Source organism: Lytechinus variegatus, chromosome 8 (assembly GCF_018143015.1).
Source record: "Lytechinus variegatus isolate NC3 chromosome 8, Lvar_3.0, whole genome shotgun sequence".
In the NCBI taxonomy this organism is placed as follows: domain Eukaryota; kingdom Metazoa; phylum Echinodermata; class Echinoidea; order Temnopleuroida; family Toxopneustidae; genus Lytechinus; species Lytechinus variegatus.
In genome coordinates, this window is record NC_054747.1 from 11,224,436 (window position 1) to 11,278,871 (window position 54,436).

The 54,436-nt window shown below is 36.9% G+C and overlaps 2 protein-coding genes across 2 annotated transcripts; both read right to left on the reverse strand.

Annotated features, from left to right (window-relative positions):
- Positions 1-7,263: 7,263 nt before the first annotated feature.
- Positions 7,264-40,922, reverse strand: LOC121420646 (G-protein coupled receptor GRL101-like). The gene is made up of 16 exons (XM_041615310.1): positions 40,588-40,922; positions 28,916-29,107; positions 28,112-28,282; positions 23,643-23,747; positions 22,211-22,255; positions 21,175-21,235; positions 20,451-20,504; positions 18,519-18,590; positions 16,866-16,937; positions 15,653-15,724; positions 14,608-14,679; positions 13,085-13,156; positions 11,621-11,692; positions 11,249-11,320; positions 10,579-10,650; positions 7,264-9,162 (listed from the first exon to the last, which is right to left on the reverse strand). Exons 1-16 carry the CDS (start codon positions 40,655-40,657, stop codon positions 7,983-7,985), a joined length of 2,454 nt encoding a protein of 817 aa, XP_041471244.1. The 5' UTR covers positions 40,658-40,922; the 3' UTR covers positions 7,264-7,982.
- Positions 40,923-50,453: 9,531 nt separating this feature from the next.
- Positions 50,454-52,480, reverse strand: LOC121419974 (putative nuclease HARBI1). The gene is made up of 2 exons (XM_041614482.1): positions 51,733-52,480; positions 50,454-51,627 (listed from the first exon to the last, which is right to left on the reverse strand). Exons 1-2 carry the CDS (start codon positions 52,143-52,145, stop codon positions 50,637-50,639), a joined length of 1,404 nt encoding a protein of 467 aa, XP_041470416.1. The 5' UTR covers positions 52,146-52,480; the 3' UTR covers positions 50,454-50,636.
- Between the last annotated feature and the right edge of the window lie 1,956 nt (positions 52,481-54,436).

Below are 54,436 nucleotides of genomic sequence, written 5' to 3' on the forward strand. Positions count from 1 at the left end.
ACACATTTTTAGATATTCTGAATAAAGAACTAGATGCGTGTATTCCCCTTCAAAAATGTCAAACAAATTATAAAATTACTCCTAGACTTCCCTGGATATCGAAATCTCTTTTAAAGTGTATAAATAAAAAGAATAAATTGTACTACAAATACAAATCCGAATTTACAGATAGAACAAAACAAAAATATACTTCATATAAGAATGCTTTAACCAGAATTTTGCGTTTTGAAAAGAAGAAATATTTTACAAGTCGCTTAGAGTTGTATAAACGCGACATGCAGAATACCTGGAAAGTCCTCAAACAAGCTATGAATTTAACCAAAAACAAAAATGAAATTACTAAGATAAAAAGAGATAATGATGTAATCGATAATCCCAACCTAATTGCTAACCTGTTTAATACACATTTTTCCTTAATTGGTGAGAAGTTAGCACAAAAAATACCTACATCAAATAAATCTTTTAGAGATTTTTTAAATCCTCCAAATTCAAGCTCTATTTTCTTTGTTCCAACTCACAGGAATGAGGTAATGGATATTGTTTCTCATTTAAATAACAAAAAGAGTTCTGGTTTTGATAGTATCAACAATGTTATATTAAAGGGGATAATACCTTTTATTGTTGATCCACTCGTACATATATTTAATTTGTCTTTTTTAGATGGGATCGTGCCAAATACGATGAAGATAGCAAAGGTCATTCCATTGTTTAAAAAAGGCGACAATCAAGATGTGAACAATTATCGCCCTATATCTTTATTGTCATCCCTCTCAAAAGTTTTAGAAAAATTGATATATAAAAGAACAATTGCTTTTTTAAAAGATCATGATATTTTTTGTGATAATCAATATGGGTTTAGAGCAAAACATAGTACAAATCATGCGTTATTATCACTTGTTGAAAAGGTAGCCCATGCTCTCGATTCATCTTCTCATATGGTTGGAATACTCCTGGACTTCTCCAAGGCCTTCGACACTATCAACCACAACATTTTACTTCATAAACTTTCACATTATGGTATACGTGGGAAGGCTTTGGAGTGGTTCAGGAGTTATCTTTCCAATAGAAAACAATATATTTTTCTGAATGGCTGTTCCTCTGAATTGCGGGATATTACTTGTGGTGTCCCTCAAGGGAGTTTGCTAGGCCCTCTATTGTTTATTATCTATATCAACGATTTTTATAGATCATCAGATATGGCATCTTTTATATTATTTGCTGACGATACAAACTTGTTTTTCTCTCATTCAAATCCAAACACCCTTGTTGAAATTGTGAATACTGAACTAAAAAACATTACTCAGTGGATTCGAGCAAATAGATTATCTCTAAATTTAGAAAAGACCAAATATATCCTTTTTAGTAATTCAATTGATGCCTTACCAGCTGATATAGTTTTTGATGACACTCCCTTAGAAAAGGTATTATATTCTAAGTTTCTTGGTGTAATAATTGACAATAAGCTTTCATGGAAGATTCATATCGATAATATTTCTAAAAAGATTTCACGCAACATAGGTATACTAAATAGACTAAAGATCCAACTTCCACCTTCTGCCTTACTAACATTATATTTTTCTCTAACATTACCGTATTTGAATTACGGCTTACTTGCTTGGGGCAACGCTCACCAAACTATCTTAGACAAACTTTTAATGTTGCAAAAAAGAGCGGTTAGAATTATTAATCAAGTAGATTTTCGTGCTCATACTGATCCACTTTTCTATGATAGTAGTATTCTGAAAGTAAAAGATTTATATCTACTTCAATTAGGTCAATTTATGTTTAAGTATACTAACGATTTGTTGCCAAATTCTTTCGAGAATATGTTTTTAAGAAATCGCGCAATTCATTATTACCCAACGAGACGATCAGAAGAGTTTCATTTGCCTTTGCTTAGAACTCTCTTCGCTAAAAATACGTTTATATATGAAGGTCCAAACCTCTGGAATTCCTTTTCTGATTACTTAAAAAATTCTCCTTCTTTACATGTATTTAAAAAAAGATTGAAATTATCGTTACTCTTAAAATACAAAGATTAAGTTATTGTTCCTGCTACGCGCGCACCCATACATTATCTGTCCTGATCATCTGAATGATTTTGCATTATCACTCTTGCTTTCTTTTATTATTTATTCCATACGCGCAGTGTTACCTTATTTAAATATTTAAATTTTAAAATGTTTTATCTGATGCTATGACAATTTTGTTTCGACAGTAATTCTTCAGGGTATGAAATATTTAATTTTCGTTTAATTTTTGTGCTATAATTTTTTGTTCTTGTTATATGTTTGTGTTTTGTAATTTTGTCTGTCCTATATTCTATTTTACATGTCCGTCTTCGCAGGATTATAGTTACTATAGCATAATAATTGCTATTATAAATATTGTCACCGTTATCATTATTTATTTTTTTTTTTTCTCTTACAAAATCAAGTATTTTTCAACCAACAAATTTGTTTTTATTTTTTTGTTAATGTTGTATAAATAAAAAATGTTATTTCACTGGGTCCTAAGCAATACAAGCTTTGCTTTTAATTTAGGTTCCCCCACTTTTGTTATCTTTTTTTGACAAATTATTGTTAATTTTTCGATTTTGTGTAACTATTTCTTGATTGATATGTATTATTGTCATATTTGATTTGTTATTGTAAACGAAAGTGGAAAAATAAATTCAAATCAAATCAAATCAAAACATAATAAGCTCCGAATTAACTAATATTTTGAATTGGATCGGAGCTAACAAATTATCAATTAACCTTCAAAAAACTAAATATATTTTATTCAGCAATACCATAGATTCCTTACCTTTTGACATTTTTATTGAAGATTTCCGATTGGAAAGTGTTACCTCAATTAAATTTTTGGGAGTTCATGTAGATAACAAACTCTCCTGGAAATGCCACATTGATAATATTTGCAAAACAATATCCCGAAATATAGGCATCATAAATAGGTTGAAAACGTTTATTCCTGTTACTTCTCTACTTACATTATATTCTTCTCTTATACTACCATACATCAACTATGGGATCCTTGTTTGGGGCAATACCCATCAAAGTTTACTTAACAAAATATTATTATTACAAAAAAAGCCCTTCGTATTATTTCATTCTCGCACCCCCGTTCTCACACTGATCCGCTTTTCCTTGATTACAAAATTTTAAAGGTTCAAGACTTATACCAATTTCAGCTTGGGCAGTTTATGTTTATGTATAAAAATAGTATGGTTCCTTTTGCATTTAATCATTTGTTTTCTCAAAATAACAATTTTCATAGGTATCCTACCAGACAAGCCGATAACTTTCATCTGCCTATCTTAAGAACTCGTTTTGCGCAAAATACTTTTATTTTCACCGCCCCCAAATTTTGGAATTCACTCCATAAAGATGTTCAACAGGCCCCCTCTATCCACTCCTTTAAGAGAAAACTAAAAATAATTCTTTTACTGTCTTACCAAAGTAATTAATTAGTTGTATATTTTTAGTACTATCTAACAGTGTTGTAGTCAAGGCTCAAACCTCCAAGGCCAAGGCCAAGGCCAAGGCTTTAATACCCAAGGCCAAGGCTTCAATAACCAAGGCTGAGGCCAAGGCATGGAAACCCAAGGCCAAGGCCAAGGCCTGAAAACCTCAAGGCCAAGGCCAAGGCATTTCAATTGTACAATATATGGAAAAAATAGACAACAATGCTTAGGCGGCATACATGACACACAGGACCAAATGTATAAAAGGTGTGAGCGAGCAAAATTTTTGACCCTTGTACATTTAAAACGAAAATAATTTCATGATAGATCATGTAGATTTAGACATAAAATTAAAATAAGTATATAGTTACCTTCGTACATTTAATTATTGTTCTAGGCGATTTCACATTGCAATAATTATTATTACCAAGGTGATCTGATCCTGGCATGCCCATTCTTAACATACGTCTTTCTCCTCTACCTGGGACAGGGGAGGCAGAATTTTTTTTTTTTTTGGGGGGGGGAGGTCAAAGCCAAAAATGCACTTACAGTATAAGTCAAAATGAGAATTTTGGTGCAAACAGATATTTTCAAAATGAGATTATCAACTGTGTGAAGAAGTTGTGTGTTTTGTGGAAATTAAGTTCAGCAAAGCTTTTTTAAGTGATTTCTAATTGATAAGACAGATATTTTGATTTAGGCTTTAATTTCCCGTTATAGAAAGCATAGCGAGCAAGTAGTTTTGAAAAAAAAAAATTTTGAAGTTGTAAAACTCGATTTTGGGTCAATTATGGTGCTAATCACTGTTTAAAAGGGCATCCTTGCGAGATGTTGTAATAAGATATAATAAGAAATGAAATTTAAATATTTCAAGCTGTTTTTGTAATCATGGAAAAGGTGTGCATCTTACTAAACAAATTAACGCGAGCACAAAACACAAGCTGAAATTTTTACTGACCAGAAAAGGAAGCTGTTCTGGACTGCATTTAGTGACTCATAAATAGGATACATAACTCACCAATCAAATAATGCGAGCGCAAAGCGCGAGCTCAAAAATATGTAATATTCCGACCTAAACACTAGACATTCTAAGAATTTTTTTTGGTGTAAATTGAATGCGAACCTTACTTAACAATAATTTATGCAAGCACAATCCAAAATTTGTTGATTTTGAAACCTAAAATTTTGCTCTGTATGCCATGCTTGGCCCCTTAAAATATTTGGCTCATCATGCCATTGATGCCATAGCCCATTTGGAAATGACAAAATTGAAGTTTGTGTTCAAGTTCACCGAATCTTTTCAGAATATCATTAAGACTTAAACATTCTTGTTTGTCAAAGAAAATAATACAAGGAAAACCTAATGGAATAGAAATCAACCTTGTTATCATTCTTTAGAGTAAGCTATTTTTAAAGTATGAAAATTGTTGTCAAAATTGCAGTCAGATCTGTCAGAATTATTCCCGTCATAAAATCACTATAATCAGTGGCGTACCGTGGGTCACGGCATGGGGGGGACCAGCAAAAACTTGGAATTGCCTAGTACCCAGTTGCCAGGTACTCTGACGTAATAGATATATTTTTATAAGGACAGTGCCAATAAACGGACATGTATCTCACTAGTCAAATAATGCGAGCGCGAAGCGCGAGCTTAAAATTTTTGATATTCAAACCTAAAAAGGGACATTACAATCAATCTTTTGTAATCATGATACGTACCTGTCTCGCTAAATAATGCGAGGGCGAAGCGCAAACTGAAGTTTTTGTAAATATTGACCCCAAACAGGAAGATTTTAAGTACTATATTTTAGGAATCTTTTATCTATTAAGATTATACACATCTCACCATAGTCATCTAATGGGAGTGCCAATAAGCGCTTGCTGATTTTGTTAGAATCACATCTAAACATGCACATAAAGCACTTGTAATCATGATTAACATACCCATCTTACTAATCAAATCTTTCGAGCGCGAGCTGAAAATTTAGGAAATTCAGACCAGAAGAGGGGCATTTTAAGGCTTGTTTGTAGGAATTCAAGAAGACCTTACGTAGTTCACTAACCAAATGATGCGAGCGCGAAGCGCGAGCTGAAAATTTTTGATATTCAGATCAGGAAACAGAAAAAGGGACATTTTAAGGACTCATTCTAGGAATTGATGGAGAGCAGACATCTTTCACCAATCCACTACTGCGAACGTAAGCACGGACAGGAAATGTTTTATATTAAGAACTTAAAATGGGACAATCACTTAAAGTATTCATGAAAAAGAAGCATACTATTGTACATGTAAAAGAATAACTCGAAGTGCGAGGAAATATATTTGGTAGTTTGGTGTATATTGACTTGAAAACGGGAGGTTTTAGTATAACAGGATTATATATCTCGGTAAACAGACAATGGGAGCACCAGGAACAATGAAGACATATGCCCTGAGCAAATTATGTTTCATTTATATGAAAAAAAATGTTTCTAATGTAATGTAACATAACATAATTATAACATTATAATGAACATTAATGTCTTCTTTCCCACTACGTTTCTCTTCCTTTCTCCCTCTTTTCCTCCTTTTTTTAGTCAGCCGATTGGGGGGGCACGTGCCCCCATGCCCCCCCCTGTAGTTACGCCACTGACTATAATCCTAATCATAATCATTATCATTATTATTGATATTGTCATTATCCTTATTAGTCATGATTACATCATATTACCAATAAATAATATTAATTTTCATCACTTCTCTTTGTTACATAATTATGTGATGATAATTGCAATTGATGGCACTGCTAAGTACACTTACTGCTTCTGCTGCTGCTACTGCTGACTGGTAGTATTTAGTGTCATTAGATATACAGAACAATTGAAACATTTATAATTACTTATATAAAACAAATAAAAGTACAAAATACAAAATGCCTTGAAAAAGCCTTGAAAATGCCTTGAAAATGCCTTGAAAATGCCTTGAAATTTCAAGGCTCAAAATCCTCAAGGCCAAGGCCAAGGCCCTCTCAAGGCCAAGGCTTGAATGTTCAAGGCCAAGGCTTTGAAAAAATAGGCCTTAAGGCGCCTTAAGGCCAAGGCCGAGCATCAAGGCACTACAACACTGCTATCTAAGCACGCGATTTTTTTATTTTATTGTTTACTTCTGCAATTACATCATTCTGCAATGACATCTATTGAGTCACACTCTCGTTGATACACGTTTGTACTCTCGGTCTTTCCCCCCCCCCCCCCCCTTTATCTCTCTCTTTTTCTGACCCTCTCTCTCCATATTATCTGTGTCTGTCTGTCTGTGTGCATCCATCTCTCTCCCTCCCCCTCCCTACTTATCTTTGCCCTTTCTCTCTCCCTCTCGCTCCCCTTTCAGTACTTTATTCCTTGTCTCTTCCCTCTATTCTTTATCATGTCTGTTTTCTTTTTAGTTTTTAGTATCGTCCTGTATCTCTGTCATCTTTTTATCATTTCTCGCTATCACTCACCATCTTGTTATTATTTCCAATATTCTATTTTAACTTATTGTATTTACTCCTGCGAATGAGTCCCATTTCTCAAATGTTTGATATACTTTCTTAGGGGATCCACGCTCTACAAGCAATGCTTTTTAGTGGATCCCCTCATTTCCATATCAGATTCTGTTAAAACTATTTTACAAATATTTTGTAACTTGTAATTGATTTGTAATCATTGTTATCACATTTCATTTGTTTTTGTCTATATTTATAATGTATGTTTGATTTGTATTTGCTTGTAATGTTGATAATGGAAATGGAAAAATAAACTTGAACTTGAACTATATTCTTTTTATTGTTTACACTTGGGAGAAAAAGAAAGGAAAGAAATACATGACACCACTAATATCAATTGTCAAAACTGGTGTGCACCTCCAATCGACCGACCCACAACTGTGAATTATTTATTAAAGAGGTAGATTTTGAGAAGGGTCTTGAACTAACATACTTGGCATTATGAATGTGAAAATCTAGGTTATTCCAAAGACAAGGGGCAATTGAGGAAAAACAACAGTCGCCATATTTTGTAGGGGTTTGAGGGCCGGGAGTTATCTGCATCGTATTATAAAGATACACAGTCAATATAACTCTGTGTCACACTATTGTATTCATATATAAATACATCCAGCATTTTAGACCAAAATTTCAAAGCGTTCTTTCTACTAAATTAAACCGAATATGACACAATAACCGATAAATAACAAAAATACTGTAAAGATGCTAGTGTCGGATGTATCTAAAATGTTCAAAGGGAGAGCGTTTTTAGGAAAAGTTTCCCAAACTTACAAAGACAGGTTGCCATAACAACGGTCAATGTAATGCAAGGCCAGATCAGCGGCTAAGGATTGGTGTTCCACCAAACACTTCTTTAGTTCCATTGAAGCTACAATATGAACAACAACAACACTATTATTAATAATAATAAAACCGATAATAATGATAATAATAATAATAAGCCGAATTTGTAAATATTGTGCTGTGGGTGTCCACTGCTAATGCATTGTGGGCTATTTTAATCTATCAAGTTCCGTCATTCTCCCTCTTCTCTGTTCTCTTTCAATCCTGTCATTCCGTACGCTGAGGGCGCCATGATTGTTCGAACCCGATGATCCGAAATAGTTACTGGGTTTACCATCGAAATAAAACATATACGTATAAATAAAAGGGTTAAGGCTGGAGTTGATAGGTATAATGAAGATGACAGTCCAGGCATAGACCGACGGCTGGAGGCGGATAGCACCGGTTTGTGTTAGGATACCCATCATAATAACCGGCATCCAGCAACAAAAATCCGTGACTATGATAACCGCCATCCGCCGCGCTATTTGCAGTTCTCGTTGACTGGGCGCGGTGTTTCGAGTTGCGCGGGAACTGCGCTTTATGTTAATGAACATGACGACGTAGCTGACAGTTATGAAGATGAATGCGAGTAGATTAAGAAAAATGAATGTTAAGATCGAAAACCACCAAACTGGTTGGTCTGGTTTGGGATTAAATTTGGTTTTGATATCTTTGATAGCTCCGGAGACGTCCTCTACAGGTTCAGAGGAAACAGTCACCTTCCCTGGTTCGGTATGCAGCGGCAACCCGAGACAAACGTTTGATAATCCGTAGAATCCCTTCACTTCAGACTGCAATATTGAAATGGTGATACCGGTTATGATCGAACAGAACCAGACGACGATAATCACCTGACGACAGGCTCTTGTCTTGATCTTATACCCCCTGATGGGGTTCGTTATGTTCATCAGTCGGTCCGCGGTGATGAGGCATAGGGTGAAGACAGAAGCCTCACAGGACACGAAACCGAGGAATCCCGCCAGATTGCAGAGACCCGATTCCCGCCAGCGGGATGCGCTTAAGAAGAAGCTACGTCCATAGAATGTATCTGCTGACGTAATGATAAGCATGTACATCCCCATGAGCCCATCCGCAGTCGCGAGGCTGATCAGTAAACTATTCTGCACCGGAGAGGTTCGCATTGTCTTCCCCTGAACGCGGGTCAGGACTACTGCGGCGTTTCCGATTAGAGCCGACAGTCCGAGGATCCAGCCGGCTACACGAAGTGCATGATTGGGAAACAGAGCTTCGCAGCCTTTGTCCAGAGGGTGTGATGGAGTATTGCTCCTGCATGTCGTGTTGATGTTTTTCTTGAAGATGCAGCAAATTCGATTGTCTGAAGTAATTCTAAAAATGAGAAAAAAATGAGAGACTATTGTTTTTGACGAGTTGCATTCATTTAAAATTAAAATTTCCATCTGGACAAGAACTGAAACAGAAATAAAGCCAGGACAGGAGAAGGGCAGTGTTATGCAGAAAATTGGAAAGTCGAAGCCCAAGCCTATTAGAGAGTCCAGAACTTCGAGGACGCATGCTAGGCCATGGGCTCCAGACATCCGAGTCAAAGGTCAATGCCAAGGGATAGGCATCGAGGTCAAGGACGAGACCAACATCATGTAATGTCCTCGAGGTCAATGAAAGGCTCCAATTCCACAGCACTACGATGATTTACACTAAAAACTTAAGATTTATTGACTTCTAAATTTTGAAATAATTCATGGCCTTGTCAGTAGGACCTATTCCACAGGGAGAGGCAAATAGTTCGAGACCAGCGTTGTGGCCCAGTGGATTAGTCTTCGGACTTTGAAACAGAGGGTTGTGGGTTCGAATCCCAGCCATGGCGTAATGTCCTTCAGCAAGAAACTCATCCACAGTGTGCTGCACTAAACCCAGGTGAGGTAAATGGGTACCGGTAGGAAGTAATTCCTTAAAAAGATGTGTGCGCTATGAACGCCTAGCTTAGCCGGGTAATATAGGAGCGCCTTAAGCACCTAACAAGGTGGATATGTGCGCAATATAAATACCCTATATTATTATTATATTTCAGACCTACAAGGCCAAGACTAGGGCCCCGTTAACATTAACTTTGTCATCCGATGGTAACTCTCATGGAAAATTTGATCAAATGCTAGTCAATTTCAAGGATTCCATGCATGCAAAGTACCATTGGATGTTAAAGTTAACACAATGGTAATTTTTAAGGCCTAGATGTTCGAACCCGAGGACACTGCAAATGTCACATAGGTGTCCATGAGGCCGCCGACCTTGATGCCTAAAGGCCGCCCTCAATCACGACCAGCCTAAACTTGAAGGCCGGCAAATCGCCGTGAATCGCTGTCTAAACCGACTTTGTCTCATTCAGTTGCCCTTTCGATCACGACCATTTTCAAGGCAAAATGAAATAAACACACGAATTTCGCAATTATATATATTATATCTCACAGTGCCAGCATTTTCCCCCCAATGACATTAAGATTATGTCCATCCATAAATTGTCTAAAATATAACGCCTTAGAATGTCTACTGGTTTTATACTCTGTATTTCAATTGGTTGTAATTCTGTATCAATTTTGTTTAATTTAATGTCATGATTTTTCTAAAATTAACATGCAGAACGCGATAGAGAAATAAAGACTAGAAAGAGATAGAGAGTGTGTGTGCGTGTGAAATTGAGATAGGGGGAGAGTGTGAGGTAGATAAATGGGGTATAAAATAATGTTAACTATATCATTAAGATTCAAGTTAATAATAAGGCTTACTTACACAACATCCAGGGATGTAAAGATATCGAATGCATTTTGATGAAGCTCCTCGGGGGCACTACCTAAAAGAAGACTTAAGAAAAGAGATGGAAAAGGGCCTTATGAAAACAAGGTGAACATCGATTAGAAAAAAATGTAAAAATATCCAAACAATCGTTGAGTTTCTCCGAAAACAAAATACAAGTTTTGTACTTATAACAGAATATCTCCTATTGTATTCAAGTCACATCTCATACTGATGTATTCCCAAAACGATACGGACAGAGGCGGCACCAAGGAGGGGTCTGGGTCACCCCCCCCCTCCTTACAAAGATCCTGGTGCCGCCATTTGTTACTTCATTTTGTGGTTTTTTTTAATTTCAAGGTCGCCTTTAACATATACATCCCATTTTGCTTGCTAGAGCTGCTTGATTGATGGGTCCAGTGGTTAGAGCATAGACTCATAATCGCAAGGTTGTGAGTTCGAATACCCATTCTGCCATTGTTGCCACTTTAATTAAAAAAAAGGCTTAGAGTATCTGTTGCCTACAACGTCAGTCAGTATGGCTGATGAGCATAGACGGAAATGTTTCCTGTAGGCAATTGGTTATATACCAGCTTGGCGTTTACCAGCAAAATGCTGTCCTGTCGAGTTCCTACGGAAGCTACCATGAACAGAAACAGAGACTTACAGATATTTAAGATTGGCAAGACCAAAGAATGAATGATGATATATCCTCGCTATCTGATTGTGGCTTAGGTCCCTGAAGAAATGAAAACATCGAAGAAAATGTTAAAACTCAAGAAAATCATTATGATACCATAAATATTATTAGATAATTTTTTTTCTACTGACTACGTTGAGCAAAACGTGTGATATACCTCGAGGTCGAACAGTTTTCTGAGGTTTGAGAAGCTGGACTTTGGCAAATTGACAAAATGGTGGTATATTATCAAATTGTAAAGATTTTATGCATGTGGAAGCGTCGCGGTGTAATCTACAATTATCAATTAAGTAATTGACCAGCCCATCTAAAAAGAATAGAGTAAATGAACAAACTTACAAATACACGAGCCGATGGAGTTCCGAAAATGCATTCTCTCTTATGTTTCGGATGGAATTGTTTGACAAATACCTGCAAAAGAAAAAACACACTCATATTCGGTTTGTTTCATTTCATTTATTCCAAAATACATGTACCTGCAAAGTAAATACATTTTGTACATCTCAACATCATCATGGAAAGGATACAATAGAAATTACTTAGAAATAAAACAAATTACAATACATTCGTGAAACATGTAAATGATGTTTAATGATCATGACGTAACTTAAAGGCTGTCATTAGGAGGACATTTTGTGAAAGGATATGAAACATTCAACATGATGATTTGTTTTGTTCTGTGGGTTGTCTTGTTCTTTTCAATCTATTCAGTAAGTCTCCGTAGGTAAATAGCAACCATTGCGTCTCTCTCTCCTATTTTCTCTTCCTTGATGGGGGTTCACATTTTACAAGCTATGCTTTTGAGTGAATCTCCAATTTCCACAGATACCCTTTTTTCTATTTAAATTACATATCATAATTTGACTACAAAATTCACCATATTTTGTATACACATGTATCTTTATATGTTAATTATCATTGTTTTTCATATGATTTTAATGACACTTATTTGTATCGTAAATATTTGTAATAAATGTGTGAAAATGATTTGTATCAATATTTATGTCATTTCTGTTGGAAATAGATCTGAATCTGAAGGAATGTTTAACTCGTGATCGAAATATGGGGTTATTCTGAATAATAATCCCACGGTCTTAACATACTTAATCTGTGATAGAATGTAATACGGGAATCAACGATTGATTCCCGTATTACTCTTATCTTTTCCGGACCCTTCTCCTGCAGGCGTCAATGTATGGAGTGCTGAATGTATAACCATACCTTAGAGTTTAGACCTTTTCAATATCAATACAACGACTAATAATAATGGGCATTTGTATAGCCCCATCTATCTAGAAACAATCTATTCAGAGGCGCGTTGTTATTATTATTGTTATTACCCCGTGGCTTTAACTCCAGCTGAATTATATAAATGTTTGACATATTGCTACCCATAGTTTTACAGTAAGTTCCAAGTTTTAAGTTAAGTCAGAGTTCACAATTAAGGCACATTAGGCAAACAAAGTAATGAAAGATAGCTTTCGAAGGTTTGGGGGTAATGGTCATGAAAAGCCCCGAGAAAGCGAGGCCAGCGAGCCAGTAACTCTTATATGTAATACAACAAGCCTAGTTTCTGAAGAAAATAAAATATTTCACCATTTTCCTTTTTTTTTAAATTGTTGCCCCTTTTATTTTGTCTTGCTTACGATTTTATTTTATTTTATTCATTTTTCATATTATTCATTTATTTATTCATTTGTCTATTCATTCTATTTTTTTGTGGGGGGGGGGGGCTTTTATCTGTACTAGTGCCATGGACTTACTGTGATATTTCATTCCAATTTTCCATGCTTTTTTACTTACAAAACTCGCAACTCGGTCAACGGCGAAAAGGCCCTTTCGTTGATGTTTGTGAGGTGGTTGTTCTGAAGGTACCTATACAATAGAAATAAATGATACAAAAATCAACAGCAATTGTATATCTGCTATACTACTGCTGCTTCTACTTCTACTACTACTACTACTACTACTACTACTACTACTGCTGCTGCTGCTGCTGCTGCTGCTGCTACTTCTACTACTACTACTACTACTACTACTACTACTACTTCTACTACGACTACTACTACTGCTGCTGCTGCTGCTTCTACTACTTCTACTATACTACTACTACTACTACTACTACTACTACTACTACTACTACTACTACTACTACTACTACTACTGCTATTACTGCTGCTGCTGCTGCTGCTACTTCTACTACTACTACTACTACTACTACGACTACTACTACTGCTGCTGCTGCTGCTGCTGCTTCTACTACTTCTACTTCTACTATACTACTACTACTACTACTACTACTACTACTACTACTACTACTACTACTACTACTGCTATTACTGCTGCTGCTTCTACTACTTCTACTACTACTATTACTACTACTACTACTACTACTACTACTACTACTACTACTACTGCTGCTGCTGCTGTTGCTTCTTCTTCTTCTACTACTACTACTACTACTACTACTACTACTACTACTACTACTGCTGCTTCTACTACTTCTACTACTACTACTACTACTACTACTACTACTACTACTACTACTACTACTACTACTACTACTACTACTACTACTACTACTACTACTACTACTACTACTACTACTACTACTGCTGCTTCTACTACTTCTACTACTACTACTACTACTACTACCACTACTACTACTACTACTACCACTACTATTACTACTGCTACTACTACTACTACTACTACTACTTCTACTACTACTACTACTACCACTACTACTACTACTGCTGCTGCTGCTGCTGCTACTTCTATACTACTACTACTACTACTACTACTACTACTACTACTACTACTACTACTACTACTACTACTACTACTACGACTACTACTACTGCTGCTGCTTCTACTACTTCTACTATTACTACTACTACTGCTGCTACTACTACTACTACTACTACTACTACCACTACTACTACTACTACTACTACTACTACTACTACTACTACTACTACTTCTACTACTATTACTACGACTTCTACTACTACTAAGACATCTTGTTCATGAGGTAGGCCCCATCCCCAGTTCATAAAAGACTTGCAACTGTTGTAAGTTTGCCATTATGACAACTACCATGGTAACTCTGATTCTGATTTGCTGATGAGCCCTGTTGCCATGGCAATTGTCATTATGGTAAAGTACATCAGCGTTAAGTCATTTTATGAAACGGGCCCCTGGCCTGTGCCAGCCAAAAAAAAATCCGAGTGTATACAGATAGTGATAACTCCGAGTACCAGCAGAGTTCAACGTTTCCAAACGAAAAAAACACACACCTTTTTGTTCTACTGAGAAATACTTACAGCCAAGTCAGATTGCCGAGCCCCGCTAGGTTCTCACGATTGATGTCTGTAATGAAATTAGTCTGCAACTCACTTTGAATATGAAAATGATAAAGACACAAATATTCAACGATCATAAATGGAGGTTCTTAAATTATCAGGAGCGTTCATGGGAAATTGCGTCCATTCGTGCCTTATTTGGCTAAATATTTTGTTCAAATTGCGTTCATTCATGTATTTCTTTGTTTAATAATTTTAACTTTTACGCTCAGTTTTAAGTTTGTATATAAATATATTTATACATTGAATATAGCATCGGATCCCATGAACAAAATATAGGCCTAGCGTACATGCCTTCATTACCTTAGGAAGAGGGGAAGTAGCTGTATTCGTTTGGAATTGTTGAAAGATTTTTTTTTCTTACGGAAAATAAGCCATCCACCTTCATGAAAATTCGAAAATAAAAATTTAATCCATAAAAAAAAAATAAATGCAAAATCCGATGATAATGAAATAAACATTACAGGTTATCAAAAATTCTGACATCGCAAATAACGACTACCGACAATGATAACTATGAAAATATCGAGAAATAAATAATCATATCGATTACAGCAGCAATCTATATAACATTAATTATTTGAGTGTGTTGATTGGCTCTTCGTTTGCAAGGAGCCCTACCGACAATGTCATGCCTATTCAGGGCTCCCTTATCATTTTATTATTTATTCTATTTTGAAATGGTGACAATAATGATAACATAAAACAGCAACAATAATGATGATGATGATGATGATAATAAAAGAAATAATATTATTATTAATAATAGAAACAATAACAATAATGATAGTTATGATGATAATGATAATAATAACAACAATAATAAAAATAGTAGTAATAATAACAATAAATAACAATAACAATAATAATGATAATAATAAGAACTGTATGTTAAAGATGAGAACTATTATACTTTAAACTATAGCAGATAATTGATTAATTTTTATAAAATATTCATTCAATTTAAATTGGTGATACCTCCAGAAAAGTACTGATAAAAACTCACAGTTCATGTAACGATGACAGTCCAGCAAAGGCACCTCTCTCAATGTGCTTGATTAAATTATTTAGAATATTTCTTTAATGAAACGAAAAAAGATATAGATTAAAGGGGAATGAAACCTTTGCAACAAGTAGGCGTGTGTCGAAACAGAAAAATAGAAGAATTTGTCCGATTATTCCCAACCTGCGTTGATCTGTTTCTTTGATTTGTCTGTTTTCACACAAGCTATCTTGTTCCAAAGGTTTCATACTCCTTTAAGGAATAATATAAAATTTTAATACTGTATGAATATTAGAGAACAAATATGTTTGGAAATAGAAGACGTAGCACTCTAGGGATCGAAGAAACGGGATGGAAAGAACGGCGCCATGCACACAGTGCGATCACAGTATGTTCACATAGTGGACTGTGTGAAAATATTATCCACACTGTTGAAATGTTGAAATAGTGTGGACACCTCGACTGAGTGACTGTTCACGGCGTGTTCACATTGTGAATATGTGACTCATACTTTTGAAATGCTCAAATTTTACAGTGTGAATGTGATTTCATTTTGTGTTCCACACTGTGAACACACTGTGGCACACACCGCTGGACACTGTGTTTGTTCTACTAGGAATATTAGCTGATCTTAATGGCTTCGGCCTCGGTCACGACATATGGAGTGTATATGCCACGTGTGCAGTTGAGTTTTTACAGACATGTATCAAACCTCAATCAGATATGACTGATTACCCGTGGGCACTAGCGTACCTATGGGGGGGGGGCAGGGGGCAGTCTGCCCCCCTGACGAGTCACAACCCATGCAAAGGACGCATCCCTGCCCCCCTGACGAGCTTGAAGACCTTTTTTTTGCTTGTCATATTTTTCTCTGGTACGAAATCCTTTATTTGGAATCGAAGACCTTTTTTTTGCTTGTCAATTTCTTTGGCGGACGGTTTTGTCCCCCCCACCGTGGAAAATCCTAGGAACGCTACTGCCCGTGGGGCCGACGTTTAACGTCACTAACTGAAACACACGAATACGACTCGAACCTTAGCCTCCCCTGTCTTCACACTTGAAAATTCATAGCTCCATTATTTTGACTGTTTTTATCAAACCTTCATCAATATTTCTCATATTTCTCTCTACTTTTTTTTTAAACGAACTAATTATTGTCAGGTTGAACTCCCCTTCAATCAAGTATGAGACGGGGTGTAGTTTGAGGTATACTTACAACTTATAAAGCTTGGTCAATCCCGAGAAGGCATTTTCCCTTAGAGTTGTGATGTTGTTATTTGATATATCCCTTTAAAAATAAAAGAAAACCAAGTATAACACAGGACCGTTTAGGTACCCCCCCCAAAAAAAAAGAACATCACTTGTTTTAATGTCGAGTCCGTCCATGCAATAAGTGGACTTTAATAAAAAAAAAAGAGGTGATAAATCAAATGTTATTTACTGAAAACTTCATCTAAATTGGGTGTAAAAAAAGCATAAACGTACGAAAATTTGCCTATTTTCACACTCGCACATCCACACACATATTATGCACAACACAGTGATATGCAAATGAGAAAGTCGATTATTTTACCATCCTCACTATTTCTTATGTATTTTGTTATTAATAGATATCTTGATATTTCAAAGCGTGGATATTTGACAGTAATAACGCATCTTTATGAATCACAAAGGTTCAACGAATTTGCCAACCCCATAGTTTTTGGGGAAAATCTAACTTTGCTCTTACATTTTCTTATAATGAGGAACATTGTTCATATAATTAGGGCGTTTAGTGTTTTTGCTACAGGCTTTGGAATGACCTTCCGATAGATTTTAGGGATGCCCCCTCTTTCGAATCATTCAAAACTCCCTCAAAACTTCCCTTTACAATTTTTCCTTTAAGTTTTAGTTTAATCATGTCAATGTCAATCGAATATTCCTTTATTTTTGTTTCTATATGTATCGCAATGGTACTGTTTCTGTTTCTGTTTGTGGTAACTCCCGTAGGAACTCGGCAGGACAGCATTTTGCTGGTAAACGCCAAGCTGGTATAAAACCAATTACCGATGAAACATTTTACGTCTAGGTTAATCAGTCATAGTGGCTGACGTTATAGATGACAGATATCACTCTCGGGCCTTTTTATCAAAGTGGAGACAATGGCAGAGTTGGGATTCGAACTCACAACCTTACGATTATGAGTCCAATGCTCTAACCACTGGACCACACGACACAATGCTTTATTATTCAAATATACTGCATTTATGGTAATTCATCATGTTTAACTTAACTAATCCAGCTGTTGCTTTTATCATTATCATTATTTTGTATTTCCAACTTTAGCAGGCTGGTTTATCTAATTTACCTAATTCGTTATTTTTGTAACATTATAATACTTCACACAGTTCATCTCCTTTCTTGTTGGGTAAATGCTCAATATTTCTTAAAGTATGTTACTTAATCGTTTGTAAAGTGCTTAGAAACACCATGTATTAAGCGCGGTATAAATGCAATCTATTATTATTATCATCATTATCATAGTTGGCGATGACATCGGTTCCTCATTTGCATACCAGGATGTGCATATAACTGAAAGTTTTATAACGTCATAACTTTATTTTTAACCCGACTTTGATGATTTTGTCAGTGTTATGCTGGTATGATTTTTATATTTTCATTCAAAACAACTTCCTGCTGGTTAGGACGTTTCCTGTGATAGACGGAGGTAATGATAAAATATCCTCAAAATATGGCCTTCTCCTTTATATCAAATTACTGTTTACTAAATACTGCAATATGATAATACTGTTTATCCTTTTCTTTATTATTTGAAATATATCCAAAAACTGTCAACCGAAAATAAATGGAAAGATGTAAATATACTTACAAAAATGTCAGGTTGGATAAAACAGAAAAGGCCCCGCTGTGGATAATATTGACCTGGTACATGAATAAACGTCTATGGGGGAAAAAACAAAAAAAAAATACTTGAAACATTCAGAGATAAAAAGGGGGGAAACAAACGATGCACACGTGCTCGTTCTTTTGCGTTACATTGTATTACAATGCGGATACATTCGTTATCAAATGCAAACCCAGTAAAAAGAATCTTGTGGAAGGGGAGCGGGAGGTGATAATCAAATATTTATTTACGAAGAAGCCCCCCCCCCCCCGAAATGACGCAGATACATTTTACAATTCGATATATTTGTAAGGTTGACTGACTGTTTAGGCCCTATCTCACCAACGGAGACGTCGCCGCGACAGTCTCCAACTTATCAGTCGCTGCAGTCGCGGAGACGTCTCGGAGACAAAAATGGCTTGCGCTCTCACCAAGGAGACGTCTCGATGGAACGTTTGAAAGATCATACACCTGACTTGGAGCAGGAGGAGGGATATCAGCACGCGTTCAGTCACGTGGTTTCTCAAGTGGGTCAAACAGTGTGAAGAAGTGTCGCGGAGACGTCTCCGCAATGTATTATAATTTTTTTTTGGTCTCCAGCAGGTCTTCGCGATGTCTCTGAGACGTCTCTGAGACATCGCGGCGACGTCTCAGCAGTCGCGGATATCATTAGTCTCCGAGACGTCGCAGCAACTGATGGAGACTTCGCGGAGACTAGAAACAGTCTCCAAAAATATTAAACATGTTTAATCTTCTTGCGACTCCTCGGAGACTCTGTAATTTTCATGAGACGTCTCAGAGATGTCGCGGAGACGTCTCTGCAACTAGCAAAATTTGCAGTCGCGAACTAGATTCAAGCCCAGTGAGATACCCCCTTTTCCACAAAAGATCACAATTATTGTTGTAATTCCTTTCCCATTTAAGTATGAATTTTTTTTTAGATATTCAATTTTATAACTCTGACCCTCCCCCCTGCCCTGGTAATCGACCTTTATGTGCGTAAGTGGGGTGTAAAGCACTCGATCCTTGCTTTACTTAATGGGGAATGAAACCATTGAAACAAATGGGCTTGTGTCAAAACAGAAAAATCAAAGAATAATTACAAGAAAAGTTGGAGAAAAATCGGACAAATAATGAAAAAGTTATGAGCATTTGAATATTGCAATCACTAATGCTATGGAGATCCTCCCATTGGCAATGCGACAAGTGTGAACAACTTTCCCTTTGATTGATGGACTCTTAAATACCCCCCGTGTCTCTTTTTTGGTTTTTCTTAAGGTGATGCAAACTCTTTATCCACGATTTTTTTTAAAATCTGTATTACATGCCCTTCTATATATGAAGAACACATGATCTACTGATAGATGTGAAAAAAGAGGCAGTTTAAGTGAAATAATTAAAGTAATGGCGAGATTTGTTCACAAGTGACATCACACATCTTTATCGCATTGCCTATGTGAGGATCTCCATAGCATTAGTGATCACAATATTCAAATGGTCGAAACTTTCTCATTATTTGTCAGATTTTTCTCAAACTTTCGTTGATCTTTTTCTTTGATTTTTGTTTTGTTTTCCCCACAAGCTATCTTGTTCCAAAGGTTTTATTCTCCTTTGATAAACTTCATTCAGCATGCTCAGATTCATTTACGTTAAGCAGTACATTTTCTGCACAATTAGCAAACCATGTTTTTTGTAAACTCACACTGGTTATAAATGGCTAATATTTACCTTTTGTTACGAAAATTACCCGCCTGTATACTTTGATATTTTGTACAATTATCTGTATTATGGATGATTATTTGTATTTTTGTTAACAATGTTTGTGATGATATTGTAACATTTTTCAATGTACCATTGCTATGATTTTGAACTGAATGATTTAATAAATACTATTACAAAACAAAAATATATACTTACAGGTACTCAATCCGTTTGAACCATGTATCTTTAGCGCTTCCCCCATTAGTGGCCCTGTTCGAAAATGCATAATATGAATCATATGGAATTATTTTATATTCAATACTCTTGCCAACATGTTCATTCATCATCTTATCATCCACTGTATCAGGGGTCTATGTGTTATGAAAAGAAAATTTATGAAACAATATCTTTTTTTCATGCATAAATTAAATTTCATTTATTTGCATTTCTAACAATTACAACACATTTTTCCCTTACTACTTATTATAAAAAGCATTAATTCATCCGTTCCATTCAATATTCATTCATCCATACATCATTCATTCATCCATTCATTCATTCATTCATTCATTCAATCATTCATTCATTTATTCATTCATTCATCCTATAATTTACTTGTTTCTTTATTCGTTCATTTATTCATAATTTAACCTTCATTTTCCTTCGGTTTCGCATAATGTAATTGTCAACAAAAATTATACGAAATAGTTTGCTGTTAAAATAAAAAAAATATAACAGGAGGTCGTTTCATAAAGCTGTTCGTAAGTTAAGAGCGACCTTAAGAACGACTGGTGAAACTTTCTTACGCGCGTAACTATATCGCCAATGAATATACAATTTACCACAAGAAAGGATCAACAATCGTTCTTGAAAATCGCTCTTAACTTACGAACAGCTTTATGAAACATCCACCAGGTTTGAGAAAAGAAAGTCTACTTACAAGCACATTATATGTGTATTATCGAGATGTGAGTTACTGCAGTTTGCTTCTAGGAACGGGTCTGGATAAACACGAATAATGATTTCTCAAAACAATACTTGTTTGGCAATATAATACATATTTCAAAAAACTTTCACTCGAGTTACCAAAACGAATCAACGTGATAATAATGCTGGATAGGGAATTATGAATCGACATGCGATTCTAATTACAACAAGTTTGATTTGAAATTAAAGCACAAATGGTGATAAAATACTAAGCTACCAGGATTTTAGAAATATACGTTTTTTATCAGCCTCCTTCTTGAATCTTTATGTGCAAATAAGCTCATTATGCATCATCCTAAAATGTTTTATGATCTTTTTATCATAGGATGTAAAAAAGAACTTTTTAAAATGTTTATTGAAGTTATCTCTGTCATGTCTGTAGAGTAGTTTTTTTTCTTATACGCTAGGTAAGTCATTATAAATTATCATATATAAATCGAAGACAATTTCAAAACTTGGTAACGAACCGAACTGGTCTCCAAAATGAATCTACTGTAGGTAAAGTTTGAAGGAAAAAACAACATTATGTTCCTCGTTTGGTTTAAGGCAGTGGCGTACCTAGGATTTTCCACGGGGGGGGGGGAACCGTCCGCCAACAAATTTGACAAGCAAAAAAAAAGGTCTTTAAGCTCGTCAGAAGGGGGGGGTAAAGGTATTCAAGCTCGTCAGGGGGGGGGGCAGGGATACGTCCTTTGCATGGGTTGTGACTCGTCAGGGGGCAGACTGCCCCCCCAGGTACGCTAGTGGTTTAAGGTATCAACATCATCATGATATATAACAACGCATAAGATAATGCGACAACCATGATGAATTTCCTTCATTACGAATGTTACCGTCACACCAACGAAAGCGATAACATATACCGACAAAGGCAATAGTGTTATTTTCGATGACATCCAATCGGTAGCATTGGCTTTGCTTTTGCAGATGCGACTGTATATAGCACATTACCGTAACATAGCAACTCAAAATATAGTGTTCATACTTACTCAATTTAAGCGGACAATCTTGTGTAACGCGTTTACACAGAGACACTGCCGAGAAAATAGACAAAATACACTGCAAAAACTCAGGCGTTGAATTAACACCAGCCCGGAATATATATATGTCCACACCAGAGAAGTATTGAAACAACACCAGTTTGGAATCAAACCGATGCTTGGTGTTGTATAAACACCTATCTGGTGTTAGACCAAAACCAAACTGGTGTTGTTTAACACTTCTCTGGTGTGGACAAAATTCCGGGCTGGTGTTAAAACAACACCGGTGTGTGTTTTTGCAGCGTATAAATAAAGAATGCTGAACAGAATCGAACCCGTAATTATTATTTCGCTCCCCGCCCCTTTCTTTGTGTATGTGTTTGGAGGTGCCGTGGCCGCAGATTTTTATTTATTCATTTTTACAGGGGGTGCTGATGTAAATTTGGCAAGCAAAAATGGAAGGGTTTCACCACAAAATGATGGTCATTTTGGTCCCGAGAAATATAACCAGCAAAAAAAGAAGAAAAAAAGGTATTAATAAAAAAAAATGTATGTCATTTTGGGGTGACATTTCTCCATTTTCTCACACTCATTGCACTTTTACGACTTTCATCGGTTGATTAAAACTCGACGTATGGTCTCTCACCAAGTCTAGGCCTGTACCTTTAAAGGTTAAGTCCATCTCAGACAAATGATGATTTTAATCAATAGAGAAAAATCAGACAAGCAATATGCTGAAAATTTCATCAAAATCGGATGTGAAATAAAAAAAAGTTATGACATTTTAAAGTTTCGCTTATTTTTCACAAAATAGTTAGATGCACAATTTAGTCATATGCAAATGAGAGAATCGATGATGTCCCTCACTCACTATTTCTTTTGTTTTTTATTGTTTGAATTCTACATTATTTTAATTTTTACAGATTTGACAATAAGGACAATCTTGATTGACCCACATAATGTTAAACAATGGTAATTCCACATGTTCAGGGAGAAATAAAATTTTGTTTCACAGGAAAATGGGGAGAATATTAGTATAGTTCATATTTCCTATAATAAAATACAAAAGAATTAGTAAGTGAGTGATGTCATCAGTTCCCTCATTTGCATACCGACGGGGATGTACAGAAATATTTTTGAAATTAAGCGAAACTTAAAAATGCCATAACTTTCCTATTTTACATCCGATTTTGATGAAATTTTCAGTATTATGCTTGTAGGATTTCTCTCTCTTTATTCAAATTATATTTTGTTGGGATAGACTTGTCCTTAAAGGGCAACTATCGAGGATGGCATGGATTGAACAGACTAGGTAAATAACTATATCCGACTGATTAATATACATTCCTCCTATGATACTATTGTATTGACTTTCCCCTAAAATAGGGGGATTCTGATAACTTGGCAGTATGAAGAAAAAAAAATAGGAGGGTGTCCGTACCATTTCCACTTTCTTGAGATATTTCTGGGCAGATGGCGGGCTGGCAATTGACATCCTCCTCATATGAACCTCCCGCGATGGATGTCAGCGGCATCTGCAAAGAATCTTTGGGAACAATTATGTTTTCATTAGAAAATTCTTGCAGGGTACCGTCGTTATTTTGGTATGAATAAAACCAGTCACATGAAAAGTTGTTATGATAATAAGAAGGATATAATAATGATGACAATGATGATGATTATAATGACAGTAATACTAATAATAACGACAATAATAAAAATAACAATAATAATGTTAGTAATAATGATAATAATGATGATAACAATAATGATAACATGAACAATAATGCTATAACAATGATAATAATGGCAATTGTATCAATAATAATGATGATAGTAAAGATAGTTATAATAATCACAATAAAAAATGATATCTTTTTATATTCATACCCTTTTCTATATTAACCCCCCCCCTCCCATCCGTACTTTCATGGACGTGAATGATAAACAAGTGAACTGGCATATAATTTCATGAAATTTTACAGACCAAATTAGAAGGTGATTGGAATGAATAGAAAAAATACAATGAACAATATTTTTTTTCTCGAAAATCACTATCTGAAGTGAATGAAAAACTGGGTCCCATCGTGTACATAGTTGCGATTGATCCAATCATCCAGAAGTATGGAAAGCCACAGTCTGCAGAGTGTGATGGGGGTGTGTGTGAGGGTGGGTGCTTCTGTGTGTTTGTGTGTTTCTGATGAATCTGATGACGGCACAGAGGGTTGGGATTTTTAAAGATTTATTTCTTGTATATTTTGCATATCATTATGTACTTCATAATTTGTATGTATTTGATTAACAGGGCCCGATTGTAAACCAGCTTTTTATCTTTGTTAATGTTTTTTATCGTGTATAGCTGAATTGGTTACTGTATAAAGATGTGAAATAAATAAATAAATAAATAAAACGTCAACCATTGATAACCATTGAATTAACTCTTCATCACTCAAACTGTATTTTTTAAAATAAAAAATAATTATCATGTGACATACACCTCTCCATCTCTTTCGTTTTCCTGTTGATCAACGAGGTCCGTTTGTGAGTACTGGAGCTTGATTCTTGAGACCTTTAATATCTCTTTTTCTTTATCCTTTTCTACTTTAATTTCCCCCTATTTCTTTTTAATTCAACTGGTTTATGCTCCAGTTGCAATTGTAATTTTTATATGCTATGTAACAACAAGAATATTTATTAGGAGGCTGCACTCTACAAGCTCCGCTTTTTAGCAGCCTCCTCCATTTCCAACCTGATATGTAATACTCTTGAATATAATTTTTGTACAGGGATACTTGAAATATGTTTTGTTATTTGTATGTCAAAATGTACAAAACAAACTGTAATTGTTGAAAATTGAAATAAACGAAATGGAATGAAATTACGATTGATCTGATTAATCGTAACTCCAAGTAGGACGGAGGCCCAGGTACACTCTAAAAACAAATTAGTCAAAAATAACTATTTAATAGGGTCACCTGGGTGCAACTGTTATTCTAGTCATATTTGACTATTTTCTAGTCATATTTTTCTAGAACAGAGTTATTTCTGACTAAAATATATGTCAGAAATGTAACTATCAGTGATTGCCATATCAGTTGCACCCAGCTGACTACTGGTCTAGTCAATTTGACTGATTTGTTTTAAGAGTGTATGAAACACGGTCGCCCTTATAGTTCAAAGAAAGACTGTTTTACTGGTGTTATTTTAAGAACTGACTCTTTTTAAAGGAAGTGCAAACTGACCAACTCACTGAGTGTTGTCTCTTTAGAATTGACTGTGGTAAAAAAATATCTAGTCTTAAAATACACCTTCCTTCGAGAGAAGAATTGAGCAATACAAAGGATAAAAAATGACCTATATAGTCTTACTTCTGTTGAGAAATCAAAATGCTTTTGCACGGGAAAGCACCGTTTTGCTAAAGGCCACCGCACACTTTACGACTGTTCGCGATCCGTTTTGGAACAAATCGCATTTTGCTCATTTTCTGGAAATGTGAATGGAACATATCATTTTATTTGACGTTAAAATTGATTGAAAGAATACTAATATAACCATTTTGAAAGATTGCAAGCCTTAATATCTGGGAGTAAAGGCCAAATTAGTTTCAAATCGTAGCCAATCGTACGACTGCTATGACGTCATTATACGGCTAGATATTAAATTTGCTTTTATTCTAAGGATGATAGCATATAGTCACAGATTTGAACATAGGTATATGTAAGACGATTTCGAACATTACACAGTAAGATATTTCAAGTCTTATTATTATATTCCAAAATTGAGTCGCAGACCAATCGTAAGGTGCGCGGTCGCATTATTAAGCACGTTAAGTGATAACATAATGGTAGCGGTATGAATGTTCTAATTCAAAATTTTCAATATTACAAGAATAAAATACTTAGAATGTTGCATTATGGGTAAAGAGCCAGGCCAGACATGAGTAGTGTTGAGGACCTGAAGTGGGGATGCTGGTTCGTAATCCTTTTAAGGTACACGCTTTCATTAACTAATGCATGCGCATTCATTGAAGCACAAAACTGGTATCGATAATTGCTTCGAATTTTTTTTTGATGGATCCCGCCAATTTCGATAATGGCTGGTAAATCAATTATTCAATTCCCTTCTTTAATATGAAAATAATATGATAATATATATTTCTAAAGCGTTAGCGCTATACCAGCGAGCCTTCCTTAAATTCATCTGACGATGTTTATTTTACGAGTCTGACTTGGTGACATCTACAAGAAGAATTAAAATTTATTTTATAATGAATAAGCAATCCATACGTGATCATATATGATCACGTATGGATTGCTTATTCATTATAAGCAATTCATTATATTCAGTATTTATTATTGTTATATATATATAACATTAAAAAACCTGAAGTCATATTATTTTTTTGTGCATGTGATACAACCACGAAAAACAGACACAATTATTGTATTTCAAAGCATCATCATGATATAAAATTTATATAAATTGAACAGATCTTACCGAGTTTATCAGACAGAAATGATATTCAGGAATATCAATACACAAAATTTAGTATACAGCGCTTAGAAACATGTGTATCAAGCGTTATATCAATGTTGCATATTATTCTTCTTCTTTTTATTATTATTCATTCTCAGTCATCATTTTTACTATTACTAGTATTTATTATTGTTATCATTATCATTACAGGATATCTATGTTATGGAACGTAAAAAGCAAGGAGGAAAAATCAGTATCAGGGGTCTGGGAACGATTTTGTCAAGGGGGGGGGGTAGCTGGGTTGGAAAAAAATGACAAACAAAAACAAACATCCCTGATTCCCAGGGCCATGATCAGTATGTTCTTCACTGAAGTCCAATCATTTATATCAATAAAGGTATTTCAAATGATGGTCGAATGGCCAACGAAAAAAAAAACCTTCAGAGTTTACAAAAAGCTATTACGCTACTTCCAATGACATACCGCATCGAGTCAGTTTCTATTTTTTTGGCAGGAGTTTCTGCATTTCATTTATAAATCATTAATGAATTAATATTATCATATCCTGAATATGATATAAATGAACACATTTCAAATGTGACAATAGAAAATATTGCCAATGACGGTGGATTGTACTATAAATAAAGCATGGAAAACAGTAAGTCGGATATAAAATGAAGGGGCAGTTAGAATAAGCAAGTAACTTAACTAAACCATAAGGTGTTATAAAATGGCAATACCGCATGCTCAGGGAGAAATAAAACTTCGTCTCACAGAACAATGAGGAGAGAATTAGATAAATCATATTTCATATAATAAAGTACAAAGGAAATAGTGAGTGAATGACGTCATCAGTCCTCTCATTTGCATACCGACCTGGATGTGCATAACTGTTTTTTTTTTAATTAGGCGAAACTTAAAAATGTCAAAACTTTCTTATTTTACATCCGATTTTGATGAAATTTTCATGTTATTCTTGTTGGATTTTACTCCTATTATTAGATTAAAGTGATTGGCTAACATTGGTTTGACTTTTAAAAAATCTGAGCTAGAAGGTCACACTTGTCACCTGTGTCTGTGATATGTTACAAAAATGAAGCCCAGAAAAAATTGCGTTCGAAAATAATTATTTAGTGCTTCAAAAATTGAAATATAAAGTGACCGGAAACACCATCTTAATTTCATCCCATACACTTATGTGTACTATTTAGGTGTCTATAAGACGCCTATTTACAAAATCAGGGTTTGCCTTGTAGTTTTAGCTTTTCATTCTCAATAATGGTTGTTTTCAGGGTTTATTAGTTCTAATACATGCACTTTTACACATGTTTCATCTTGGTTTGAGAATTTTTTAAATCGGCTGCTCACAAAGTTAAACAATACCTTTAACTTTGTGTTGGGGTGGATTTGTCCTTTAAGGATTTTTCTGCTCACCTGAAATATTTTTCACCCATATATCGATCTTGAACCCTTGATCTGTGATGCTGGAATCTGAGACGAAGTGAAGCCACATCTGATTGGTCAATGAAATGACGTCATCAGGAAGAGATCTCCCAGACAAAGCTCTTAACATGGATTTGGGGTCCCCGGCTTCAAGACCAAAACCTTGTTTTGATTTCAGGTTGAAAACGTTAATATCTATAAATATGTGTCCGACATTAATCAATCAATTAGTCAATCAATTAGTCAATCAATCAATCAATCCATCCATCAATCAATCAATCATTCATTCAATCAAAGTTTTAAATCAATCACACGTCACTCAATCAACCAACCACCTAACCAATCAAATCAATCCATTTTTCAATCAATCAGTAATTTATTCAATCAATCAATCAGATGCATTAATAAAAGAGGGGAGGGGTTATGGCCTCAACAATATGTCGTTATCATCACCACCACCATCATCATCATCATCATCATCATCATCATCATCATTATCATCATCATCATCATTATCATCATCATCATCATCATCATCATCATCATCATCATCATCATCATCATCATCATCATCATCATCATCATCATCACCATCATCATCATCATCATCATCATCATCATCATCATCATCATCATCATCATTATCATCATCATCGTCATTATCACTATCATTATCACCATCTTCTTCTTCTTATTGTTATTACTATTATTATCAAAATTATTATCATCATTATAATTATTCCTCATCATCGTCAACACCGCAACCACCACTATCATCCATCATTGTTTAGTTACCAATTGTTAAGAAATCGAAGTTCGGTTCAATTCGGAAGGTTCGGAAGGTTGCGACAATCCGGGTATCCGCTGGTCCGGATACAAGCCAAGAAATCTTCACATTAATGGGATACGTGTTGTTTCCTGTACTGTTCGGTGAGAGTATTGTGACTTTCTCCTCTAACTCCAACGTAGTTAATTCATGAAGAATAACTGTAAATATGAATAAGATGAAACAATGCCATTCAGTTTCAGTCTTATTTTTTGTCATTTCCAACAAAACAGTAAACAAAATCCATCATAAATACAGTAATAACAATTGAAATGTAATACAAAACAGGTAACGATATACATACATACATATATATATACATATATATATACACTCATCTTAATTAAACATTTGAAACTTAAAATGGATCATCAAATATCTGTGGCTGAAAATAACATGATGGAAATGGAAAGGTCCACTGTGAAACTGTGCTTGTAAATCGTAGACCCCTTCAATCAAATTATTCATTAATATTCAATTACTTAATTAAAATAATGATAGTGGCGAAAAGAGGGGAAGTAAAATGTGAAATATGATTTAATTAGGAATAATAATAATAGAATACATGCACCAAGAACCAGGAAATAGTAGACCGTCAAGGCGGGAATGTAAGTATTTAATTATTATTATTATTTTCCTGAAAGTGGTGTTGTATTGTAACTTTGGTGAGAAAAGTACACTGTTAAAAATACCCTGATTTTACAGAAAAAAAAGAAAGACTATTTTGCAAAGAGCAATCACAGAATCATTCTGTAAATTCATAAAACAGGAATTTTTCTGCAATTTAACAGATCAGGTCTGTTTAAAAGGGGAAAAGGGTGTTTTATTAAAGGAAATATGTCAGGTTCCATACACCAATACCAATTTCCTGTAAGATTACGCTATTTGGTAAGATTACAGGTGTTCTCGAGACTCTGCTGCAGGAACTTCTTTTATTTTAAGGACAAATTTTCTAACAGTGTAAGAAAAAAAGAAACAAGAAATAATAATAATACTTAACAATTTTTAATTACTAACCGAGGTACCCCATTCAGCTGTTTTAAAGTCTTTTCTTCGCGGGCCCAGTAGAAATATAATATCATTAAAAATGTGCATTATATATTATCATGGACAAATAGTTCGAACTATCACGAAAAAAAGCTAATATATACATATATATATATATATTGTGTGTATATTTTTTAGAGTTAATGGGGAGAGTTAGACTTGTGTCATATCACAAATATTGGTCGCATTGCCAATCGTGTCCATGGGAGAGTATCCATAGAATATGGCTTCTAAAACACAAGTTCATTTTTTTTTATTCAGACAAGTATCCAGATGATACAGACACTTTCATTGTCTTACAAATCTCGGAGACTACCCTTTAACCTCTGATTCCTATTCTTCCAGACACTCGTTTGATTATTTTTCCTCTTCAGTCTCGACTGTATATCTAGTTTTATTCGAATACCTTTTGTTATTTTGCTTCACAAAATACCAAACCTCGAAACGATTGGAGATTTATTTATTTATTTCAATTCAAAATGTTTATTGAGGTATAAATAAATAAATGAATGAATGATTAAATCGCGGCATATAGTCAAATGACAAACGTTTGAATAATAAATACATATACTTTTAGATTAATAAGACCTAACCTGCTGTACAACGTCAGTGAAAATTATTACAATGCATAACGCCAACAAAATCGCCACCTAAACTATCAGAAATGTTTTAACCAAGGAGTTGTCTCTTTATCCAAATTTATCGGGTTGGTGAACATACGAACCTACCAACTGTTGGTTAAGGAACATTCACATTCGCAAAATGTCACTACAAAAACGCCGGTGTTAATTTAACACCAGCCCGGTATCTACATCGGTCAACACCAGAGAGGTGTTAAAACAACACCGGTTTGGCGTTAGACTGAAGCCAGGCTGACACTTGCACGACTTTTGGCCACGATTTTGTCGTGGCAAGTCGTGCCATTTTGGGGCACGAAGTGGGAGGCTCCCGCACTGTTTACAACTTGTTCACGCATAGTTCACAAGTTCACGACGAGTTCACGAATGCGTGCCCGTCAGTGTCCACATTGACACGAACTAGCATGACGAGTTCACGCATAGTTTGCGCATAGTTTAAGCATTTCCCGCATTGGCACGACGAGTTTGCGCAATTCGGACGGTGTCGTGCTGAACTATTCGTGAACACGACGTGAGCTGTTCGTGAACTGTCGTGGCATGGCGCGCACGGCCACGCACTGGCACGCATCCTCCCGCATCGTCCCGACGAGTTCACGACGAATCCACGAACAGTTTGCGCATAGTTCACGACCTGGTCGCTAAATTTTGTCGTGACCAAAATTGTGAACATTTCAAAATTCTCGTCCGACATGGCACGCAGTCACGACGTGTTACGACGTGTTTACGCACACTTCACGCTAGTTTGCGCACTGGCACGACTTGAGTTGTGCCAATGCGTGACACAAAATCGTGCAAGTGTCAGGCTGGCATAACAGTAATTTGGCATTTAAGCAACACCAATTAGTGTAAAACCAATATCTCTTTGATTCTTAACTGGTGGTGTTTCAACTCCTCTCTGGTGTGGACCGATAAAGATACCAGGCTGCTATTTGCAATAATATTTTGCCCGATACGTCATATTTCGCCCCTCTCAAAATGTTTGGGTCAATACGCCACTAAATCTACGTCCATGAAACAAAATAAAATCTTTGAAAAAATAATAATAAAAGTTCGATTTCCGATTTCGAAACACAAAATATAGAGCCGGAGGGGGGGGGGGGGCGAGGGGCCGCGCCTCCCCCTATTGTCGGATTGTTCTGTGGGGCAGAAGGCGTATTGCCACAGTTATTCAGTTAACTATTTCTACCCCTGGCGATCCAGTGGTTAATTTCTATCTTATTGTTCATTCTTTGATATCTGAATTGTATGTATTCTTTATGTTCTCTTCATTTTGCCAAATAAATAATAATAATAATAAAAAAAAGAAAAAAAGGGGAAAGGAAAAAGAAAAGAAGAAGAAGATGAGTGGATAAAATAAGATGAAGGGAAGACATGGAAAATAAAAACAATCTTTCATGTCACTTTATAAAATTTTCGCTCGCGTTTCGCGCTCGCATTGCCTGTCAGGTAATTTACATACCTTGCTCAATATGAAGCTTAAAATATCATGTAGATCAATATATAACACATTTTTCAGCTCAGAAATCGAACTTTCATTATTATTTTTTTTATTTACAAATTTATTATTAAAAAGTGTTCTGTAAAAATTGTCAGTTTTATGGTCTGTATAACAACAATTTCTGTGCGCTCGCACAATTTAATTTGTCTGGTACCTATTATTTTCTTGTATTCCATAAAATTTTCAAAGTATCCATGTTCAGGTCAGATTGTCAAAATGTTTCAGCAAGCACTGCACGTTCGCAATTCGATTGGTGCATCTCAATATCAATTCATGACAATTTATCAAACATTTCGGCTCGCGATTTGCGCTCGCATTAATTGTTAAAAAAATATATTAACTAATACATCCTATTCATAATTACAAAAGCGCTTGAAACGTCCACTTTTCAGGCAATGATATTTAAAGATTCCGCGCTCTCATTAGGCTTATTGGATAAATAAATAATGTATTGATTTAATGATTAAATTGTTCCTTTTTTCAAAATGGAATATCGACAATGTCATATCTCGCTTAGGAGGAGGAATAGGAAGATATTCATCATTTTCACATGATGACATAATGTCCTAAAAATAATGTCCTAAAAATAATAATAATGAAATATCAGCTCTTTATTAAAGTGCGATCCATATCCACCTCACAATTTTCCAACAAAGTGATTGAAGTATAGAGCTTAAATTGACCCCTTTTCAGATTGGAATATCAATAATTTCAAGCTCGCGCTTCGCGTTCGCTTTATTGATTTTCCAGGTCAAAATCTTAAACACGCACGTGCATGTCTATTCAGATACACAGCTTGTTCTATAAATTTAAAACACCATGATCCAGTTTCAGATTAGAATATAAAGAAAAATTCTGCGCGGGCTTTGCGCCTGCAATATTAATGTAGGAAGATCCCCATTGCAATTGCTCATCCTTTTCATGATTTACAAAACATAAATAGGCTGTCCTGTTTTCAGGTCGAAATCTTCTGCTCGCGCTTCGCGCTCGTATCAATTGTTTAGTTATATACCCATCCTGCTCACGATTACAAGACTTTGAAAGTCTTCATGTTTCTATACCATATTTATGAAGTTAATTTTTTTAGACAGTACGTCAGTGTTGAAGTTAGGTGGAGGCATGTCCGGTTCGTCCCTTTAGTCCCCCACCCCAAAGGCAAAAATACTGGCATTCTGTCACCTTTTCTGCCGCCCCCCCCCCATGGTAATTGCATACATTCGTAATTCCGAAGCTTCGCTGTTCCGAAGGTTCGTTATTCCGAAGGTTCGTAAGTCCAAAAACGAAATGAGGTTCGTAATTCCGAAGGTTCGTTAGTCCGAAAACAAAGTGAGGTTCGTAATTCCGCAGGTACGTTAATCCGAATACGAAGAGAGATTCGTAATTCCGAAGGTTCGTTAGTCCGAAAACAAAGTGAGGTTCGTAATTCCGCAGGTACGTTAATCCGAAAACGAAGCGAGATTCGTAATTCCGAAGGTTCGTTAGTCCGAAAACAAAGTGAGGTTCGTAATTCCGCAGGTACGTTAATCCGAAAACGAAGCGAGATTCGTAATTCCGAAGGTTCGTTAGTCCGAAAACATAATGATTAACGAACCTTATTTTGTTTTCGGACTCATGAACCTTCGAAACGTCGAACCTTATTTCGTTTTCGGATTATCGAACCTTCGGAAATAACGCCACAAATGTTCGGATTAACGATTAACATCGAGGTATAGGCAATTTACCTGTTTCGGAATTACGAACCTTCGGAATAAAGGACCTTCGGAATTACGAACCTTCGGAATTACGAAGTGGAACCATGGGAATCACCATTTCTGGAAGTATAAAAAAATATGTGTCTCTTGTTTGCATTTCACTGTCTCGATAGTGTTGTTGTAAAGTGAGTTTTTTTTCAATTCTGCTTTTGCTTTTCAGAGCTTTGAATGTTTCCTCTTTTATTATGTACCCCACAAGTTGAGCAATGATCCACAAAAATTGGGAGTGGCAGAACATTTAGGCGTACGACGGGGGAACTAATCTAAAAAAGTGAAGCGAGCGAGCAAGAATCTGGCATTCTGAAAATGAGATCGAATTTGGAGCAGATATTAACTTAGTATTGCAAAAGACAATTCAGTGTTTTACCCTGGAACTTTAATCCTTTTTTTTTTTGGGGGGGGGGTTGTGGTTTTCGAGGCTTGAAGATTTGCAACGTTGTTGAATTAATACAAAAACAATCTGGGAGAGTTGTTATTAGGCGCATACATTCGTAATTTCGAAGGTTCGTTATTCCGAAGGTTCGGATATTCCGAAGGTTCGTTATTCCGAAGGTTCGGATATTCCGAAGGTTCGTTATTCCGAAGGTTCGTATTTCCGAAGATTCGAAATTCCGAAGGTTCGTTAGTCCGAAAACGTAATGATTAACGAACCTCATTTCGTTTTCGGACTAACGAACCTTCGGAACAACGAACTTTATTTCGTTTTCGGCTTATCGAACATTCGGAATAAAGAACCTCCGGAATAACGCCACAAGTGTAACTGTTATTAAGCGGGTTGGAATTGATGCCTGTAATATTAGACCGTCTCTCCGGCTTGGCGTCAAATTAGGTTCTATACTACATTTGTTATGCGAGAAAGTGAGGCAACCGAGTGAAAAAATAATATAGGCATACAACATTTTCACTTACTTAGCATTGATGTCGTGTTTCCTTTTTTTTGGGGGGGGGGGGGGGGGAGGGTGTCTTGAAGCAAACAGCTTCTTATAGCTTTTCTTTGGCTGGGATTCGTTTGTAAGTCCAGATCGATAGTTGCATTTGGTGTTCTGTATTTTATTATTTCATTTCTTTATACAATTCCAAACGATGTTAAAATTTCGGTTACACGTCGTAATTCCGAAACACGTAAATTGCCTATACCTCGATGTTCGTTAATCCGGAAACGAAAAAGGGTTCGTTAATCCGAACATTTGTGGCGTTATTCCGAAGGTTCATTATTCCAAAGGTTCGATAATCCGAAAACGAAATAAGGTCCGTTGTTCCGAAGGTTCGTCAATCCGAAAACGAAACAAAGTTCGTTGTTCCGAAGGTTCGTTAATCCGAAAACAAAATAAGGTTCGTTGTTCCGAAGGTTCGTTAATCCACACTGACCGAGCTGCGAAAATTTCCACTTTTCAACAGACTAAAGAATGTCAAAGACTTGGAGCGCATTTGAAATCGAGGTTTAATCTTCTCTTTCAGGTTGGTATTCTTATATTGAAAAAAAGGAAGTTTTCAAAACACCACTGACCCTCAATCTAATCAATGAGGATTCGGCAGTCTACTGTATTGTACGTACTGGATACACATATCAGTTTAGCTCTATGATTATGTTATATTCGCAACTCACAAGAGCATTTCTGTTTTCAGATATGATATATTTTCCAAGGGGTCGTGAGGTGAGTAAAAAACACATACATACATCTTTTTAGATTAAAAAGGTGCTTAGAGCTCTTGACGTTATGGATAAGATACTGCACTATTATACGCACAGAGATACATTAATAAATGGGGGAAGGGGCTCGGAGCCCCTAGGCCCCCTCCCCGTAGAGCCGGGAGGGGAATAGGCCTACCTAAGACTTGCATCATTTTCAGAACACAAAGAACGAATGACCATTTATAGGCGTAAATATTCTCAACTGAATGGTACGCGCCTTCAAACCCAAATCAACAACAACATTGCACTGTGGTATAGCCTGGCGTGGGTATGCGTATGTGTGTGTGTGTTTTTGAGTTTTGTCATACGTGTATCAATCAGATATGATTATTTACGCCTGGGACCGACCTTTAACGTCACCATCCGAAAGACGTGACCAGTGCTCGAACCTCTGCATCAATTTGTAACTTCCCCACATAGCTTACAGGCGCACGCCACAACGCCCAGGCGAGATTTGAGTAGATGAGGACCTGACGTAGCGCCGTATTACAAACTCGTTATTTCTCATTTGCTTTAATATTGTAAGCGAAATCGTAGCGCCGTTTTGGTATGTTACGCCAACCGGTTAAGATGATCACGTTTTCTTTTGCACGCTCACGTCGTTCTTAATTTGTCTAAAATTTCCGTAACAACAACTCCTGTATAAACATAGAACAACACTCTACTGTTAGGACCGATAACCAGAGCGGTGCTTAGAAAAAAAATCGACGTCCACTAATGCACTTCATCTATTGTGATAGGCTATAATTATTAAAAAGTCGGCCTTGAAATTAAAACCGATACGCCATATCCCTTGTTCCACATGTAAGATATATTACAAAATGATATGACCTTAAAAGGCTTAGCTGGTAATTATATTTTACTTTCGATTATTTTATGAATTACGTACACCTTGTAAAATGACAGGTTATCAATAATAACATATTTTTGACAGCATACAGCGCTATGTTGTTTTTCCTTTGTTTTTTTATTTGCTATTATGTGCATTGTAAACATGGTGTTCGTCTATCAATGTAACTCTGTTTGGTCATTTTGTTAATGAAAAACTGGTTCATTTTCTCTGATTACAATCTATTATGCTTAGATATGGAATCAATTACTTGAAACCTCTCTGAACGGTACATCTTCATTATATCCGGCATGGGCCCGGGTAGCAAATGGAGGGGGGGGGGGGTGGATGTGTCTGATCAATATGGAACACGGCGATCGGGTTGATAGTAAAATAGGCATGTGTACACACAACTGCATATACAGAGCCCCTCATGTGATAGTAGGCCTACATATTTCTAGTATTTTAAAAACTCGTTTCTGTAATGCAGCTGATTCTCTAGACTTCTAACTCGCTGCAACTATACTAGTTCCCATAACTTGCTTAAATGTTCCCGTAACTTATGTTACCCGACATAATTTCCTACACAAACAAAAATGAATACATCGACTTTTCCTACATGTACCTTTCTGATCTTTCCTCGGAAAAGAAAGCTCTCAGTTTGAGCTTTTATTTCCTCACCTTTGCTGTACTAATGCAGCTATCAAGATTATTCCCAATACAATTCATTCTATTATTATTCTTGAATGTGTAATTAATTACGTCGAGCGCCGCAAGCGGCAGCGCCTGGTCAGTACAAGCCGCTTTCGTTGTACCGCTCTAAATTTGATTCACTTTTGTTAGCATATTATTAGTTCTAGAGAAAAAATGCTATTGTAATAGGTGAATCGACGATAATCGAAATTTTGTGGAGCATGAACCAATCCCTTTGACATGCTTGTTTACATTAAAGGGGAAGTTCACCCTGAAGAAAACTTTGTTGTAAAAATAGCAGAAAAAATTGTAAAAAATATTGGTGAAGGTTTGAGGAAAATCCGTTAAAGAGTAAGAAAGTTATTAGAGTTCAAAGTTTTGGATTTGTGACGTCATAAACGAGCAGCTGCCCCATGTGTTATGTAATATAAAATGCATGAATTTCAAATTTTGTATGGTTCCTGATGACTTAATTTTGTTTTCCATTCATGATCGGGTGTGAAATGATTGGTCTATTGATATAAAAAAGGTACAGTGAAAACCATTTTCAATTTTCTGAGAAAATGACATTTCATTGATTTTTTTACCATTCGCTATGTAGGAATGCTGCTCGCATATGACGTCACAAATCAAATAATTGAAGTTCTAATAACTTTTTAATTATTTGATGAATTTTTCTCAAACCTTCTGCAATATTTTTTATTATTTTTTCTGCTATTTTTACAATAAACTTTTTGTCAGGGTGAAATTCCCCTTTAACAGAAATTCAAATTATTTTCTGAACAGCTGGCAAAATAGAAAAAACTTCATGACCGTACGTGATTGGGGATGGGGGTGCCCCTGTGAACGATTTTTGGATAGGGGGTGTGGGTTTTGTACAGATTAATGACAACCCCTACCCCTTAAAACCCAATCAAACCAATAAACAAATACAAACCAGGGGCGGAACCTGAATTCTGAATTTTCCAGGGGGGGGGGAAATTTCCCTAAGAAAAAATTTGACAAGCAAAAAAATATTTTTCGACCCAAAATTAAGGTTATTTTGTCTTCGAAAAATATTTGGCAAGCAAAGAAAAACAAAGAAAAAGTCTTCACTTTCAAGGGGGGGGGGGCACAGTTTGTTTTGACGGCATTCTTACATTACAAATTTAATTTTGCTTCTCAAAAATGGCGGGGGTGGGCGCGGGTCGGCTGTGCCTCCCCCCTGGATCCGCTTGTGATACAAACAAATACCAAACAAGCAATAAACACAATATAAACCAAGATGAAAAGAATTATTTACCATTTGGGGATCATAAGACAAACTATATACCTCCACCTGCATATTGGAAAAGAAGGCGATATATCCTCCATCCCTCACTGTAAAAACTACGGTGTTAAAACTGACACCAATTGGTGTTAATAGAGGACCACACCCTGAGGTGTTAAAATTACACCCTAGAGATTAAACATAACACCAAAGAGTGTAAATGTAACAACAAAAGGTGTTGTAATAACACCTATAGGTGTAAAAGTAACACCACCAATTTAACACCGGTGTAAAATAACTGGTGTGGTCCTCTATGTACACCGGTTTACACCACAGTTTTTGCTGTGCTCCCAGTCTGTTGTGCAAAACCCTATACCCCGAGTTTAGGGGTATGAATGTGCAGTCAACAATGATGTGTACGCGAGTTTTGTATGTGCTTGTCTTGCACGGAGACCCACTTGTTGATCTAAGCTTCAAGAAGGGTCTGTGCCTTTAGAATTTACACCCCCCCCCCCCCCCCCTTATCGTTGTCGACACCGATGATTCTGATCTTTTCGCATTTACTACGGGGAAACGCACCAATTCCTGTGAAAACGCAAGTCAAATCCCAATCATGGCAATGGAGAGCTGAGAGGCTTTTGTCGAATGTTGGTAGACCAAAACAGCCTTTGAATCTCTAGACTCTGGACAACGACATATGCAATTGTTTGTCCCTGTGCAAATTGGTGATTGGTGGTGATTTTTTTACCTGATTGCTATAAGAAAGCATGTATGCTTGTAAGCAAGCAACCAGATGACCGACGGCTTAAGGTCCTCTCCAAAGAACCTGCACTGAGGATTAATGCCTTACCAAAGGGCACCAAGTGGGAATCGAATCCGGGTCGCCGGAATACGAATCCCCCGCTCTACCGACTGAGCTATCGCGCCTCCTCTTTGGGTGATCTGCTATCCCAGTCTACCAACTTTCGACAATAGCATGTCAGCTCTTCATTGTGACTTTAGTTGCATTTTAAAGGAATCGATGATTTGTAGAAAGTTTCCCGAAGTAGGTCGCCCACAATACGGAAGACGGAGAAAAATCACGGAATCATTGAAGGAACACATATATGAGCCCAGGTATAGTTAAGGTTATCACGATTACAAGGATATCAGAAGGGTAAGATTAAAACATGTCACTGTGACCTTGACCTTTGACCTCGAAATCAATAGGCTGCCTGGGATCCATGCTAGTATCATACACACCAAATCATAAGAGCCTAGGTTAAGGGGGTCCACAATTTTACAAGCTTTGCTTTTTAGTGGATCCCCCTCATTTCCATATCCATTTATGCTCTATATTATACTGTTTTTTTTTACGAAGTAAGAATGCCCTTCTGTAAAATTGTATTTGATTTGTATTGTTTTATATTACTTTGTATTATTTTTGAATGGAAATGAAATAAAAGAATTGAATTGAAAAAAAAAGGTTAAACTTAAGTTATCGCGTTTACAAGGATTTCAGAAGGGTAAGATGAACTTTGTTACTGTGACCTTGACCTTTGACCTTCTGACGTCAAAATCAGAAAGGTTCTTATACTGGGATCCATGCTAGTATGGTGAGGTGAGGGGAATGGGTGCCCGGTATCCTCAATGCTTGAGCGCATAGGCAGCTCAGCCTAAGCCGGGGTAATCATAGCAGGGCCAGCTGGTAGAACAGTTTTCGAAACTGAAGTAGCTACCCTGGGTAAATATACCTATACTTTAGTGTTATTATTATCATTGTTATTATCATTATTATTGTCATTATATCACACACGTCAAATTACAGTGTAAAAAATGAAATGAAATATGCTAATTTAGCACTTACAGTGCTTGTATAGTGACTGCACTACAAGTGCTGATTTTTTGGTTCAAATTTAAACTAGAAAATAATGCAGCACTCGTCTCTCATGTAGCCTAGACATCCATCATCGGAGTGTTTACAGGTCAGCTAGGTGTTCTCCGTCTCACCCACGTATTCATCCGATGTTAATAGACAAGATAATATAGTTCAGCTTTATTAAATGACATACCCCCCCACACACACACATGAACAAAATAAGCCTACTAATAACATCATGCAAACAAGTTTCACGGTTTCACTTTTCAAGTTTTATATTGCTACCATACTTTACGGATCCAACTCGGGACTCGACCACAATTTAATATTTTAACCAATCAAGGGAAGCACTAAGAAAAATAAACCTCAAAAAGAAGTAACTTACCGCTTCCATGTGTAAATTGAAAAATATGACAAATTCCAACAAAAATCAGTATTCCTAATAAACTACCCATCGTGGGAGCGAGGTAACTCCGGTTGACATTCCTTGAAGCAAACTCTTTATACGATGGAGCAAATTAGAGAGAATTATGTCCTGGAAGCACACTATTCGTATATCCAACCATAGAATTCAGCTCATCTATTGAACTTCATAATTGTCCTGCCGTAATTGATCCCCAATGGAAGGGCGTACGTATAGTGCGCGCGAAAACAAGGTTAACAAATTAACCCCAACGATACCGCACACAATGCTCGATATCGCGTCACTCGCCTGAGGTAAATCGCTGTCACGCAATCCTATTGATATGTTCCGTGACGGCCCAACTTTAATGGGGGGGGGGGGGAGCAAGACACCCTGAAGATGAATTGTCAAATATATTCCAAAGTCCAGCGCACACTATGCGATCCGATGCCATCCGAATCCCTCCGAATTTCAACGAAATTGTAGTAACATGTTTATATGAACGTCTAACAAAACATTACCAATCAGAGTTCAGAAGACTAACCGCGATCGAAATTCAGTCAAGTTCGAGTCGATCTCCTTGTACTTGTCGGAAAAGTCAAGTCAATTCCAAATCGTAATGACGTCATCATCGGCTGCGACTTGAAGCCAATTCGGACATTACTCCGACTACAGGGCTTGTCCCAAAGTAAAATCATGATTTTATCATTCCTATAACACTAGGCCGAACTTCAAATAAAATAACGTTGCTTCTCGGAACTTCAATATTCAATGCAAAATGCGATTTATTAAAAATAAATAAATCGCGTCGTATCGGATCGCATAGTGAACGTGCGCTGTGCTCAAAGTCTTATATCTGTTGATTTTACGATGTTCTCAAATGTTCTCGTAAAATCTTTTCATTGTTATGTTAGAAGAAAGCCATTGATTTAGCAAGAAGGAAACACTGAGTATCCTTTGAAACAAAATAATGAGTGATTCGTACTGATCCTGGTCATAAAACAACGTACCAGTAGAGTGGGGTATGGTTTCATAAGACACTGCCAATCACTCCCTCATCGTCCTACTCAACGTCGGATTGAAGGGACCGACGGAGAGCCGTTATCGCCTGCAACCACCCCCCCCCCCCCCCTTTAGTCATCATTATTCCTTTGTGCCCCAACATACTTTAAGCAAAGCGCTTCCTTTTGGAAAACAACATTTCAATCAACTGACTTTCCGTATTCGTTTTTTAATTGATTGAATTAATGATATAAAATGTTGAGCAATTTGATACCTCAATCAGCTCTCTACGACCAGGGATGCGCTTTCCACAAATCTAACCTAATAACCTTACCCTGCATGTAATTCGGATGAGAGGGGGGGGGGGGGGGGGGTGGCATCAATGAGTTGAAGCTATGGGGTTCTCAGTATTATTAGGTGGGCTGTCTATGACAGATCACATATAAATTTCTTCAGAACTCTTTTTATCCTTGTTATTTTTTTCTTGGTTAATGTTTATCTCCAGAGATTTCTCGAAATCTGCCATGCTAATTTCATTGAAATTCATGTCATACATGTCATATATATATAAAGTCTATTATAAACCTCTCTTTAAGAATGCCGAATAATCCGTTCCTCTTACTGGTCAACACTGGAATGTATTCCACCATGCCTCCAAAGCAGCAAACTATAAGTTGGTTACCAAGGCAACGGGCATCGTTCACAAGATTCATGCCCGTTGCCCCCTGACACGCCCCCTAACAACAGGCATAGACATAATAGACTCATGTTTCAAGTAATCTACTACATGTATATATTATTTTCAAAGATGATCCCTTCAGGCTACGGAGCCGAGGAAAAAATGTAAAAAAAAAACAAAAACAAAACCCAAACGTTTGTGCATTTTTGCATGGTCAGCCTCCTTCCCCATTTCCACAAACCGTTTGACAACATCCTTACACATGGGCATCCCAAGCTAGTCTACTTCATGCCCCTTTAACTTAATAATGCCTTGAAGGACTTGTTTAACTTTGTGAGCAGCCGATTAAAAAAAAATTCAAACCAAGATGAAACATGTGTGCAAGTGCATGTATTAGAACTAATAAACCCTGAAAACAGCCATTATTTAGAATGAAAGCTAAACCTACAAGGCAAACCCTGATTTTGTAAATAGGCGTCTTATAGACGCCTAAATAGTACACATTAGTGTATGGGATGAAATTAAGATAGTGTTTCCGGTCACTTTATTTTTCGATTTTTGAAGCACTAAATAATTATTTCCGAACGTAATTTTTTCTGGGCTTTATTTATGTTACATATCACAAACACAGGTGACAAGTGTGACCTTCTAGCTCAGATTTTTTAAAAGTCAAACCAATGTTAACCAATCACTGCAAGGTTGGGAAATTATAAGTTCAAAGCAGCAACTCAAATCAATTGTCAAACCAAATGGGAAATAAGTGAAACTGAAGTAGAGACGCACATAAACAGAACTGCAACCGATCGAAGAAGTCTGGTAGTGCACTGATTGGATATCTGGGCTACTTTGCCTCAGCTAAAATTGGTATCACATAATAATTAACATAAATACTAAAATCAAGTAGATCGTCAACTAATCGAACTAAAAAGAATGGAAGGATCGAACTAAAATGTAATAACCCAATTCATAAGGTAAACCAATGAGGAATGAGATGAAGATGACAAAGATGTCTGGTGATTATGTAATAATGGAAATAGAAACTAAGGAGTCAGGTGAGGGATGGAATGAGTGGAACACCTGGAGAGAGAATATAGAGAAGGAATGGGGATGGCAAAAGTGAATCAGAGGAAAAGCATTCAGAGTAGAATGAATGAATGACAACTGAATCATTGAACTCAAATAATCTCAGTTCAGACTGCAAGGGCAGTGTTGAAAAGAAATGCAAATGAACTCAGGTCTAGACAGAACAGAAATGTAAAACAGCTGAAGAAAACACAAGTTTAAGCCCCCTTCACACTTATTCGGAATCAGCGGGAATCAAGCAGAAGCTGGAACGAAAAAAATATTCAAAAAATCTAGAATTTTTTGGGAGGAACTTATGAATTCACCAAACTGGAGTTGAAATTCAGTAAATTGACCAGGTAAGTCATCAAACACTAGTCAAAATGAACCGCAATGGAGTCAGGTTGATAATTCATACTACATTCTTGGACATTCTAGGCGCATTCTAAATACTCTGACTGCATTCTGAGCGCATTCGAAATATTTCATTTCTTTTGGCCGTCCCGAAGGTTTTGGTCATGTCCAAAACATTCGAGGGGTATTTTCATTCGGTGTTCGAAGTAGATTCAAATGACCAACTGGTGGATGAACAATAATCCTTTTATTCCGGTCAATTCTGCTTGATTCGGAATAAGTGTGATGGGGGCTTAAAGGGGAAAAAATAGGAAAATGACAAAATAACCATCCTACACCACTCTTACACAGCAAAAATGAAGTGCTAATTTAGCACTTACAGTGCTTGTATAGTGAGCTTTCTAGTTCAAATTTGAACTAGAAAATCAGCACTCGTAGTGCAGTCACTATAAAAGCACTGTAAGTGCTTACTTAGCACTTGAGTTTTTTTGACATTGTGGAATCACGATAGTGTGAAACATTACTTTGCCCTTTTAGGTTTTTAGGGTTGGGTTGAGAAATATACCGGTTTTATATTTTACTTTATTGTATTGGCAATTTTATAATTTTTTTGCCTTTTGCTCTCCTCCCTTTCTCCCTTTTCAAATCTTGAAGTAGCTAATGGGGAAGTCACCCTCCTGCTCTCAGAGGCGTAATGAGCCAACATTTCTTTAGGGGGGGGGGGGTGCAGATATGATGGATGGAGATAAGGTTTCAAAAATATAAGATTGAGAAGAGCGAGTGATCAAAAGTATTGACCAACGAACGTAGAGGGCAGCAATGCAGTCAGAGTAGTCGGGTTTATTTGCAGTGTTGCATTTTGTGACCATTTCTCTCTGAGCACTTTTTTGGAAGAATGTAGAGTTGATTTTTTTTTCGTTTGTTCAATTTTACTATTTTTTATGGATAATGAATCATCCAAGAAAATAATTATGTTGAGTGATGTTATTCAAATTTTTGGGGTATTTTTTTGAAAATGTAAGACAAAATCAAGGTAATCATGATTCTTGTAGTTTGCAATAATAAGAATACATAGACTGATGACATTTGTGTAACCGTTCTTCTGCTTAATTTCGCTGCCCCTACTAAATCTACGCTAGAGACTACACTAGAGAGGTTAGACCTAACATTAGACCGAAATTATCTGGTCCATTATCGAGCCATGCATATTGCGACGGGCGTTGACTTGAGAACTGTCAAGGGGCGAAGGTCTATGTCGCTTCTACAACTATTTCCATTTTATAATCTTACACAATTTTTTGTTAGCATATATGCAACTATGCAGCCAACGGTACCCTACCTCCGCACCGACCGGGGCGCCGGCGCGGTCATGCCATGGCGCTTGTACTCAAGCGGTGGTGCTGGATTGTGTAGGCGCATTAATGTGGGACAGCGAAATTTAGATGGAGAATGTATCAACCTCACGTATGTTTGTTATCATATTGATATGCAAAGTCATAAAACCCCGGTGTCATTCCCGTTTGGCGGCGGAAGCCAAAAGTTTTAGGGGGTCCACCAACATTTTTTGACAAGCAAAAAAAAAAAAAAAGTTTATCAACTAAAAAATTTAGGGGGGATCGTCTCCTCACCTCAATTTTAAGGGGGGGGGGCGGGACATGTCCCCCCTTCCGTTTCCGCCGCCTATGTCACCACCAAGTAATATTTTAGAGGGAAAACAGGGATAAATTATTCATATTTTTAAGCATGATATTTGATGTAAAGAAAAAATCGGGCCAAAATGTTGAAAATGAGGGAAGGAAAAAAAATCAACTCTACCATATCTACAATTTACTTTAAAAAAAGGTGCTCTGAGAGGATTTCGTTGGTCACAAACTGAGCTTGGCTAAATCCGGGTGAAATTATTAAACTGGTTTACCTAATGAGAGAATTTAATCCTGCTTACTGGAGATTGAAAAAAAAAGACAAATTAGGGATGGCTTTATTTCTAAAATGTGGTCCATTATTATTCCAATGTTTCCATATTTTAATATTTTTATAGTTTATATCTAGTTTTGTAGTAATTCATTATTTTACCTCTTTTTTGCTATTAATCCGTGAGTGTATTGTGTTGGTTCATGGTTTCATTGGCATGCTTATAGAAAATTGTTCTCGCACTTCAAATATGATGTGTGTTGCTGCCCTCTACGTTTGTTGGTATTGACCATTTTGATTAAAAATCTTATCTATAAATCCCATGGACCTGGCAACGGAGGATTATCTATTGCTATTGGGGGTGCTGGGACAATGCTCAGCACCCCCAATAACAATAGAATAATCCTCCGGGGATAGGGCCCTGAATCTATAGCTTTTGACGTAATATTCGGAAGATTTATATAATATTTCACTCTTTCCCTTTTCTAGATTTTTTCATAATCGTGCAACTTTTGTTGGTTTTGTTTTGTTTGTGAGGGGGGGGGGGGGGTAATGACCATCCAAGCCCCATTTTTACGCCGGTACCTGATGACCCAGCCCCTCTTTTACTACCCCTGATCATCATTACCATCGTCATCGGGATGTCATAATGGTAATACCAAATTGTTAAACATCTTCGGTTAATTGAAATCTACTTCGGGGGACGTTAAGCGGCCTACTTGAAACATAATAGAATTCAAAGAAACAAAAGGGGACCCAATAAAGAAACTATTGTCATTCCCATGTATCGCAGATACTCCACCCTATTGACACAATGGTAATCAAACAGATATCAATACTTGCGCTATTCAATTGACTGGTAGCGACCCGTGAAGGATGAAGATTAAATTTCATTTTTATTGTTTGCTTTTGGAACGTGTCGGTGCATTTTTTTTTCTTTTACCCGAGGAATGGCTCATAGACTTGTCATGCTTGATATGCAATGATATGGTCATTAGTTCTCGAGTATGACAAGTATCATACGCTTCGCCTACTCTTTGTTGACACTAATCTCTGCGATCTTCTCTCATTTTCCTGCCAAGTCTTTAATTATGTTTTATTAGATTCCATAAGTCATTAGTTTTTTAATTCTATACCTTAGCCTCAACTAAATATATATTATCGATTAAAATAGCTCTCATATTTTAGCAGTAGGTCTATCAACAGTTGCGAATACAATTATGGGTTGTTGTAGGAAAAAAAACAACGACAAACAAACAAAGTCAACCTTCAAAAAGGATTGGTCAAAATAGACATGCGAATGCTGATTTCATCCGACACTACCTCCCCCCCCTCCAAAAAAAAGAATCTTAAACTCAGCACCAAGTTTCGTAGCTTCCAACAAATAATATTGTTATTTTTTCCCTTTTATATAGATTATCTATAATAATGATAACATACAAAATTTAGAAAGCGCTTTATACGAAAGTTTCAAAGCCTAAGAGGGAAAGGGCATAAGTTATCTCAGTAAAAGAACAACAAAGAAACTGAAAGTGAAAACACCATTACGAAAAATTAATGTACGTACAAATAAAGAGATATTCGGCGAATATACAACTTAAATATAACGGGTCGATAATCACGTATGTAAATTTAAATATCCTAATAACTAAGTTTACAATCCGACATAAAAAAATCTGAACATAATATGATAATGCAAATTAACTGAGGTGTATAATTTCATACAGAACACAATAGAAGCGAAATATAGGAAAGTGAAACTTATTAAAAGAGATGGGTTTTAAGGAGGGACTTAAACAGTCCTAACGATGGTAATATATTTATTAAATTAAATTAAATTCAATTTATTTTTCATTCTTCAACATAATACAAAAAAGTACAAGATAGATTGATTTAATTTAAATAAAAACATGAACAAAATTCAATATTGATTCAATAGTGATTTAAATATAAATTAACATACATGCCAAGTTTAAATCAATGTAATCAATATCATTAATCATAATTAAATCAATACAATTATATTTCATGAGAAGAATGGAGGGGTCCACTGAAAAGCAAAGCTTGTAGAATGTGGACCCTCAAAAAAATGAGATACAAGGAATATTGATAAAGGAAAACATAAAGATAACGAAAAGGGCAAGAGAAAATATAATAATAAAAAACACGACACAACACAACCAATTTATATTAGTAATATTCACCAAAATCAATAAGCTTTTACCGCATTTTATATGTAATAGGATTATAGTCTTAAGCAACATTCTACCCACACACTCCGTAACTCAAACAATATAATAAACCTAAAAACACCCAAAACAGACTTTGCACGAAATAGCAGCCTATATCTTGCCATTCTTGATTTTAATTCATTGGCAGAACGTATTCGCACTTTATCAAATCTAAACTCATTTGAATCTGAAATTGAAAAAAGTCCTGAAATCTTGATTATCCTTTTTTTTTACCAAACTTTCTTTTTGTATTCGTTACAATTGGTTTTTTTTCTGTATTGATTTTATTTCTGTTTTGTTTCATCCTCCCTCTTTGGTTTTGTATATAGATTTTTGTTTTACTTATTTTACTTTGTTATGATTTATTATTCTTTATACTGTTTGTTTGTTGCACGGCCTCTCTGAAAACCAGCCATTTGCTGATCGAGGGCTTTTTACCGTGTTTAAATAAAATAAAATCAATCAATCAATCAACTTTGTTTGTTTTTAATGTTTCTCTATGCCTCCTCTTCGCATCCATTCTTAGTAACAAGACAGTGCTACCTCCTTCTCCAATCAAATTAAACGGACATTAAAACTAAATTCTCATTTTCACAACTCAAAGTATTTCACAAAAGACATAATAAAGTGATACTATAGTCCAATATGATTTTTTTTTGGTTTTGTTAAATCGAATCAATCCAATTCAATTCAGTTTATTGCAATAAAGACATTGTAAGACAACTACAGAACTATCAGAATTATAAAAAAAAATATATAGCATAAGAGTAATTACGGCAACGTCATCACAAAATATTCACTTTGAAAGTCACTTTGCAAAAACCGTTCTGACATGTCTGAGCAACGTTACTATTAATTTCATTTCCGAACATAGTCTCTGTACCTAAAATGTTCTTGTTAAAAATCACTCTCGGTGACTGTCAAGAAGTGAAATAGGGACAACTAATTTTAAACTTTTCACACCCCTCTCAGGGGCGGATCCAGGATTTTGAAATAGGGGGGGCGCCAGCGGCGAGGGAGCGCAGCGACCGAGCGGGGGGAGGGTGTGGGAGGGGGGATACCCCTCCCACGGCAAGGACTTTTTCAAAAAAATCATGTCCAAAAGTCGTATTTTGAGAGCACCTTTAGAAGAAAAATGCACACTTAAATCACTGTAACTTCATGAATAAAAGACACATACTGACTCATTTAGGAGCTGGTTTCCAGTCACACACCGTATAAGCGGTCATTCAAAACATACATTTGGCAAAGGCTCTTCACTTGCTTGCATCGTGTGATTGAAACGTCAAATTTAAATGATACGAAACTGAGACTTGTAATCGATAAGTTCCGAATAATCCATTCTGTTTATTGTCATTTGTGTATTTACATTGTGTGTTTCAAACGAGAATTGTTTAGTCGTATGGCAACATGCATAAAATTTGGTTCTTTTTTCCCCAAAATGCACAGTAAATTGTTACAAACTACAGAAAAAAACGACATCATCTTCTGGTAATCAACCTTTTCCCTCGTATTATTTTCAAATCATCTTCAATAATCCAGTCATTCTGCACAACCTCAAAGTAATATAATGCTTCTTAAGGGGATTCTCATCATTTTTATTGTTTACGTTCAAAGTCTCTCATCGCGTTGCCATCTTAACTCAGTGGCGTACCGTGGGTCACGGAATTGGGGGGCACCAGCAAAAATTTCGAGTCACTTAGGAAGCGCGCGAAGCGCGCTCAGTTGCCAGGTATACTGACCTAATGGCTAGGTCACATAGCCCGGCCGATGAGGTTCCGATGAGCCAGCGATGCGATTTTAGCCGGACACCGGCCGGACTCCCGTGGTCACCGGCGGCGTTTGGGGCTAAAAACCGCATCGGTGGCAGCTCGGCGAAATTTAACTTCGGAGTTAAAAATTCGACGGGCTCTCACCGAGCTCCCTCATCGCAGCCCCATCCTTACCACATCGGAATACGCATCGGCCGGTGTACGACCGAGTATCGGCCGGTGTCCCGTGCCAGTTTATGTTTATTGCCATATTTATTGTGTATGTGGTAACATCCAAGGTATGAAAACTAAAGTTCTGTCGTTGTCTTTATTGTTTTTATCTTTTTAACATCTTAGAGCAATAAACTGAGAACTCAAAAGGTAAAACAAAGTTAATTTAGAAGGAAAGAAAATGTCATTTAGAAGGTTTTATAGAACACACCATAAAAATTGGTTAATTTTAACAAAGTTGCATAGATCAAAAGTTAAACAGTACTCAAGTAAAAATTAATATTTCGTAAGACTTTATCTGATATGTAAACAATGGAGATCCTTCCTCATTATGAAAAAACACATACTTTTTAAAAGGTGAAAACATATTAATGGGCAATCATTTGAAGCCTATTACAAAATTACAAAGCTAATCATATTGGTTGATACAAGTGTTTTTCTTTATGAAAGGTTAGTTTTTAAAGGTGAAAGAAAAGATACAATGACGATTATTCTTTGATTAAAAATAATTCAATCACAATGAATGTGTTGCTGTTGTATTATTTACACACATCTCATCTTATTCATACTGGTGTATTTTAATATTGATTTATTCTTTCAAACAGGTTTGATTTCTTTTGGCATTTATTACTAGTGTTCAAATTAAAAAGAGCAAAGGCAATGTTTTAAGATTACCCAATAACAGATTTATTTGCAAACAACATACTGAATAATGGAAAGTATAACACATCAAAAATGCGTTAAGTCCTGAGAAGAATAATGGAATGTCTGTGGCTGCATCCGGTATACTGTAACAATATTAGACACAAGTTACTGCTGGTTTATTGCCACATCTTGCCATGGCACACTCCCGGCAGGACTGCAAAAGTAATTCTTGAGGTATGCGCGCAGTTCTTTGCCTGGTCGGGTCAATCTTGGCCCGTGCCCTGCTGCTTGCACATCTTCGAGCACGGCTTGGTCTCGCCATGCACCCGCGATGATCTGACCCTGCTCATCTTCCCGGTCGAGGTCAGCATTCTGAAGGTTGGGGTAACGAGTCCTCATGAGGTTGTGAAGGGTCATGCAGGCCTTGACGATCTTGGTAACTTTCGACGGTCTCAATCCCAGGGTTGTTAGCAGACATCTGAAGCGATTGGCGAATATACCAAACGCGTTTTCAACCACACGGCGTGCCCTGGAACACCGGTAGTTGTAGATCCGCTCGTCCCGTTTCAGGTGCCGATGAGGGTAAGGCTTCATCATGTATGGCCGTAGGGGGAAGGCGTCGTCTCCGACCATGTAGTAGGGTGTGTCCTGGTCGTCATTTGGTAGGGGATCCGGCTGGGGTAGTCCGATCGTTCCCTCACGCAGACCTGGCTCCAGTCGCGACCGGTTAAAGATGCCGGCGTCGGAATACGACCCTGGTGACCCCACATCCGCCCAGATGAACTTGTAGTCAGAGTTTACCACTGCAAGCATGACGATGGAAAAGAAGCCTTTGTAGTTGTAGTAAAGTGAGCCGCTCTTGGGGGGCTTCTTGATGGCGACATGTTTCCCATCGATCGCGCCACAACAGTGGGGAAAGTTCCATCTGTCTCCGAATCCCTCGGCTACCGGGCGCCACTCATCTTCTGTCTGGGGAGTGGCCCACATCTCGTCCTCGTATTCGTCGTAGATGGCCTGACAGACCTCGGGGACGAACAGAGAGATGGTGTTGTGTGGGACACGAAACGCGAACGCCAGATCATGATAGCTGCTTCCGGTCGCCAAGAACCTCAAGGTGATCGCCAGCTTCAGCCCAGGATCCAAGGGGGTTCGATGCCTGCAACAGAAGAGGGTGAAATATGAATAAAATCAAACTAGAATAAATATGGATGGAAGACATTTCAGCACAATTTGACAGTAGGTTCATAAAGTGTAAACTTACGTTGTGGTCTTGGCAATGCGGGGGCCAACTCGGTCAAGCAACTCATAGAACATCTGTGGCACCATGCGGAGGTAGGATTTGAAGTCGGCAGCGTGCTCGGCCTCGAGTTCCCTCATGAGCGTCTCATACTGGCCGAAACGAGGTCTGCGTAGGATCCACTCGCGCACCCACCAACGTCTTATTCTTCTGCCGGCCCTCTGTCGCTCCCTCTCGGCTTCTTCGAGCAGTGCTGCCAGGACCAAGTTGTACTGGAACCTCGCCTGAGCTAGCTCGTGTTCTAACAACGCCATTCGTAGTCTTCTCGGTGCAGCCATAGTGATGAACTGACCATTCCAGGTAGGGTGGACATATATATACAGGTATGGAATAGCTGACCATCGGCCCCCCAAGTCCGAGGTACACCGGCCGAACATCGGCCGGGCAGTGTTCGAAGCCCGTTAACAACCCGGCCGGTGATCGCACGGTGTCCTTTAACCTGCTCGGGTACCGGCCGTATACCCCCCGATGTCCGGCCGACCATCGGCCGGACATCGGCCGGTAGTTGCTGCCACATCGGCCGAAAAAATCTCCACTTTTGAGACAGACTCCGGACGGTCATCGGCCGGTGTTTGGTCGGTCGCCTGTAGATTTCCGGACGGAGCCCGGTCACGTCACCGAGCTATGCCACCGATGAGGGGAGCTCGGCGACACCTCAAAAATCCACCGAGCTCCACCGATGCCGGACACCGGCCGGGCTATGTGACCTAGGCTTAATAGAGATATTTAAAGGACATGTAGTGCCATTAAACAGATATGTATCTCACTGACTAGATAATGCGAGCGCGAAGCGCGAGCTGAAAATTTTTGATATTCAGACCTAAAAAAGGACATTATAAGCAAATTTTTGTAATCATGATCTGTCTCGCTAAACAAACAATGCGAGCGCGAAGCGCGAGCTGAAATTTTTCTATTTATTGACCCAAACAGGGACATTTTAAGGACTATATTTTAGGAATCCATTTAGAGTATAAATATCTCAGCATAGTCATCTAATGCTAGTGCCATCCTTTGCTGATTTTCTTAGAATTACATCTTAACACATGAAGCACTTTTTGTAGTCATTGTATCGTGATTATCATACGCATCTCACTAATCAAATACTGCGAGCGCGAAGCGCGAGCTGAGACCTTACATATTTCACTAACCAAATAATGTGAGCGCGAAGCGCGAGCTGAAAAATTTTGATATTCAGATCAGAAAAATTGACATTTTAAGGACAGATTTTAGGAATTCATGAGGAGCAGACATCTCACCAATCCACTAATGCGAGCATAAGCACGGACAGGAAATGTTTTATATTAAGACCTTAAAATAGGGCGATCACTTTAGGTAGTCATGAAAAGAAGCAAATGTCACTACATAAAACAATAATAACTCGAATTGCGAGGAAATATATTTGGTGTATATTGATTTGAAAACGGGAGGTTTTAGTACAACAGGATCATATATCCCGTTAAACAGTCTATGCGAGCACCAGGAACAATAAAGACAAAGGCCCTAAGCAAATAATGTTTCATAACGTTATGAAAAAATGCTTCTTACGTAATATAACATAACACAATATAATATAACATTTTAATGAACAATAATTTCTTCTTTCCCCACTACGTTTCTCTTCCTTTACCCTCTTTTTCTCCTTTTCCCGTTTTTTTTTTTTTTTTTTGGCCAGCCGATTGGGGGGGCACGTGCCCCCCCCCCCGTAGTTACGCCACTGTCTTAACTTATGACCAGCCAGGATGACATTGTATTTATATTTATTTTAACATAAGATAATCAATTTTTCGCTCCTTACGCTGACATATAGCTGCCTATACACAGCAAACGCGGAGTGGGGTCGACTGGTGATTGAGAATATACAATTTTGCTCCTTGATAATTCGTTGGAATGATTGCTTCGGCGAAACTTAGTTGGGGCGCCCTGGATAATATGCCTCTGAATCTACCAGAAAGTGTAAAAGTTAGTTTACATTAAATACAAATATGTCTGACCTATACATTTCAGTGAAAACGTACATGACCAAGGCAGAATGATAATGCTGCGCACGTGGCGCCCGATATAGGGCTTCATCTTTGAGTGAAGAATAATCTCGGGGATAGACATTATCATTCGCATCGTTGACACTTTCTCTCGCGATCTGTTACTTACAATTACCATGTATTTGCCATAAAGACGGACAAACGCATGTTACAAAAAACACAAAATTTCGGACAAAAATGATATCCAATCCAACATCTTCAAACTGGTCACTGCACTGCAACTCCCGATTACAAGTGGTGCAACTTTCCAACCAATCGACTTGCGCGCCCTGGAATTCCGGAATTTACATATTGCAGTACAGTATGACAGAGGTGCATTTGTGCGAACACAAAGGCCATGAGCGTAAGTTAAAATATAGTTTTGACTAGATCTAGCCCTTGAAATTGACTACATTGTACCAATCCAGTAAATATAACCATCAAAAAAAAAGAAAAAAAAAATCCGGCGAAAATAGGGGGGGGGGGCGCGCGCCCGGGGCGCCCCCCTCTGGATCCGCCACTGCCTCTTTATGTCATCTGTCCGCCGAGGACCTTTGGTTCTTAGTCAATACGTTTGTCAGATTTTGGTTGCTTTTACTTTAGTTCGTTCAACAAAATAGTGTAAAAAAATCTCACAAAATTACGATTAG

Excerpts from the sequence above, each read along its gene's own strand:
- LOC121420646 (XM_041615310.1), bottom strand. The coding sequence starts at position 40,657 with ATGGGTAGTTTATTAGGAATACTGATTTTTGTTGGAATTTGTCATATT. Across the intron at positions 20,505-21,174 it reads AATACACATATAATGTGCTT|GGCCACTAATGGGGGAAGCG; the intron begins GTAAGTAGACTT and ends ATTTTCGAACAG. Across the intron at positions 18,591-20,450 it reads TTCAAACGGATTGAGTACCT|ACGTTTATTCATGTACCAGG; the intron begins GTAAGTATATAT and ends TTTCCCCCATAG.
- LOC121419974 (XM_041614482.1), bottom strand. The coding sequence starts at position 52,145 with ATGTTCGGCCGGTGTACCTCGGACTTGGGGGGCCGATGGTCAGCTATT. Across the intron at positions 51,628-51,732 it reads CGCATTGCCAAGACCACAAC|GCATCGAACCCCCTTGGATC; the intron begins GTAAGTTTACAC and ends CTTCTGTTGCAG.